The sequence below is a fragment of the Lipophrys pholis genome (genome assembly GCF_963383615.2).
Source record: "Lipophrys pholis genome assembly, chromosome: 4".
NCBI classification, from domain to species: domain Eukaryota; kingdom Metazoa; phylum Chordata; class Actinopteri; order Blenniiformes; family Blenniidae; genus Lipophrys; species Lipophrys pholis.
The window spans coordinates 9,715,801-9,787,889 of NC_137637.1; the positions used below are offsets into that span (position 1 = coordinate 9,715,801).

Genomic DNA, 72,089 nt, shown 5'->3' on the forward strand with positions numbered 1-72,089 from the left:
ATTTTGCAGAGGTGTATGGGTTATCGTCATTTCATGGTGGATGCCCTGAGCTTCCAAATATTCTTAAAACTATCTTGTCTTCTCCACCATTTTCTGTCCTGAGTCTTGTCACTTTCTTCCCACACTCATTTGAGAATGTTTCGAGGTGTCCAGCTGATACAACCAGCTGATACAACCCATCAGATCTCTGTGTTCCCATTCCATGAAGAGTTCCATCCTTTCCTCGTATGTAGCGGGGAGACGTTTTGAACTGCACTGTATTTCCTTTCCTGGCAGCAGCTCCCACTGAGGAAAGATTCATAGATAACTTGGGAACATACAGTACATCATACATTGGGACATTTTTAACACCACTAACTCTGAAGGACATTTGCAGTTCCCCAGACCAAGAGCCTCAACCACTCTACCATCACCAAGTTTCACAGATTGTGGTTCTGAGAACTGCTTGTAGTGTTGAAGTCCTTCTTTGTTCCATGTCATATGTTTCGATGCTCCGGAATCAATCAACCAGTCTCCTTGTTGTAAATCACTTTGACTTGACTCGCTTACAACAAAGACACCCTCACATGAGTCCTTTGTATCCTCATATGTCATGATTTTAGCCTTGTGGGTTATGTATTTATTTTTAGTGCTTGGACAGTCACGTTTGATATGTCACTCTTTACCACATTTGTAATATCTCCAGGAGCTGGGGCTGTCGGCGCCCACGGTTTTTGACTTGTCCTGCATATTTCCACACACTTGAGTTGACCTGGCTGATGCACCAAGATGTTGCAAATCTTGATGCATCGAGATTTTCTCCTTCCTTCATTTCACACCGGAAGTACTTTTTCTTCAGAAATAGCAACAGTGTCTCTTTCAAATTGTCCTTTTAACGTCTCCCATGCTTCTGTGGGGGTCCTGCTGCTTGTTATCAAGTATAGCTGGGGTGTACTTACATTTAGCACCAACACTGAAAAAGCCTTTCCTCTCTTTCTTTCAAACTTGGCTCGTGTGTTAGCATTAGCATCTGCGGCTAACTGTTCCGTCTCTTGTACCATACCCCACAGTCCGTTCGCTTTCAGAAGATGCTCCAACTGAAATTTCCATGTTGCCCAGTTCTCAGGTCTGCTCAGCTTGTCAATAAACAGTTCATCTTCCATCGTGAATCCCACAACACTGTTTATGACCCACAAAATCCATGTTTAGTAGCTTTTTTCCAGTGACCTCTGGTCATTTGTTCACATGGTTTTAGTGAATGTAACACAGCCGTGCCACCAGAGGGCAGCAATACACCTACAAAATACACTGTAAAATTCCTATTACAACATGTGTCATGAGATATTTTAAGTGACCAGGTAACTACAACAAGCGAGATGAGTTTTGATCTTTATTCCAAATCCACCATTTTCACCTTGCGCTTTTCCCACAGTATTGCTGTTTTACCACTTGACATGTATAACATAGAAATATTGTTTCATGTGTCTAAACTACGATTACATTTTTTTTTTACCTTGATGACATGTTTCAACCGCATCTACTGACTGAACATAGAACATAGAACATCTGTAAATTTTAGCCTAAAGAAAGAACGTTTCACCTTTTACAGTGTCTGGGTGACTGCATGTTTGATTTTGGTTGAAGGTCACCACATCCGAAAGTCAGTGAAAATCTTCACCAGTCAGTCTTATAAATGTTTATACTTTTATTAAGACAAAATACTATTTAAATCAGATCTAAGGATATTAAAACAACCAAACTTGCTGCAGCGAAGATGTAAAGTAACAGTCCATGAACTCTCTCAACGCTGAAAGCTTTAGCTGGATTGTACTGCAGGTGCATTACTGCAGGAGTAGAAAAGACCCATGTTCAGCCTTTGGTAGATCCAGAAAAGCTCTGTTGACTCTGATGAACTCTATCCATCATTCCATCCGTCATTCCATCCATCCTCTATACCGTTTCATCCTGTTCAGGGTCGAGGGGCTCGAGAGCCATTCCCAGCTAACTATGGACAAGAGCAGGCTCCTGTCCATCTGGACAGGAGAGGTCAGGATCCACCTGGAAGACACTTGCTGATAAAGCATCACCCTGAAGACTGGATGAGGGTACCAGTCACGGGGTGTGTGGGTGACCTGCTGACTGTCGGGGTCCCGTGACGCCTGCCAGGCTTTGTGCATGGACGCCTATCAAGTCCTTTCAAGCAGACTCAGTCTGGTCCTCCGCACCTCTGCAAGCCCGATGCTGACTGCTCATTGTCTGCAGTGTGTATGAGTGTGCAATTGTACGCACTAGTGTGCGTGTGTGTGTGTCCAGAGGGGTCTTTGGAGGCCTCCTGGGGGCCGGTGACTCCTCTTTGTCTCTGCTTGGCCTGCTGTCAGAGAGTCTTTGTTATGACAGTTGGGCTGCTTTTATTCAGACTAAATCACCACTCTCAGCTGTTCATTTACCAGCCTAACCCCTGACAGCCCTCGTGACACACACACACACACACACACACACACACACACACACACACACACACACACACACACACACACACACACACACACACACACATCATCCTCCTCGACTTCATTGCACATCTTTTACTAGAAAAACTCATCAGCCCTTCGAATCAGCAAAGAGGATGAAGGGAAGAGGAGGATGAGGAGGATGGGTAACAAAGCCAGGGGAGGGAAAGGAGAAGTAGGCCAAAGGGCATCTGACCTCTGACCTCTGTGTTATGGCTGAGGCACCGGGGAGGGGTCAGAGGACACAACAAGCTGGGCTAATCAGTAACTACTGGGCAGATACGACGCACGGACAGAAAGAGGCGAGCAAGAAAATCACCAGCCAGTGAATTGAAATTTGATTTATCTGCCTGACAGGAAATGAGCCAGTGTTTTTAAAGCAATAAAACACCAAATATGTATATCTAACAAAGCAATTAAACACAAACCTCACAGAGCCGCTGGAGGACCATCCAATGACGACAGTGAAGGGCGAGGATGTTGAGTTGAGTTTGAGGACACACCGTGACTTTTAATGTCAAACGCAATAAAATGTCATGAAAATCTATTGGAACATGTAAACCTTTACTAAATAACATTTTATTTCAAAACAGGCAGGAAAAACATACACCACGTCCCTACCTCTGAGTCTGGTTCTGCAGGTCGGTTCTGTTAAAAAGGAGTTTTTCTTTTCCACCATCTCCTCTACTTGCTCATGTGGATTGTTGGGTTTTCTCTATAATTGTATAATTGTATTTGGTGTTATAAAAATAAAACTGAATTGATTGAACTGAAAATGTAATTTCCCCATGAAGGATCAAAGAAATTGCAAACTATGTCATTCAAACTGATGGTGGAGTCTGATCATGTTTCCTTCCTGTTAGATTTGAAGGAACCTCGATGAGTAGAGATTAGGAGCATGATTGATTTATTTTGTCAACATTGAACTTTATTGATCTGATCTATCTTTTAACAGTGAAGACAGGAACAGTTTTTGTTTTTGTGGGATTTTTTTTTGCAAGTTATAAGGGACTTTGTAAATATGCAAAGATTTATTTAAAAAAAATATATAATTGCAAGTGTTGAATTTCCTGTAATTTCCACTGCATAGTTTAATCAAACGATATATTAAGACTTTAGGATTAGTGTGTCTCATTTTTGTATAATGATTTCTGTAGAACTGCATTCAAATGACCTTAAAAATTCTAAAGGTTTCTGTAAAACAGCTGTTACACACTATAGAGTTATATTATTTCCACAAAAAAAGGTCATTTTATGACTTATTAACAACATTTGTCATATATTTACCAAGTGGAAAAATGTCACTCTTACTACTTTTACATTTTTTTTAAAGGCAAATGCATCAGAAATATGCCCTATAAAGGGTTAATTTAGTTCAACGGCAAGTCTGCTCAGAATTACTGCCCTGACACTATAGCTATAGATTAAATGATTATATATATATATATATATATATATATATATATATATATATATATATATATATATAACAATTGATTAAAACAAATTAACAAATTAATTGCACAATTTTCTGTAATTAATTGCAATTAATCGCATTGTTTTCCTACTGAAGACCGAAGCTTGTAATGGATATTTATTCAGAGAAAACCACTGAATTAATGTCGACTCAACACACAGACTATATTTAAATTCAAAGACTTTTTTTATAACGTCTTTTTAGCTTTGCATGAAACTGTTTCTCGCCAAGATCAGCAAAATCATAACAATGTAAATAAATGTAATAATAAACATCTAACATAAGTTTGGGTTTTGTTAGAGTGCAGGATTTTGAGAATTTGAGTATTTCTAGAAACAAACTTGTAAACTTACTACAGAACAAAGTGACAATATTCTACTGTAATATCCACATACGAGAGACAGAGAGAGAGAGAGAGAGAGAGAGAGAGAGAGAGAGAGAGAGAGAGAGAGAGAGGACGCACACACACACACACACACACACACACACACACACACACACACACACACACACACACACACACACACACACACACACACACACACACACACACACACACACACACAATACAGAGGAGAGCCAAGGAAAGAGAAGAAATGTATATTTTACCTGCAAATATTTCCTCCAGCTTTAGAATTTGGTGGCTGCTGGTCAGCCAACATGGCAACCTGTTGTTTTGCTGCAGAAGTACTTCTGTGGTCGTTACATTCAGTTTTACAAAGTAAAGCTAATGACTTTCACTTTCTCAATCAAACTTTCTGCCTTAATATTAATCCACTGGGTATTATGCTGCTCTGTAGTCACAGTGCTATGCAGATGAGGCTGCTCCGGTAAGGGAGTAAAATATTTATATATATTTTCTTTTTATTAAAAAAACAAAGTAAACAAAACTGTGCTAATTACATATTTTTTTTTTTTAAAAACAAATTAAACGTTTCAAATCAATTAATTAAAGGAATGCGTTATTTTTGACAACACTAATATATATACATTCGATTTTTTTTATTGGGACAATTAGATTATGTAATCTGGTTTTGTTTTTAATTTTTTTACAAATTATGATCTTGTGAAATATATTATTCATTTGCATTTCTTTTAAATTATATTAATGATGAATGAAATAAAAGCTTCTTCAGTTCATGTGTAATAAATGTAAGTAAAATCTGTGGAAGTTTCATTGTTGAGGTGAATGATATGTACCTGGGTTGTTCGTTTGCCTTGACCTCTGAGGATCTCCAGCTTCAATGCAGAAGCTTCTTGAACTTGTCTGCTTCTGGTGTCGGACTCTTTTCTACTGTGGAGCGTTCAAGATTCCAATGTTTACAGGATTTCTCAATTATTTGTTCAAAGATCTAAAATCTTCTAGACTTATTTTTACACTAAACTAATCATGCTTTATTCCTCTTAGAGAAGTTCCTTTTGTTGACATTGACCCATCCTATTTTGGGTGTGAAGTTGTGCTTCAGAGAGCTAATGGGGATCAGGGGTCATGCTCAGGGACCCATAGTGGTGACCTTCCAGCTGTGGGATTCAAACCTGAAAACTTCCAAACCCAAGTCTGCTTCTCTAACCTCTTCTCCACCACTGCCCCAAAACAATCCAATGCATGTGGCTGCCACAGAAGGCGCTCAGTCCATCTAATGGGAGCAGTTTGGGGTTCAGAGTCTTCTCCAAGGACACTCCAACATGTGGAATACCATTGTAATCCTCAGATTTCATTGTCTCTTTGATACTTTGGATGTATCTAGTACTGAAGGCAGCAAAGCAACCTGTGATGGTATTTCCATCTTCATGTTTCACTAAAGTGATATTTTGACAATAACCTGCTCAAATGCCTCAATGTTTTGAGTGCCAGTGAGTTCATTAAAGTTCCGAGTAAGACATGATTCCTGTTTCCATGAAATGCTGTACATGGTCTGCAACAATGTTATTTTACATCTCAAAGTACCAAAGAGCCAAGGTTTCCAAGCAGAACATTGTCCAGTGAGTTCAATTTCCTCTGTAAGATTGCTTTAGTGCAACCTGGTGTTGTGTGTTTCTTTTCTGAAACAAGAGGAAAGAAGAAAACGTAATACATCAGATGAGACCAAATTCTTCCATTACTGGTCGGACCATGGCACTCATCTGGATATGATCTAACCCAGTCACCAAACTCAATCAAATCACCACATTCTATTACTAACATGTCAGAATGTTGACTTCCTGCTTCCTATGTCTTAATAACATGATGCCACGATTACAAGTGTCACTCACTTCACTGTCAGTGGTCTTAATGTTATGGCTGATCAGTGTGTGTCCCAGCAGTGGATGCAGGAATGCACCTCGACATCCTGAGCTTGTCTGTACAAAGAGACAGAGAGGAGAGGAAGAGACTCGTCACAATGTCATAACTCTTCCTGAGGTCACAAACGCTGTCTGCCTGTGTGTGTGTGTGTGTGTGTGTGTGTGTGTGTGTGTGTGTGTGTGTGTGTGTGTGTGTGTGTGTGTGTGTGTGTGTGTGTGTGTGTGTGTGTGTGTGTGTGTGTGTGTGTGTGTGTGTGTGTGTGTGTCTGAAAGTAAATGTTAGAGGATGGGGCGGCATTAGTGTTGCCCGGGTGATGATGCAGGAGTGTGAAGCCCAGTGCAATATAAAACCTGTGCTTTCCCATAATGCCTTTGTGCCGGGCATGTGTGCCAGCTCCCGTTGCCATGGTGATAAGGGGGAAGGTCGTTCTGGCAACACGTCCTGACTCAGACCTTTTTCTCCCATGACCTCCCGTTCACCAAGGTTTGTGTGTGTGTGTGTGTGTGTGTGTGTGTGTGTGTGTGTGTGTGTGTGTGTGTGTGTGTGTGTGTGTGTGTGTGTGTGTGTGTGTGTGTGTGTGTGTGTGTGTGTGTGTGTGTGTGTGTGTGTGTGTGTGTGTGTGTTAGATACAGCTGCGTCTTCCTTAGCAGTGGCACATGCCTGAAGTTATCACTTCCACAAACAAAGTTGTCTGCAGCACACACACACACACACACACACACACACACACACACACACACACACACACACACACACACACACACACACACACACACACACACACAGATTCAGACAGAAAGTGTTGGAGAGGAAGCGATATTCCAAACCTGCTGTGTTTTGACATTTGCGCGTGTGTGCTTTGCTGAAATTAGATTTGGTGGTGATGGGGAGCAGCGGAGGATACTTCAGGGCTCAGCAGGAGTTCAGCTTCCAGCTGCAAACCGCTAAAGACTCAACAAGCTCCTCCCGGCCTGCCACGGCAATGTAAAGCAACGTAAAAATCAAAGAGCTGAGTCACAGCTTTAAAGCCTTCAGAGGCCTCCCATCAAGTGTGAGTAAATTGAAAAGGTTGTTGAAGGATATTTTGATACCTTCAAATCCTTATAAATGCACCATTATGAAAATGATAATACCAACTCTTCCAAATTGCCACCAAATTGACCAAAATCAAACTTATCCTAGCATCTTTAGAGCTCTAAAGTGGCTTTAGCTCGTCTCAACGTACCTGTTTCCTATGACAAGATCCATTATGAGCATCTGTGAGGTTTCCAACAGGCCAGATTTTCACACACAACCATGTCCAGGGTTTCCTGTGAATGTTGAGAAACAGAAAATATCCAGTTGTTGATGCCAGAGGTCAGAGGAGGATAGGCAGACTGATTGGAGATGATAGAAAGACAGCAGGAACTCAAAGAGCCTCTGGTTCCAAACTGCAATGTTCAGAGAGTTGTTCTCAACTTGTACTGAACAACATTGTCAAGCTTGAAACTGATAAAGATACCGGGTGTCTCTGCTGTCAGCCAGGAACAGGACACTGAGGCAACACTTTACACAGGATGACTAGAGCTGGACCAGAGAAGGTCTGAGGAGCCTCCATTTCTGCAAAATTTGGTGAAAACACCATGGCAGCCTGGATCCATCCTGTCTTGTATCTATAGATATTTTCTTCTTCTTAGTATCAACTGAGCGGGTTTAAACTCCACAGTCTACCTGAGGATTGTTGCTGACAAATGTCCGTTTCTGAATGACCACAGTGTAACATCTTCTGATGGAGACGTCCACCAGGATTACACATCAGCTCACTGAGATTAAACCATCTAAAACTGTTTTGTTTCATTGACTCAGTCTGTGGAAGTAGAGCACGCCACCACCGGGTTCCCCCACAGAGCCGTTGTTTTATTAACATAAATCAAAACACCAACCACAGTGAATCACCAGACAGACAGACAGACAGACAGACAGACAGACAGACAGACAGACAGACAGACAGACAGACAGACAGGCAGCTCCAGTGTGTCTCCCACCTGTCACTCTAGTCACTAGTGTGTCTGGCAGCTCCTCCTTTATGGGCAGAGAGGTGAGGCAGCACACCTGATTCCTATCAGGGCTTAATCACCTCTCTGCCACAAATTCAGACCAAAATCAAAAGGCTGCTACGTCATTTACAGAATATTACTGTCAGGCATTAGAAAACTCTACTTTTTTCTTGGTAAACCCTTTAAATTCAACAAAGCCATGCAGAAGGTGCCAGGAAGTGATTCTGTCATTCAGTACATGCTGATAAAGTGAGTTTGTTACTCTTCTCCCTCACAAACAAGCATTTCTGAGCCCCTGCCAGATAAGATGAAGGCCTGATAATGATGAAGATTGTATTTCCTGCTCACTCTCCCCCCCTGTTGGCCAGTCAGCATCAGAGACGCTGCGGGTGATATCAGGGAGGAACGATCCGGATGCTCTTGGTAGGTATCGCCCTGCCCTGCCCGAACGAATCGTACTGTGTGTGGGTGGTGAAGGGCTGGGTGGAGGTTAGCACGATGGATGTGTGTGTGTGTGTGTGTGTGTGTGTGTGTGTGTGTGTGTGTGTGTGTGTGTGTGTGTGTGTGTGTGTGTGTGTGTGTGTGTGTGTGTGTGTGTGTGTGTGTGTGTGTGTGTGTGTGTGTGTGTGTGTGTGTGAGTGTAGTTGCCAGGAGCTTCTCAATGCAACACGGTGTATTCTTAGCTCCCTAAAACCCAGTAAGTGAAATGAGATTAGACACACACACACACACACACACACACACACACACACACACACACACACACACACACACACACACACACACACACACACACACACACACACACACACAGAGAGAGAGAGCTCTAATGTTCCATGTTAACGTACAGTACATCTTCATTGTCCCTGTTGTGTTTTTTTCTTCATATATGGACTCAAATTGAAAAAATCGTCAGTTTATCAATTTAGAACATTTTAAGAAGTGGCCCATTTTCCTCTGATGAAAATATGATATTACAAGGCTAATTTCTCGATTGAAATGTATAATATCAAATCAAAGGAAAATGTTTTTCCATTATAGTTATTTCTGTTGATTTGTATTCATTTTATAGAAAATTATGATTTGTTTCACGATATTTCACAATATTTCATACCTCAATTTCAGCTTTTTCCACCTTTTTATTTTCTCACCAGTTGCATTTTTCACAGTGACTCATACATTATTATATTTATCAGTATTAGTGAAGACAAGGTCACATAGTATTTGTATTATTTGTTATATTTATTAACCTTTGTCCTCCCTCCCCCCGCATAAGCTATCAGCTGCCCTTATCAATCAATAACAAAACTCTTCTTTTATAGTTCATGTGAGTGTTTGCCTTTCACTTCAATTTTAGAATCAAATGTTAGCAAACAGCAGGCACACACTTTGCTAATACAGTGGAATTTGTTTTACCTGAAGGACATCTGCGTATTGTAGGATTTAAAGCAAGCCAACTCGCCTTGTCTCTGTCATGTCTTATTAGTCTGATAAAAGAGGAAGTTGTTTTTACCAACACTTGGGAATATTACATAAATAACTCAAAAATAAACTGCTGGAGCTCACTACTGCCCCCTAACACCCCAAGATGGTATTCATTAATGTCACATACACATACAAGACAAAAATTCTGGGTAACGTTCATGAAAATACATTTTTGTGCTCTCTTTCTTTTTAAGTAATGGGGGAACTGCTTGTAAACTTATCTTTTTTTTCTGTATTGTTCAAAGTTAATGGCAATAGGCTAAAAAAAAATCATATAAAATTATATAATTTTTCCTCACTTTTCTCAACAGATATTTCCGGGGTGCAGTTCGATTTCACCTCCTCTGTTCTGTGCATCTCCATTTCAGCTGAATTCTTTCAACCCCATGAAGCAAAAATCCACATTGATATTCATGAAAAGAGACTGTTTAACATGTGAATTGTAAGTTTTACCATTAATATGTGAAAATGTATTTGATGGGTTTGAAACAGAGGTGTAGTTGTTTGTACTTCTGCCTCACATGTGGGTTTGAATCCAAACCAGGTCTGTGTGGAAATTGCATGTTCTACCTGTGCATGCATGGGGTTTGCTCAAGTATTTCTCAAAATGAAACACTTGGCTGTAGGTTTGGTTCCTCCATTGTTAACTGGAATCAGCTCCAGCCCTCTCGTTGGACAAAGCGCTGTAAGATGAATGGACTTATTGGAAATGTGTTTGTGGCAGAGAGGTGATTGAACACATCAGGTGTTTAATCACCTCTCTGCCCATGAAGGAGGAGCCGCCCAGACACACCAAGTGACAGGAGGGAGTTAACACGCAGACACACAGAAGAGCCTGTAGGAGGCAGTAGTGTCGGAGTGTGTGGTTTGAGTTTTGGTTAAGCTTTTATCTAATAAAAGAATGGTTTTTCAAAGCCCCATCTCTGTGCCTCTGTGGGTGAACCCGACGGTGGCGTGCATCACTGCCACAGTGTTTAATGCAGTGATGTTGCTAGTAAACTTTGAATTTTCTCCCCGGCAGGAAAAATAGATTAGTAAAAGAAAGGCTACTAGATCAGAGCTTTATCCCAGAAAATGGAAAGCTTTACTGCTGGGATATCAATTTGTTTTATTTAATTTAAACTGTTCTCTGTGTGTAATAAAAATGATTCATGTATTTATTGTGCGTAATAAAAATCTCTGGTATTCAATCCAATCAACATCATCGTAAAATACTATGATGGTTCCCACTGAGCAAAAAGTGGTCCAAAACACGTCCAAAATACGTAATCTCTATACATCCAGAAGATGTCCTCAGAGGAAGTTTTTTTCTACGTCTTTCTTGGACATTGTATTCACGTCTTGTCCAGACGTCATATGGAAGTTATTGAAAATATGTTGCATTAGAACGAGGAGAGGTCATCAGTCTATCACAGGAGTAATTTAACATTACTATTTACAACCACATGCATGTTTTGGGAACGTGTGAGGAAACCAGAGAACCCCACACTCATACAAGAAAAACCCACAAGCACCTCCAGCTGGATTTGAACCCACGACCTTTTAACTAAGAGACAACAGCACTACCAATTGCACCAATGAGACAACTGACAATGACAATGACAGCGCTGATAAACATTTACTCATGTACATAGTTGTATTCACAAGATGAAAGGTTCTCAAAGTGGAGAGTTTGGAGGCTTGAAAAGTTCAATACCTTGTGACCAAAACAATAAATGGTCATAACTCAGACATTGTTCATTAAACTTCACATGCTGTCTCCTCTTGCCTGTCACAATCTACTTCCCTCATTATTCCAATGATAAATCAATAATTATACGGGCAGTTGGACTTGTGACCTGTCTCTTTAAACTGATTCTGGCTGTCTGAGATGTCTATAATTTTTATAATGTCCATAATTTTTATGTCATTTGTCAACTAGTTCTGGCTGTCAGAAAGACGTCCAAATTACGGCCTGGACTGACGGACGGACGTGTTTTGGACGTCTATGGACGTTGTTTGCTCAGTGGGTTATTATCTTGTTTTAATATTATTTTTACTGTTATTGTTTTTAATAGTCATTACAATATTAACATACAGTGGCATGTGACTGAACCAAGTATTGTATTTATAATCTTTTGCCGCTTTCTCATTTTTGCATATTAGTCTTGATGTTGTTTTCTCCTCTGGCTCATCAGGGCCATTCTTACATCATTATTTTTTTAAGATTTTGATACCAGCAGGTGTGTGTGTGTGTGTGTGTGTGTGTGTGTGTGTGTGTGTGTGTGTGTGTGTGTGTGTGTGTGTGTGTGTGTGTGTGTGTGTGTGTGTGTGTGTGTGTGTGTGTGTGTTTTTTATTTTTATTTTTATTTTTATAGTATGTGAAGCACTTTGTGCTACAACCTTGTATGAAAAATGCTTCATAAATAAAGTTTGATGTGATTGATTTGATTTGATTTGGTGCAAATGACCCGTAGCAAGTTATAAAATTGTACTTTCGCTGGTGCTGATCTCTCAAAATAACCACAGAGAAAATGAAATCCCCAGCACATAAATTAACAAAAGCGGTTACTTTGAATGAATATTTGTCACCTTTTGAGCCTGACTGGACCTTCTGGATGTCTTGTCCCCAGGCCAGTTGTTTGATACCTTAGTTTCTTTGGGATTATCATACAATTTGTTTAAAACGTGACCACTCTGATCATTTCCTTCATTTTAATTCTCTCCACATCAATTCCATAAAAATCATCTACATTCACTTCAATACTCACACTGAAGTGCAAAATACAAAAGTTTGTTTAAATCCTAAAAATGGTGAAAAGGTTGATCTATGTGCTGAAAGGAGTTCTGTTGCCCCTTCATGGCATAAATCTCCTCTCTCTTCCATTTCATCTTTTCACTGCATGTGAATAAATATCCAAATATACCCCGATGCCATGTTGCAGGTATATTGGACGTGTTTGTCCACCTTTTTATACACCTTCGCCTCATAATTCAGCTTGACATGTTGGGCACATACAGAGGACCTCTGGGTAGCTCTGTGGCTTTGTGGAGGAAGGAAGAAAGATTTTGAACTTTTGATATAACGACTGAGATGGATATTCATTATTCTGCCAGTCGTGCGCTCGACGCCAGGTGAGGAGTCCTGCGCGCTCTTGCGCGCGCCTCACCTTATTATCCCCCGACACATCGCTCATCAATCAGCAGTGAGGAGCCGACATTCGTCATATTATTGGGATTTGCTGCTTTCAAACGCAGACATTTTGCAGCCAAGCTTTAAATAGCCCGTTGACCGCAGAATATTTGGTTGAGTGTGACAGCAAGAGCAAGAGGTGCTGCCAAAAAGCGTGTGTGTGTGTGTGTGTGTGTGTGTGTGTGTGTGTGTGTGTGTGTGTGTGTGTGTGTGTGTGTGTGTGTGTGTGTGTGTGTGTGTGTGTGTGTGTGTGTGTGTGTGTGTGTGTGTGTGTGTGTGTGTGTGTGTGTGTGTGTTGGACGGGATTGCAGGGTGGCTGGGGAGGGCATTAGTGAATGGCTGTGCTATTGCATCCTCCCAGGAGACCTCTAAAGCGCACACACAGTCCCGTCTATACACACACACACACACAAACACGGAGAGAGAGAGAGAGAGAGAGAGAGAGAGAGAGAGAGAGAGAGAGAGAGAGAGAGAGACTGAACCCGCCCTCCTTCAATCCCCCTAAAAAAACTCCCATTTCTGTGCCATACCTCTGTATCCTCGCGCCGCCCCTCAGCTAAAGCGGCGCACACGCGCCGCGCTCCGTCAGACGCGCGGAGCCCCGGCGGTGCGGTGCGGTGCGGTGCGGACGGTGCCTGCCTGCGCGTTTTTACGCTCCAAAGTTCGGAGAGCCTGCGGAGCGCTGACAGAAGCGGAGGAGCCCCCCGTGCGGGTCCCGGAAGACGGTGATAAAGTTTCCTTTGAGAAGTCGAGGAAGAGGAAGAAAGGCCATCTGATTGCTGATTTTGGCTCTTTTTTTTTTCTTTTAAACTCTTGCTTTTCCGAAAGAACTTACAATAAAGTTGTTTCGTCTCGAGAGACGAGAGGTCATCCTCGGAGACTTTCTCTCGCAGCATCCCTTCTCTCCCTTCTGGGCGCGCAGTAACAGCCGGGGGAGGACGGGAGAAGCGCGTCTCCCCCTCCGGTGGATGAGCCGCTGGATGCTGGACGATGGATTAACATCCTCCACCCGGACCTGACCTGCAGCTTTCTCCGTGACCCACCCCTTCCTCCCGCACCTTCTCTGTCCACCTCGGGATTATTTCACCTGTCGTCGACCTCCCCCCCTTCCCCCCGAGATGACCGAGGAATATGTCCTGCGGTGCGTCCTGATGCTCTGCTGCGCGCTCCTCTCCGCCAACGCCAGTAACTGGCTGTAAGTTCACTTCATTTTTTTGTTGCTATTCTTGCAATTCACCTGCTGTCCTCATCATACCCCCACCCCCCACCCCACTCACCCACCCACATCCACATCTACATCCTCTGGCCTCTTTTCCTCCAGCTCAGGTTAATTGTTAATCTCACACACTCCTGCTTTCTCTCAGACTTAATAACTCACCAGACACCCCCTTTCCAACACTTTTATTAAAGAGAAAAGGCAAGCCACAACTTCCACGTGTACAATACAATTACCATAAAAAACGTTTATTAAAAAGAAAAGTCTAAATTTCTTGTGAGAAAGTTCAAGTTTGAAGCTGGAGATTTCCTCTAAAGGTGCATAAAACCTGAAGGAAAATGTTGAAATTGGAGGCACATGTGCAAATCAGACCACATGTGTTGACAAGAAGACTTTGCAGCTGCAAAACTGAACCATTCCTCCTTTCATCCTCTCATTTCTGAACCTCACAACCTGTTACTGTTGGTATAATTTGAGCATGTTGAATATGTTGAATAATGAAGTGAAAGCCAGTGCAGGTGTATGGACACTGAGGACCTCAGAGAAATTATTTTAAAAGGCTGTGGAAAGCCATGTAGGGGTGCCATACAGGAGACGTAAGCCCCCACCGACATGGCTGGAGCTGGTGCACGGTGCCACCTCTTTTCCTGGAGCCGATTGGTCGGGTCCCGTGTGTGCCTGCTTTCTCCCAGCAGCTTGTGGAAGGTGGTTAGGTGGGTTTCTGCATTCCTCTGGGGGCTCCGCTCCATTTTCTGCTGCCAGTCATTCCCTTTCACCTTCTCCTTCAGCAGAGTTATGAGCAGCGCTCATCATTTCAAGGGGACACGCTTTGTCCTCGGTGAGTGTGACCTGTGCGACCTGTAGCTGACACTCAGAGGAGACTTTATGAGGGAAAAAAACCCACAATGAACTTCATGAGCTGATCTTCTTAATCGGCCTGCCATGTTTGCTTAGGGGGGGGAACAGTCTGCAGACAAACCAACTGACTGCGCTGACAGATTCATCAGAGTAAGTCGAATTAAAGCCCGGCCAAACAGCACTTGCCTACCGTGAACTCTGTCGCTGAGTGCAGGGTAATTGTGCTGTTTGGGGCTGAAGGCGTGGTGACAGCAGTGTGGAGCAGGCATGTACAGGCAGGCTGCTGAGCTGCCACTCCGCTCAGCCAGATTACACTGTCTGAGGCAAACTCCAGCTTCTCGCACTGTGTGGACTGTACGCAGGTCTTCAGGTCAGAGGTTGGACTGCTTATCAGGACCACAGACTTGGATATTTGCGTGAATCTGGTTTGAAATGAGCGCCTGCTGGTCTCGGGCTCTCGTGTGTCTAGAACTTCAACTCTCAGACGGACATCAGCTTCTCACAGAGGATGAGCTATTAACCTTATAACATTTCAATTAGCCTGCGTATTATTTCAATATCTGCTTTGGATATATTTAGATCAGCGGTATCTGTCACATTTTAGTTCACAGCACATTTTCATCGTGAGTGGGCCGGATGGGTAAAAGCGTGCCATTAATAACTTTTAAATTTAAACTTTAAAGTTTTTCTATAACTTAGTATATAGCGTATATAGCGATTAAAATGTTGATGTTTTCACGAAACCAAACAATTACTATGGAAAATGACCCCCATCTGATCATAAAACCAATATTAATAAAACCTTCTGGTGCAAAATACAGTGAAATATCCCAAAAAATGTTGCATTATGGGTGTTTTTACAAACTCACTCTGACAGCATGGCTTTGAGGCTTATGCCAGTTTGCTAACTTTCATGGCAGCATCACTGATATCTCAGCTCGGGACTCAGAATTGCGTTGTGTCGGTAATGCAAAAGAATGTTTTCAGTTTTCTTATACATTTATACCATTTCCTTGGTGGTTTGGCTGGATTGGAGCCTTTTGTGAACCGCTCACGTTCTTGCTATAGTATGGGAGTAAAGCCCTGATATTTTCAAGTGATAACCCAAATCTTTTGTCGAATTTTGGGCGTCCATTTACACACTGGTTGAAACTTTTTGAAAACTTTCGGGCTGTGATTTCGCCCTGTGTCGATTGCGGAATTGCTGCGACTGCACATGTGCACCATGGTCGTAAATAGTTTTTCTGCACATGCAAAAGTAGATGGACAATAACAACAATGGCGTCCTCCAGAGTGTCATGACTCCCTGGAGCCCCAGTATGGCCTTAGTCTGTGGTTGCTGGTCAATAGAGGGCGCCGCCCCCCCTGGTGGAAGCAAGAGGAATGTTTTTTCAAATTTTTTAATATAAAATATATGAATGAACTGTAATACTGTTGAAAATTGTTTATGCCAACAAACTAATAATGGGCCCTGAACTGTATTTTCTTCATTTTCTACAGATAATCTTCAATAAAAGAGAGGATTGCTTGATTTCTCTCTCGCTAGTAGTGTGTGTGTGCGTGAGCAGCCTGGGGCCATGAGGAAAGCCGCCCTGAGGAGGCGGGGCTTACTAGTGATCTCACCAGTTACTGATTAACACCCTGGCTCTGTTATTGGCTTAAAGTGAGTTCTTGTTTGTTCTCGCGTGTTTCTACGAGATGCTGAGATGAAGACAACAAGCAGTGAGTCTCTGATTATTAACTCTGTCACATCTCTTCTAATTTACTGTTTGAAAGAAGAAATTTGGCTGGAAAGTTGCAGGTCAGGTTCAACTTCCTCCAGTATAGTTATTTTTTTGGATGTTTCTTTCAAAATATTCAAAAAATTTTGAAAGATGAATTGATGTGTTGTTTGAAAATATACCTCATATACCATTAATTTTCCCTAAACTCAGACCAACTGTCATATCCAGTAAACCAGCCCCAAAAACACATTCATTTTCTAAAAGGGACTAATGAAGCTTCTGCTTGTATTTGTTTCTAAGTATGTTAATTTTCACTAGCTGTTTCAAAGAAATTTTTACAATGTTTTATTTTTGTGTAAGGTAAACCTTATATAAGCCGAGTCGGTGTCACTCTGAGTGTGTGTGGTAACCTCGTCACAGAGGGCAGGTAGGGACGCGTCCGCAGAGCCGTTGTGGTTTGGGAGAGCGTAGCGTGGTAGCAGACATAATTCCAGCTGTCAAACTCGTGGAAAAAGGCTGCTCGTCAAGTTCTTTAAATTCAGAAGTTTCAGTAGTCATTCAAGTAGTTGTTTTTCTCTCTCTGCACAACAGCAATCACTTTGTTTATTGGCTGAAATCAAACATGAATTGAAAGGAGCTGCTGCGATGATGGACGCCACTGTTTGGGATTAAATATATTACATGTAATACTGTGAACATGATAGTTTACAAAACTGCCTATGTAAATCACAGTCACCTTAAAACATCCAGAAGCACCAGGTTTTCCAAACCATCTGATTTCGGCAAAGGAAGTAATTCCCCTTTACCTGGCAGTGTTCACTATTTTCTTCAAGAAAAGTCAGCAGTGAGATAGAAAGTGAAGACAAGATACGCTACCGACATTAACTCATGCAGTTAACAGGCAGCTTGAAAACATTAAACTATGGAGATCAATCCATGTCTACTCATCATTACCCTTAAAGCAAATAATGTATTAGATTCTTCTCTTATTTAACCTTTATTTTACCAGGTAAGTTAGTTGAGAACGGCTTCTCATTTTCAGTGGCAACCTGGTCAAGAGGCAGTAGTGGCGGCTGGCCAATAGAGGGGCCAGGACACCGACCCCCGGTGGAAGCAAGAAGGAATTTCTTCTTTTTTTTTAATATGAAATATAGTAATAAACTGTAATAATGTAATACTCTAAATCTGCTTATGCCAACAAACTAACAATGGGGCCTGAACTGCTTCATTTTCTACAGATAATCTTCAATAAAAGAGAGGATTTCTTGATTTGTCCCAGAACAGCCTGGGGCGCTGTGAAAGCTGCCCCGAGGAGGCGGGGCTTAATAGTGATCTCACCAGTTACTGATTAACACCCTGGCTCAGTCCGTTCTGGTTTGTTCTCGCATGTTTCTACAAGATGTTGAGATGAAGACAACAAGCAGTGAGTCTCTGATTATTAACTCTGTTACATCTCTTCTAATTTAACGGTTTGAAAGAAGAAATTTGGCGGAAAAGCTGCAGGTCAGGTTCAACTTCCTCCATCATAGTCATTTTTAAATGCACACAAACAGAAATGTGTTCAGAATTTTGCGAATGTGTCAAGGTTTGTTCATGTTCATAAATGTTTAGATATGCTCATATTTATTAATGACTGAAAGAGCTTAAAAAAAACTGTTTATTTTGCACTTCTTTTTTTAAGGCTTATATTAAATTATTCTAAAATACTTTAAAAGATGAATTGATGTGTTGTTTGAAAATATACCTGATATAACTTTTGTTTTCCCTAAACTCAGACTCTTTTCCAGTTAACCAGCCCCAAAACACATTGATTTTCTAAAAGGGACTAATGAAGCTTCTGCTTGTATTTTGTTTACAAGTATGTTAATAAAAGAGTCTTAATAAGTGCTCTCTGTTCACTCGCTGTTTAAAAGAACTAATGTTCCATCACTGGGGGCCTCTCAATCTAAAAAAGGCAAGATTGTTGTAATCCGGTTTATAAACACACTGTATTTAAATGAAGTTATCATTGGCTGAAATTGAATAATAATGAAGAGCTTCACCTGAGAAATGTTTCACTGCCACTGGTGAGCAGTGAAAGTTAGTGTCACAATACGGTGTGAACTAAAGTTAAGAAATAGAGTACACCACCATCAAACACCGGTGAGCAGTTGGTGTATATTGATATAGCTATCCTTGATAGCTGGAGAAAGCCCGCAGTGGTGAGAGGTGCCAAAGAAGACAACTTGGGGTCAATTGAAGGTTTGTTTTTGCACATTTACAGGAGCGTTTCCTGGTACAATCTACTGGCTCCCGATGTAAGGAGTTCATATATCTCCTTTCTGAACAACTCATCTATAGTGGTGAAACTTAGAGAGATGAACATTTTTTCAGGTGTTGCACTGTAAAAAGTTTTGAGAACCACTAATGTGAAGGGTGATGTTATCATTGTACCTTGTTCTATTTCTTTGAATATCCACTATGTGTGAGAGTAAAAGGGTTAGACATGCCTCTCGGCTCTTCTTACGTCACGTTCAACCGCAGCCTGAACCGAAGTGTTTATTTACCTCCGCCTGTCACCTTCAGCCCGTCAGCCAGGATGTGATCAGTTTGCCAAATCTCTGTGGCTGCTGACTCATGATTAATGTTATGTCAGCAAGTGGAGATTCCAATACTACTTTTCAGTAGCTGATCCATCACCACCTTCCTCCTCCTCCTCCTCCTCCTTCCCTCCTCCTCCTCCTCCTCCTCCCCCTCTCAATCTCCACCGACTGGTCCTACACCTGCACCCTGCTCTGGGTTTTTCAGTGTCTGTGCCTGTGTTGCTTTTTTTTTTTTTTTTTTTAACTTTATTATTGGAGCTTGCGCTCTCCCTCAACAGTGGCATGCTCAGTAATTACTCTACCGGCTGCGTACGAGTAGTAACTATTTACTCCAGCACACTGGCACACGCACAGCAGAGCACAAATGCCCCATTTACACCTTAATAGCTTAACTTGAGGAGGTAAACACATGAACGCACTGCCATCGGCTCAACCTGAACAGGTGTAAATTCAATCCCAGTATCCAAGACTTTAGTCTTCCTCAAACAAGCGTGACTAAATCTACTTACAGCAACTTTATCCAGGTAATTCAAAATAAAACGGAGGCCAAACAGCAGCACTGCTTCCCTTGACCTAGAAGGTCCTTGTGGTGCCATACTGCCCAACTAATTTGCATATAGACGTCTGCTCGAACAAGGGACATGATAAAGACATGGACAGTTTTAACACACGTGGTGTGAACACATCCACACATCAAATGTCACTATTAAAGATTAGAGCGAGACAGAATCTTTGTTGAGGAATTATGACTTATTATTGTTCTTTTAGCGATCACAAATCTGAAAAGATTGTAATAATTCCCTTAGAAAAAAAAGGAAACTACTTAGAGCGTTCAGTCATGGCAATGAAAACAACAGTGAAGGAGTTCATCTCGTACTTCTGCTCCACAATAAGTCTCTAGCTCGCAGATAAGTGGATTGCATCCTTAAGGCACTAATATATTACTGCGTCTACAGCCTGCATCGGGCAGTGCGTAGCCTCATGCAGTCTCTTTACTCCTGGAAGTTCTGCGTTCAGGTTGTATGATCCGATGACATGCTCAGCTGATGGACAATACGAACAATGTTTGCCCCCAGAGTGTCCTGACTCCAAAGTCCATATTCTCCTGGACTTGGTAGTTTGGTCCATACTAATGTCTTTGTACTTTGTTCATGCTTATCATGTATTGTTCTCTGCATGCATGTGTGTGTGGTTTCATTACGAAAACAACCAACAGTGCCAACTCATGGCTCAACATGTTAACTACGTCGTTTTCAGCATTTCAGCGTTTGCCGAACAGACACCGTTTTACCAACATGACCACGTGAACAGGAAACTATGCTTTTTCACCAGAAACGTTGTCATGCAACCACGGTCTTAGTCTCATACAAAGCAGTAATCCAGATTTGAAAATGTTTCAAACTACACAATGCTATTGTTCAAGGTGTTTGTGTTGGGTTTGTCGATCAGAGTTAATTAGATGTTCCTGCCGGGAGATTTTCTCTGAGTCTGTGTTATGAGAACAAAGCGTATGACACATGCAGTGAACGTTGGGTTTATTGCACGGACGGCAGCACGGACGGCAGCACGTGTTCAGCACGTGTTCAGTACATAAATGGTGATGGAGAGGTATCTGGGGGGAAATCTGAAACTCATTGCTGAGGTTCAAAACAAATTCAATAATGATGAGCCGAAGCTAAACGTTTCAGACCAGGCTGGTACATTTCGTTTGTTGGGTTTCTATATTTAAAAGTACCTAGGAATGACTGTGTTGTATGTGGTGCTATATGAATAAAGCTGAATTGAATTGAATTCTTGACTTGGTAAACACACCAAGGTGTGAGGGTGTTGGAGGAACAGGTGAGACGCCATTAGCTGAGAACTTAACAGAGCAGCCGAAGATCTAGAGCAAGGAGGAAGATCAGTCGACCAAGACCTAGAGCATAGATCTCAGTTCAGTGAGGCTGGCAACACAGAAAGAGGCTAGGACAGGGGTGTCCAACCTCGGTCCTCGAGGGCCCCTGTCCGCCATGTTTTAGCTCTCTCCCTACTTCAGCATACCTGAATCTCATGATGATGTCATCACCAAAGTTGTGAAAAATCATTGCAATCAGGTGTGTTGTAACTGGGAGAGAGCTAAACCCTGCAGGACAGGGTCCCTCGAGGACCGAGGTTGGACACCCCTGGGCAAGGATATTGAGCAGACATATAGGAGGCTGACCTGTGTTAACTAGCAGAGAAGCTGATGTGGCATTTTGTCAACTTGCTGATCATCAGACTTTATTATAAATGGTAAATGGACCTGACTTATATATTCAATGGCGTGAGTGTCCCAAACTGCTTTACGTTGTTAATCCCATTCACACATTTCCACATTGTCTTGTTCAAGGCACAAGGACAGGTGGAGATGGGAATCGAACCTGCAACCTTCTGATTGGCAGAGGACTGCTCTGCCATCCAAGTCGCCCCATGGTGGCATGGCATATTTTCAGTATTTATTTCTTTTACTTTGCGGCTGGTGGTCTCCGACATTTCTTTGCTGGAAAGTGTCAATAAGTTTGATAACTTCCTTCACCAACTTCCACTTGCTTTGTGTTTGCAGATGATTGTCCTCGTGTAAACAGGGATGTAATCATGCATTTTTTTGTTGTTCTTAGTAAGTCACCCACAAACGGATGAACCAGAGATACTTGGGCCATGTAATTCAAGGAAGCAGCTTCAAAGTGAACCACAACTTGAATAAAGAACCAAGATGATCTAAGGTTCAGTACAAGTAAGAGAATACATCTGAAATCAAACATTTTCTTGTCCCACACTTAAAGCAACAGATCATATTGTGAAAAGAGTAAATTCAAGGAACTCAGAGGTTTGTTTGTTACTGTAACATTTTCTTGAGCTGAAAATAAATAAATCATATCAATACAAATTCAGAGCACAACACATCATTCATGAATCGAGATGTGGAATATAGATTATCTTCTAGGGATGAAGGGCCTGGTACAAGAACGCAGACAGGTTGTAAACAAGGAGGTAAAAACAGTCTTGATGATAAAACCAGACGAGACAAGACAGACTAGATGAGACAGACAAGAGAGACTGGACCAGATCAGTCAACCATGTTAGATTTGGCTTATAGAGTCATAAACCAAGACATGAAGTGTTCAGACTGGATATGAGCTGTGACCTGACATCTCTGGCAGGTTTGCCCGAGAGCTCATGCTAGTTTGTAGTACTCGAAACCTGTCTTGGTTTCTAAAGATCCTGGTCTTGACTCGGTCGCTGCGCTCTAAAGTCTTGGTCTTGGTCTTGGTCTTCAGCTGCTCTGGTTTTGGTCTTGTCTCGAGTCAGGTGGTCTTGATTCCAACACTCGCTCGCACTGTTTGTTTCACCCTTCATTGGGAAAGTGACCATATTTCACGTTTCTTCCACCTTAATTCTGAGATATTGACAGAACATGTGATTTAAAAAAAAAAGTTCTGCAAAACTTAGAAAAAGCTGCGTTTGTAGGATTTCTATAATTTTAGGAAATTAGGAAAATGTTCAGCATTATTAAACTTGTAATAAAATTACAATGCTGTCATATTTCTACTACTGTTTGAGAAGAAAACAGCTTTTAATGACATCATTTGGTTGAAAGTGTTTCGGAGAGCTTAAATTGCATTCAACTCTGAAAATATATATTTTAATGAAATATATGAGTATAATCCTTCATTTATTTCTCTTTAATCATCATTTACTGTCAAAAATAAAAAGTCACGATGACAAGTTACGAATCCATCCCCTTGGTCCCAAGGTCGACCCCCCACTGGGAGTTTCGCGCCACTGTGCCGAATCATTTGGTCCAGATTTTTCAGATTGCTCTCGAACAGCACTTTGGGTTGGAAGCAGAGTGTCTCCTCTCTGTCTGTGTGTGTGTGTGTGTGTGTGTGTGTGTGTGTGTGTGTGTGTGTGTGTGTGTGTGTGTGTGTGTGTGTGTGTGTGTGTGTGTGTGTGTGTGTGTGTGTGTGTGTCCAGGCCAGCCATGGTGAGGTGCTAAAGAGATGGCAGCTGATGGGTAATCAGAGAAAGCCGAGACCTTGGCGTTGTGGTACACGCTGGCGCCTCGCACTTCTTTTACACTCTGGCTTGTCTCACATGCACGCTCGCACACGAATGCGGTGAAGCCGCAGCATGATATTTCCAGCCCTCCTGTCACCACGCTGTGCACAATTATCGTGTGGTGGCGCTGGGAGCCACGGGGAAACCGCTCAGCGCAGCTCCTCGGGGGGTAAGACAAGGACCGACAGGGGCTTGATGATGACAGATCGACCTGGCAGAATTTCGGAGGGTTTGCAGGGAGGGTTTTAGGAGACATAACTGGAGGGCTTTTACACTGAAAACCTGACTGGATGCTCCAACTCACACCTCTGCTAGGTGCAAGGGCGACTGGTCATTAGGGGCACACCAGGTGGGGCTGAGCCCCACCTGGTGTTATCATAAAGGACTGCATGCAAAGTTTGTTGTTAATTATTTTAGATTATCTACGGTATTTTCTTGTCTGTGAATATAACTTCCTCTTATATAGCACATAATTACTGCGTGAGGACTGTACTCCCTGGTTATTGGTCTCCTCTTGCTGTTTCAGGTTGTTTCCTACTGATCCACACTGGTGGTGCATTAGTGGGGCTCCCCCCTCCCTCACCATGCAGTGTGTATTGCATTAGTGGGGCTCCCCCCTCCCTCACCATGCAGTGTGTATTGCATTAGTGGGGCTCTCCCCTCCGTCACCATACAGTGTGTATTGCTTTAGTGGGGCTCCCCCCTCCCTCACCATGCACTGTGTATTGCATGCAGTAAAGTGAAAGTCTTCATGCTCAGGCTGTGGCTCCTTTCATTCAGATCACGTGATTCTGATGCCAAGTGGGGCTTGAAGCCTGAAGCCCCACTAACAACGTCATTTAGAAGCTCAGAGCTGATTGGCTGGTGCTGATTGAGGCGGAGCTTCACAGAACTGGAGCAAGTCGTCACAAATACCAGCTTGAGAGCAGCTAAAGCTAACAAACAGTTAAGAATCTAACTTAATTAGGTCGAGTACGAGTTTGAAACGCTTAGTTTAGCAGAGAAAATGAAGTAGATGTAAACTGTGTGATGCAGTGAGGAACACTTTTTAAGAATCTCATATATTTGGAGCTTTACCGGTGGTCGAGTGGCTGAGCTACCTTCCTTGAAACATTATGACCTGGTTTGAAACCCATCATGGATATTTTTTCTGTTTTGGTTTTTTTGATCCACTCCAAGGCTCAACATTTTTACTGGATCAACTCCTATATGGTTGTTATAATGTTGTGGCTAAAAGGTTGTGCACCCACTTTACTTTGGAATTCAGTGGTGTCACTACACCTGAAATAAAATCTTGCCCCACCAAGTATTTACATCTAGAAACGCCACTGGACAGGCGTGTTGGCTAATTGCACAAATCCAGGAACAACGATTTTATATAAGAAAAACACCAAAACATGACATGTGATACATCATATTTTATAATTAATGTCGCAAACTATATGTAATAATATATCCAAATCTGAAATATTATTAATTGCAAGGTTTGTTCAGCATACGAGGAAGTTATTTAGGGATTTTGAAGAAGCTGGATAGATGTAAAGATAAATACAAACATATATAGATTCAAAATTCCAGTTCTCTGATTTGAGGTACAGTGTAGAACTTCAGCCACAGCAAGTGTAATTTTCAAGACAGAAAGCTCATCTTGGGCTTAAACTGAAGCTCATGAACTTGTGAAATTTCTTATATACATATGGGACAGTGGCATGTTCAATAAAGTGCTTGAAAATAATCACTTGTAATGAGATGTATAGGTTCACTAGTAGTGAAAAAAGGTAGCAAAAAACATCCTGAGGGGTGGACCGGGCTCCCAGCCTAATATACAGTATATTCACATAACATTTACACAAATTTACAACTATACGAGGGATTCACCAATACCAGTAATGAATACTCAATATTCGTATTCCTACTTATAGGAGTTCCCCGATTTTACCCGACAAGTATTACGTGACATCATCTGAGCAACAGGAACACAAGAGTGCACAAGTGATGTCTGTGGTGTGGAGATTCTTTAATATTCAGAGGAATGACAAAAGTAAAACAGACTGTTAATTATGTTCTGTCAAAATATCAACAGAAGGCGAAGTTACATATTTACAAACATGACGAGCATCAAGATAGCAAAGACATATAAACATATCATACAGGTGAGTACTGGCTGGGAAGTCTAGAATCACAGGATCACAGTAAAGCCAAACACTGCTGGACCCACAGTATCTACTCCCACCAACACAAAAGCCACTTTTCCAGGTAATTTAACGTCTAGACGGTGTTTTTTGTAATTTGCAAATCCGTTTTTGAGCAGGCTGAGTCTTTGTTGCAGCTTCAAATGTGAGCAAATCAAACACACCCTTCGCTTGTGAGACGCTGCCATCACGGCGGGGTAAATGTACTCATTATCAGGGGCGGGGTAGTTTGTTCACTGCCATTCACTGAGGTGAATGAATGCACTGAATAGCAATCTGTTGTTTTGTTTTGATCCAGCCAGTAAAACTCATTTTCATCTTTACTTGTCAGTTTCTCCTTGTTTCAATGCAGCATATTACACCAAATTCTTTAGAGGAAGACACATTCCTGAAAAATGATTCCTGTATTTTCCACACTACAGGGCGCTTCTGTCAACTGCTGCAACTGTCATCTGTCAAAAAAATACATCACGAAGACAAAAAACCAAGCGTCAAGATTTATGAGAAGCATTTATGGTCCATGTCCAGATGGAACTGTTGAGGATTTTGCTCCAGCAGCTGCTGTTCCAGAACTTTTTGTGAATTTATTCATCAGCAGCTTTGGCCGCCTGATATTAGCCCATGATTAGCTCTCTTTAATGTCTTTCATGGAAACAGTTGGTCTGCTCTTTAGTCTTGTCTGCTCTCTCTCTCTCTCTCTCTCTCTCACACACATACACACACACACACACACACACACACACACACACACACACACACACACACACACACACACACACACACACACACACACACACACACACACACACCAATAACCAAATTGTCACAGGCTGCCGATCCTATACCGTATGGAGTACTCGTACTCTGATACTGGTATCAGACATAACAATATACCAACATTTTTAGAATTTTTTTTTTTCAATCTGATTTGGATACAAACAAATACATAATCTGTTAGCAAGTCATGACAAACAATGTACTTTTCTCCAAAACTTCCACTACCAATCAAGATTTCCAGGTTTATTTGGATATGAAACTAAACAAATTGCAGTTCCTGCATGAAAATATCATTATTATTGATAGAGCAAACTTGAAAACTCGTTATTTAACCATGAAACGTTACATTTGATACTCGCTTCTGATGGAGTCTTACTCAGACTTAATTATTTACAGTTAAAAGTGTGTGATTTTGTTCTGTGGTGATGACCTTGAGGCTGATAGCCGTGAGCCATGCTTAAATTCATTTCCTGGCTCACAGGGAGTTCTTTATATGTACGGCACAGAGGTTTCACACACGTGTTAACTGTGTAAACAGTGAGGAGGAGCGGTACATGGTGCATGTTCGAACCTGCCTGCTGGCACATGAACGATGTCAATTTTACAAGGGGGCTTATCTGCTCATCGAGTCGAAGCCAATGTGAAAATAAAAACATCTGTACGTACGTTTCAAACAAGTCATTACCAGCTCAGATCCCAGATAATATTCTTTTCTTTTACTAGTGAACAAAGCCGCAATGTGAAAGAGAAATGGTCTCAAACGTCTCTCTACTCTCTAAGAGTTGGTTTTAAAATGAATTCACATTCAGTTGGACTGGAATAGGAACGTCCTTACATGATAACCGATAAGACAACGTTTGAATCTACCCTTCAAATGCATAAAGTACCAACACATCCTGAAAATTCTTCACATTAAACACAAATTGCAGCAGGTGGATATTTCTCTTTGAGTTCTTATTGCCCTGTATGCAACCTGCAGTGGACAAATGATCAACTTTTATGTGGAAAAACACACTTGTTGTCTCTGGGCCTGGTTTTGGCCCCTGAGCCGTATGTGTGACATCTTTCATTCACAATTACAATATTGTACTGAGGAATTGTTTTCCCACAAATAAACTTAAAATCTCATTGAGGTTACTATTAATGGAATAGTTGTTGTCCACAAGTCTAGCATATTCAGGAGAATTAGATTTTACAAAACTTTGTTGTGTCATATCTTGATCAGATTGGGGATATTCGTGTGGATATTATGATTTGGGGATTTTTAATTGGACCCTGATATTCTGGAGTTGGTGGAACAGCCGTCCTCGAGTGTCGCAGCCCACAGTAACAGCAGATCCTACTTCCTGTAGCGTGATGTGTATCCCTACGTGTGGATACACAACTCTCTTTGATGCTGCGGTGAAGCTCTACCTCTGAACCGGCACACTTCACCTCAGGTGCACAACACTGGAATCAGCCACAGCCAAGTCCTGCTTTTAGAAATAATCAGCTGTTCACAGCTATTGTTTCCCCAAGTGCTTGTGATCTGAACACACACGTGTGTGTACGTGCGAGTGCACACACACACACAAACACACACACACACACACACACACACACACACACACACACACACACACACACACACACACACACACAATTGGCTACTAGTAACGGCCCCAACATGAGGTAGCAGGTTACTTTCATGGTTTTTACTACCTTTTTCCCACAATCTGTGTGTGTGTGTGTGTGTGTGTGTGTGTGTGTGTGTGTGTGTGTGTGTGTGTGTGTGTGTGTGTGTGTGTGTGTGTGCGTGTGCGTGTGCGTGTGCGTGTGTGACGGGAGGAGTTTCTCACAACCTCCCATCCCTCTTATCTTCCATTCTTTCCACTGAAGGTATCGTCTCTATTCTGGATTTATTTTCGACTCACAAGGCCGCTGTTATGACAAAATATTAGAGTACAGTACAATAAGTCAGTCATTATTACCTCTACTGCTCAGGGTCATAACACTGCTACTGCTCATCAGGAAGATTCCCCTCTTCTATCATTGGCTATTTAGGATATTAATATGTATTTTTTGCATTGCGGAGAAAAACTCTGATACATAATACTCCAACAATGCATGCTGAACATTTGGAATTTATATATTTCTGGATAAAGTGGATTGTCACTGTTCTGGTTTATTGCTTTAATGCCACATGATAAACACAGCACACATTAAACAATAAAGAACTATAGATCTGTAGTTCGAAGGTCAATTTAATAACGTCTACCATTGCAAGTCAAGTGATGAGAACCAACAAGTCATTGGGTGAAAAAGGCCCCGTTTTCAACGTTTCAGGTAAAAACACGAAGTTTTGTGTTCAGTGGCAACGTTTTGAAACCTATGTCCATTAACACAGAAAAAGTGGGAACACGGTATAGTTAGCATGCCAGGCCACAAGTTGGCGCTGTTGAGTCTTTTTGTAATGAAAAGACATACACATGCATATAGAGAGCAATACTCAAAATACATTAACAATGGGAGTACACAGATATTCATCTGGATGGACAATGAAGCTGCATTGTTATTGTGGTGACTGCCAACTATAAAACAAGTCCCAGGACAACATGGACTGGAAGTCATGACACTCTGGAGGCAAACATTGTTGTTATTGTCCATCTACTGTGCATGTGCAGAACAGCTATTTACTATGTCATGTGCAGAAGCAGTGTTTTCAAGGTTTTTAGAAAAGTACTGCTTTGCTCCGTTTCCACAGAGAGGGAGTCGGGGCATTTTCAAAAAGTTCCACCTTTGTAGTTTCATTTTGAGTGGCTCCGAGGACCGTTGTCATGTTAACAAACATTCAGAAGGCAAAGAAAGCTTAGCATTTTCCCTTGAAAACACTATCATGTAAATGGGACCAAAGGAACATGCGTTCTCTGATTGACCATAAAATGATGAAAGCCTGCCTGATAATGTGTAGGAACCCCCCTGGACCTGTTCGCTGACCTGTACAGGGTCAAGTTGGGCCTTTATGAATTGGACTTGTTTCTCCAGCACATCTCACAGCTGTTCGATTTGGGGAATTTGCAGGCCAGTCAATAATCTAATCTAGTTGTTGAGTTCTGCAAACCCTTCTTTTACCATTTTTGATTTGTAGTTGCGTGAAAAGAAGCCACAAACACAGAAAATACTGATTCCATGTCCGAGAGCACAGGATCTGATCACTTTTTGTTAAGGGGTCTGTGCTAAAGTAACATCAACACAGATGGAACGGTCCAAGGTTTCCCAGCAGAACATCCCAAATATACCTGCTCCCTATTGGTCCCAGTTTAGATTGGGCAAAAGACATTTTAATCCCTGGACAGGTTAGTGGTTCATCACAGGGCAAACACAGAGACACCAAACATCAATGCATGCAACAAATTCACTTCATGTTGTTGGATTATGGGAGGAAACCATACTAACCAGAGAAAAACCCATTCATGAACAGGAAACAATGGTCAAATCAGGACTTGAACTAGGGATAGTCTCACTGTGAGGCAAGAATTCTATCCTCTACAACCATAAACACAAAAAAATTAAATTCATTCAGAAGTTGACCTTTATCATTTTGTTTTATATTATTCAGAAACATCTTGTCGGTGACTTGTTGGTTTCCCTGAATGCTCACCAGACTCTCTTTTTGAATCAGTCAATGCTGTTGCTGTTAGAGGGTGGAAAAAAACAAAAGAAATTTAATCAAGATCCTCAGTAAATACCATAGTCAGCAATGTACGCGATCCCAAACATCATGAGAATTTCTGGAAGTAATCTTCCCATTTATTTGTGATGAAGGCGGATGTTAACAGCTAAAAAAGGACACAAAATGTGTCTGTTCAGAGTAGCCTGATCATGTATGTGCACCACATGTGCCACAATAAGTTCCAGAAGTTGAGGAAGAGAAGGTCTCAGCTGTACTGTGGGAGATGGGAGAACAGTGCCCTCTACAGGTCAGGGAGGAGACACAGGGGGTGAGCTCAGGTCACTTCTCTCTTCTCGCTCCTTAAACCTGCATGTTTTCCACAAGCAGCAGTAAAATGTGAGTTCAGATCTTGATCCTCGGCCTCCACCCTGTCTTCTCAGACATGATCACGCTCCCCTCAAGCAGCAAAAGACACTTTTCTTGCAGCTCGCCTCTTTGCGTTTCCCATCCGTTCTATATTTACCTGTGGCTGTGTGCTCAGCGCTGGAAAGGTAAACACCGGGGTATTTTCATATAAATACACATTAGAGAGGATGGGGGGTGACAGTGTTTGTGTGAAGAGGTTTTCTGGGGCACGCCACTCTCACTTTCCTCCACACCTTCATTTCTTCCTGCTGTCAGTGCTCCTCCACTCAGTCGCACCATTTGGATGAATTTATAGAAGCTTTCAATGAGGCCCTGGAGTCAAGACTTGACTCCAGTTACAGTTACTCATTAGTTACTAAAAATAAAATAGCAACAAAAATGGCTTCTTCTTTACTTGCTTTTCTGTTGTTGAATTAGCACATCTTAATAATGTGTACAGAGCTGTACTTTTGTAGTCAGCTGACCTGCTCATTAAGTTCAGTTACTAGAGACGCATCGTTCTTTAAAGGAGGAGTACAAGTACTAACCTTTAGCTTCTTGCCAACACCGAGGACCTTTACGAGTATTTGGTAAATGCAATTAAGCCTAATCCATACTCTGTAAGCAGATGTGATGTAAAGACTATAACACCACCTCGGCACAGCCTCTACATCGAGGCTACGCACGTCTTCAACAGCCTTGAAGGCTCCAGTTTACGACTGCAGCTCCAGTACGCAAAGGGCAGTTTGTCTGTCTACATACTGCCCTGTACGTCCAGTAGACTTGAGGAACCAGCTCGCTGTTAATGAGTGTATCACACTTTACTTGGGGCGGCATAGCTGGGTTGGTAGAGCGATCGTCTCCCAATCGGAAGTTTGCAGGTTAAATTCCCATATCTGCTTGCCTACACGCCAAAGTGTCCTTGGGCAAGACACTGAACCCCGAACTGCCTGTGTGTATGCAGTGTGAGAGTGAGTGGTTGGTGGTGGTCAGAGGGGCCGATGGCGCAAAATGGCAGCCTTGCTTCCACCAGTCTGTGGCTACATATGTAGTTTACCACCACCGAGTGTAAAGTGAATGAATAATGCAATGTAAAGCATCTTTGAGTGTCAAGAAAAGTGCTATATAAAACCAATGATTTATTATTATTTACTCATGTTTAGCATCAGTGACGTGCGGTGAGGTTCATGGCTGGTGAGGGACTTACTCCTCTGGAGTCGGATTTACAATTGTAAGATGTGAAAAGAGCATCTTATTTCACTATTCATCCAACAGCATTAAGTGGTAATGCTTCATATCCCATCAGCATTCCTCTTTCAATTACACTTACACCAACACAAACATATACACAGGAACATATTTGTCCTCCAAAGAAACTTTATAGAAATGGATAGAGCTTCTTGTGTCTAAACAATTCATATTTACTGTAAACAAAATAAAGTATAGAGATGTGTGCAGCACAAATGTAATTTTGGCCTTCAGTAAAAATTTCTGGGTTTTTTTCAAACTTTAAACTCTAGTGCTTTAATCAATGTTAATAAAGGTTGTCTATCAAAATTATACTAGTCCCATCTTATTTTTAAAAGACAAAAACTTAAAACCATTTTGGCCTTACCTTTACTTATAGATGAAGTCCATCTTTCGCCACAAAAAACTCTATGACTTGGTTGTAAAAGTCTTCCTTATTTTCTCTTAGTTTTAAGAGTCTTTCCATCTCAATGAAGATTACGGCCAAAGTTCAGTTCACGTGCGCCCCCTTGAGGTGAGGCAGAGTACTGCCTGCCTCACCTGCTGACTTTTCTCTGCGCTTTATTGTAGGGATCAGCAGAAAAATCCTCTCACATATACATTAAAGACATTACACAGACTGTAAAGAGTCATGTTGGCGATATGCTGAGGAACAGAAATGGGCAGCGTCATGTGACCAAGTTTGTATTGGATCCTGCAGTCAGACATGAGGCCCAGCTCTCCACTGCCTCACCTGGGATTTCTGCCCTCTATTTGACTGGGAAATACTCAAATACTGAGATTTTTACTTCATAGAATGTAAAAAATGTGTAGAGTCATACTGAAAATGCATCTTTAACACAAATCAGTGGAAAATATTTATATTTATTTTATGTATTTTTTTTTCTGTTTCATCATAATAGCAGGTGAGGCACTGCCTTTCCTGCTATCAACTATAATGAGTGACTTCGGGCAAACTGCTGGTCCAAACATCTCTGGTGATAAAGTTGCACCATCTATCTTTCTCCTCCTCTTGATATTTTGCAGAATATAATTTACAGTCTGTCTTAGTATTGATTTCAAGATTGTGGTGTTCACATTGAAGGTAATCCACAACCTGGCCCCCCATACCTCTCTGATCTCCTCCACATCAACACACCCACACATCCAGGTCCTCTTCATCCATCCACCTCTCTGTACCACTATGGGGGGTCAATTCTTCAGTTGCTCTGCCCCCCACCTCTGCCCACCTGCTGCTCTCGTTGCTGATGTATAACTTATACCCAGCGTGTTTTATCAGGACTCTTCTAAGAGTGTGGGTACTCCATTCAGTATTGGTGCATCCGTATCCCAGACCAAACCAGACCTATCCTCTCTGTATCGGGTACTGGACCAAACTCAGCGCCTGCTCACAGTCGGACGTTTCCTGTCAACCTCCTCAGAGAATCCTTAATGTGGCTGCTTGTATCTGCGATCACATTCTTTCGGTAATTGCCCAAAACAGCTCCGCTATTCTTCACCACGTCTGTCTGTCTGTCCAAACCTGATCTCACAAGCCCCTAACACCCAATTTCAAAAACTGATGAATGAAGAAAACTGTGACTTCATCCTGAACGCAGGAGCACAACCATCCTTATAGAAGAAGACAAATGAATGAGATCTAGAACCAAACTTGTGAGCCTAAAATTTCAGTCTTTTAAATTCTCTTCTGTTTGATGTCAACGGAACTTAGAGGCAAGCTTACATTTAACCACTTTAACGTTGTTGTTATGATCAAATAATCAGTTTCTCCGCAGGAATAATGAGATACAGTAAATAAGGTCATCATTTCCGAGAATTGGTCCGGAAAAAGTGACGACGGGGTTGAATGTGGCCCGCAGGCCTGAAGCTGTTCCTGTTTGAAGTACCGTGTTAAAAGTAGTGCGACTTCATGGCATGTTTAAACCTCCTGCCAGTTGCATTACACAAAGATTTACAGTAATTATGAAGCTACAGGAGTTATCTCACAGATCGATCAGTTTCGACTTTTCATCCATAGTTTTTAATGAGATTCATGTTTCATTTGCATTTCCCAACCAGTGTTTCAGATAATGTGTAAAAGTGATCTAATGGTGAGCTTTTATCTTTTTTTAAGTGTGTTTTTCTGTTGGGGGGGCATTAGAGACGGGAGGTATGGGGGGGATTCCACCTGGACCGGGGTGTGTTTGCAGACGGCAGTGTGTTTGTGTTGCATTACACATCCCAGTCTTCACAACACGGCTGGCTCCACCGGGCTTAGGACCCGAGGATTGAGACACGCTACTGCCAGAGACCTCAGAGACATGGGAGAGAGAGAGGGAGGGGAGGGGAGGGGAGGGGAGGGGAGGATCCCTCCCCTTAAGCACATGTCATCATAAGGGGACAGAAATGGAGGTTCTTCTCAGGTGTTTCATGTTTCTGGTTCAGACTGAAATTAGTGTGAGGAAGTTAAAATAATGGAAGTCAGAGTCCCGACAAGTGAGCTTGAAGCTTGACTGAGGCCACTACTTTAGGATTGACCAACCTTCCAGAATTACAACATTTCCTTCAAGTTAGGACAGTTTGAGTTTGTCTGCATGTATTTCAAGAGAAAATGCAATGAATTTGTGTTTTTATTTCTAAAAGGTTTTGCTTTTACATGGCAACATTTTGAAAGCGATGACCGTTGACACGGAAACAACAGAAACATTGAAAAGGATGAAGTTTTCATGTTGGGCCACGAGTGGGTGTTGTTGGTTATTTTTGTAATAAAACCACTCACACATGCACACAGTGAACACTATACTATAAACAATAACAATGGCAGTGCAATGACATTCTAGTGGACAGACGACCAAGTTGGATTGTTATTACGGTGACTTTCAACTATACAACTACCCAGGAGTCCCAGGACAATGTGGACTGGGAGTCTTGGCACTCTGGAGGAAACATTGTTGGTATTGTCCAGCGACTGAGCAGGTACAGAAGAACTATTAACCAGCCGTGGTGCGCATGATCAGTAGCAGTAGATAATAACTTGAAGATATTTTATATTTTAAACCCGTTCTCAAGTCTTTGAGTCAGATCTTACATGTTAAGTTTTATGCTATGAATTTTTTGTACATCTATATCGGTCTGCTGTTTTGCTTCACTTTAAACTCCATGGTATTATTTCATTTTGTACTGTAATGATTTAACGTGCACAAAATCTAATTTGTATAGTTGTACAGTGATCCAAGAGTGGACTTCATGTGGCCATAAATGAACTCACTTCATAGCATATCTTCTAAAATCAGTATGAAAGTAATGATGACATGGGCACAGAATGACTTTATGCCAGTGTGTGTGTGTGTGTGTGTGTGTGTGTGTGTGTGTGTGTGTGTGTGTGTGTGTGTGTGTGTGTGTGTGTGTGTGTGTGTGTGTGTGTGTGTGTGTGTGTGTGTGTGTGTGTGTGTGTTTTGGTAACCTCATCTCTGGGAAGTGAAGGTAACACGCAGCAGATAAAGTGAGACAACACTCCCACACAGTCACTCAAGGCCTGTTCACCAACTGTTCCCACGCGTGTATACACACACACACACACACACACACACACACACACACACACACACACACATCTCCAGAACACCACCTGACGAACACCTTTTCCAAAGTTTATTAAATGTTTCCTGGGTGAATGGAAGGCCATTCATGTTTTTGTGTCTCTGTCTCTGTGTCTCTGTGTCTTTGTGTCTCTGTATGTTTTTGTCTTTGTGTCTCTGTATATTTGTGTCTTCGTGTCTCTGTATCTTTGTGTCTTTGTGTCCTCCCTGGGTTGCCCGGTGTTATCTCCGTGACTAGTGTTCCCCCGGCTGGACGCCACAGCCTGAACAACACCCGAGGCTCCGCTGGAGAACAAAGGGGGAGTCGGGGATCAAACGCAGCACATGGCTTTGATGAAAATGTCTCAAAATGCAGTGCAGAGAACTAGAGCAAGAACTGGACCTGGTCCAAGCTGGACCTGCAGAATCAGAGGAGAGACATAAACGGGTCCAGGCTTCCCCTGAAAAAGTTTACATATTCCGTAGAACACTTCACTAAACATTGCAGAATTTAATCAAGTTTCCCTCTTTGGAGCTTATTGGTCAACATTCTCATACAACCCCCCTCATGGTGGGATGACTCTGACAGACGTTGTTTGTTAAAGCAGTAACAGCTTCAACTTTTGGAAGATAAAATATAAGTGGATTATGAAGCAATAACAGTTTCCTGTACCAACCATAGTTGGCCGAATCAGTCTTTCTAACTGACATCAGGACCTTCTTGCTGTTTTATGTAGAAACTCACTGAAACTTCAAGCTAGGTAAACACATGGTTCCCACAATGAGCCAAATTAGTAACTGTTGGACCACAAAATGGCTTTAATCTGCTGGCATGAAATCAACAATAGACCAAATCAGAATGACAAGTTTCTGTGGACCCTTTTTCCAGCCTTATTAAAATGAAACACACAATGTTTCAACTGAAAGTAATGGAGACAACTTATAATTGTAAAGTTAACTCTCCTACAGGTTAGTGATACCAAACAGAAGCTACAAATATCTTTTATCTAGAAAATCCAGAAAGTCCAACAATCCTCAAAATAAATTTTTAGACTTGAACGAAAGTATTTGTTGTTCTGTCAAACTGCCTGTGAGCTGCTTCTGCCTCTCTCTGAACTGTCAACAAGGATCAGGTGAAACTAATTAACTGGCTGTTCAACACTCTGAAAGGCCAGGTATAAGGCCACGTTTATACCTGGGTTTTTAAAACAAAATGAGCATTTCCCCCTCTACCTTTGAAAATAAATCTTCATTGGCACGGACCGTATGTACACCTGGTTCAGAGCAGCTATGAGCATGTCAAACCTGTAGGGGGCAGTGTATCGAGAAGCATAAAGCCATGATAGCCAATCAGAAGCCTCGAAAAAAATACCACATTGTAAAATTGTGACGTAAATATCCGCCTACCCCTCTTTAGATGCAACCGGAGACACAGTACATGGAGACGTGGCTTTAGAGGCCTGCCTGTCAGGTGTGCAGGGACTCAATGGCAGCGCTCACCTCGCAGCAAAAATGTTGTTCCTCTCCTGATCTTGAAGGTACTGTGGCGTGCAAACTCTCCACAAACCCGGATGAAGCACCTTGCAACACTGCCGTGTTTGCTCCACAATGCAGTCATATTTAAATATCTCCTGACAATTGTTGATTCAGCTTTGATATAAACATTAAGTTTAATGCACTTCGTTTGTAAAGCCAAATGTCAACATCTTACTGATTTTCTTTAAATGTAGTTCATATGAAAATCCACTAAAAGTATATATTTTGTGTTTAAACAAACTGTTTAAAAGCATTTGATCAATTTCAGTGCTGTATTTTGGTTAAACTACCTTGGTTTAAAATATACAAATTAAATCAAATGTTTACTTTAATTTGCTTTGTTGGATACTTGTTTGTTCAAAGTTAAAACATAATTTATTTCCAGTAAATAAAGTAATCTGTCTTTCAAAATATAATGTTTTGTAATTGAGCATACGATTACTAATTATTTGTATTTATTTTCTTTCTTTGAAGTTTTTTACTTAAAGAATTTTCACCTGCTGTTTCATTAAATAAAAAGAATTTGAAGGTCTGATTCTTGGAGTAAAGTCCAGTTTAAAAACATCTTGTGAATAGAAAGCTCTTTTTAAGTCAGGAGCAGCACAAAAATTAAAGAGACTTGACATGTGTAGTATGTGACTTTAGAGTGAATCGGTTGAGACTTTACACCTCACTTTTGCTTTGTAAAGACATTTATTTGATGTGTTTTGGGGTTGTTGTTTTTTGTTTGTTTTGTTTGTTGTGGGGTTTTTTTTAAACCTCAGGATGAGGTAGCTTTAATCTCTATAAAGCCGTCAGCAAATCGCACCCTGGTTCCATTTCCAGAAGAAAACTTGTCATTTTTTGGTGTTTCGCAATTAAAATTGATCTTTGTGGAGAAAGAGTTTCTATTTCTGCTGTTCAACATTTCCTGGTGTCTAAGGTCCCGTTTCTAGAAAATGTTTTCAATTGAAAATGGAAAACCTTTGTTGTGTTTTGGGTGTCTGTTTACACGACAACAGTGCTCAGTCACTGAAAATCCTACTTTTTTAAAACGCTCCATAGTGGGAATGGGGAAGCACAACTTTTCTGAAATGCTTCTATTGCGCACCGCAAATACTAATAGTAATTAGTTCTTTGTACATGCGGTGGCCAAACATGAAAACTGCGCCATTTTCAGCATTTCTATCGTTTCCGTGCAAACGGATATCGTTTTCAAAACGTTAACCTGTAACCACCAAACTTTACTGAGATGAAAATGCAAAAAAACTATGCTTTCTTTTTCACTTGGAACATTGTCATGGAAATGGAACCTAAGATAATTTTGTTCTTTTTCCAAACAAATCTGAATATTATTGTTCATTTATTCTGAGATTATTATTTTTTATCAGTATTCAATTGGAGAGTTTCTCCTTTCTGTAAAACAAATGTGAAGACATAGCCTGTTTTGTGTGTTGGTGCAGGAAAATGATGTAGATGAAATTTGTTTAGAGTAATCACAAGAGCAGAAATTTTCTGTAGGGACTGTCTGATGTCCATCCATCCATCCTCTCCCGCTTTTCCATTTCCAGGTGGCGGAGGTGTCAGTCTGAACACTGTCACCCAGATCACATTGCACCGATTAAGAACCTTCCTGCAGGTGGTGCACGCGCCCGGCGTGGGACATGAACCCTCTACCTTGAGATTGAGAGTCTCATGCTCTACCAACTAAGCTAACCAGGGTTGCTACTGTCTGATGTACATCATCAAATCAGTGGTTTCCCAACCTGGCAACCAGAATCAGCAGAACCACAGGGGGCTTTTTTTCTGCCTCAGTTTACCAAAATTCATTTATACATGTCAAGGAAAGTCAGAATTACACTGTTTAGGTGTATCCTCCCAATGGTGGTGGCATTGATGTTGTGATCGGAGGGTTGCAGGTTTGAATCCCACTACCTACAGTGGACCATCGAGGGTCCTTGATCTGAACGTATACTTGTTGGTGGTTCATGAAAAAAGACACAATGACCCTCATCAGAACATCATGACCGATAGCAGTGTGTGAGGTAAAACGGGATTGTTGAGCGAATTGTGACCAAAATGACTTTTTCAAGTAAAAACTTTCAAGTATTGATTAAAGATTAGCCATTTCCAGGCAGCGATGGACGGGTTGTGAGTTTTCAGTGAGACGTTGACCCTGTTTACGCAACAACGTTCCAAATTAAAGCACATGATTTTTGTGTTTTCTTTTTGGATGTCTCTGTCTTGATATTGCCATTGTTTTTGTCCATCTGCAGAACAGCTATTTATTACGGCTGTCGTGCGCAGCAGCACAATTCTGCCACCGACATGGAGAAGGAGTCTGAGCATTTTCGAAGCCTTAGGAGCCGTTGTCCAAAAGTTGGATTTTCAGTTTCTCAAAGTGCAGTTGCCATGTAAGCGGACACCCAAAATGCCACAAGTTTTTTTTCACTTGAAAAAGCGAGGTCTTTGACAACTGAAATGTCACACCACAGACAAACACCTAGAACACAGAATGTCCACAACAAGGCTTTACAAGAAGACCATCTGAAGAGTGAAGGAAGTCCAGAAATGGAAAAGATATTTTCATCACATAATGAGGGCAACAGAAACAGTCCAAAACTCAAGTTCAAACCATTCTGATCATTGGCCTATAACGAGTTTAAAGACTTTTTTAATGCCTCATTTACGCAACATTTTCAAGTGAAAACACAAAATTGCATTTTGGGTGTCCGTTTACATGACGTAGCCACTGAAAACAAAACTTTTTGGAAATGGCTCCCAAGGTGAAACATTTTGAAATGGTCCGACTTCATTTCTGTGGAAAATGCAACTTTTATGAAACGCTGCTACTGCACATGTGCACCACGGCCGTAGGAAATAGTTCTGTAAATGCATGAGTAGATAAACAATAACAACAACGTTTGCCTCCAGACTGTTATGACTCCCAGTCCAGATTCTCCTGGGACTTGGTTGTTCTGTAGTTGACAGTCACCGTATTTATAATCCAACTTCATCGTCTGTCCTTCAACGTCAGTGTACTCCCATTGTTTATGTTTATAGTGTATTGTTCTCTACGTGCATGTGTCTGTGGTTTCATTACAAAAACAACCAACAGCACCCAGTTTCTGTGTAAAGGGACTCTGTGTCCAAAACATTACCATGTAAACACAACCTTTCTGCTTTAAATCCCACGTGAGCGTAGACGTTTGCGAGCGTGGCTGAGATGTGGTGTTGTGGTGGAGAACCCGATTATCACAGCGATGAGTTTTTTAATATTGACACCGTCTGGATGGGAAGAGGCAGGAAGGCTCATCAAAGAGGAAGAGCATGAGGAGGGGGAGAAGTTATCTGAGCTGTTGACAGGGTACGGTGAGAGGGCGAAATATAGGAGGAGCCGTTTGACCTTTTTAAGAATGATATCCACCACACATTTAACTGTACACACTCCATCTCCGAGCTCAAAACAGTTGGAGCGGTTATTGAGACAAAATGAGTTCAATAATCAGAGCTTCGTAAAGGCTTGATTCCAGCTGCTGTGAGACATCGGTATTGTTGTTGGTCTGTGCTGTCTGAAACCCCAGCCAGCAGGCTGACAGCGGCCTTTTCTACAGTCTGGTAGTGTGCCATGGCTTGATAGAGATGGGCAAACGGCTTTACAGAGGTATGTGTGGTCTTGGGAACTCATAACCCAAGACTCATAAAACAAGCTTGAGAAACCTTGAGGAAATACATGTCTGCTTGTCCAGAATAAAAATCTAAAAGTCAATTCTGTTGGAATTTTCAGTTATTAAGCGTTCATTTTTTGTTTAGTTTTTTAAAGAAAATTCAGACCTTTTCCCGTGCATCTAGACAGAATCAACCCCCACCTAGTAAAACAGAAGAACTGGTTTTGGTTGATTTAAGTTAGGTGAATAAAATACGTGTACCTCTGTGTGTCATAATACTGTAAAAGACAGTTCAGAAGGAGAAACAATGATCCTGTCTCCACCTGAAAGATGTTTTTCCAGCAATGATTTTATGACTGTTGAATTGAATAGAGAACTCCATTGCCCTACCTGAACCAGGGTTTGAATCCCGACCCGTAATCTGTCTGTCTGCTCTGTCCTTCTCTCTCCTTCTATTCCTGAAACCAAACTGGAAAGCAGAAAGTCAGACTTTGAACCAGACTCAGCCTTTCTGGTTATGGTTAGGGGATAGAAAGAAAAGAAATGTAGTGCTTAATAGATTGAAGAAGGTCTCCCAACAGTCTAAGACCCTATTTACACGGCAACCTTTTGAAAACCATGTCCATTTACACAAACACCGGAAATGCTGAAAACTATGTAGTTTTCATGTAGGGCCACTAGTGGGAGCTGTTTGTTTTTGCAATGAAACCACGCACACATGCAGCAAAGTACATGGACATTCGTATGAACAGTCGACCAAGTTGGAGTGTCCACACGACAACGTCATTTCATGTGTTTACATGAAACGGCATTGTATAATAACAATAATAATGTATTCTTTTATTCTGTATGAATTTTAGGAATCCAAGTGATAAATTTCAATTGTTATTACTAATGTTACTAATGTTTCTGTAGGCTATATTTGTGTTATAATGTTGTGTTCCTGGAGATAAAAACTAGTAAATGGCTAATGGCACGAAGCATCTTTTCTTTAAGATTGATGTTTTTTTGTAGATGGTCCCTAAAATATAAACTACCTAAAACTACCTTTGGCTGATCGTCCATGTGGCGTTTTAGGAGGCTGAAAACAGGAGTTGTTTTGAGAAAGGGTTCCAGAGTGGAGAAATTTTAAATTGCTCCCTCAGCTATGAGGCATGGACGCACGTCATTGCCCCACCTCTCGACCTGATAACCCTATGACCCTCTCCGGGACATCACTTAACAACAATGGCAGACTCGTCAGTTTAATGAGGCCAGATGTAGGATTTGTAGATTTCTCAGTTTGTGGTGTTTATCTGTTGCAGAGTTAAAATGCCATCTATATGCCCGGCATATGTACTCCAGTGTTTTAAGTAGTTTTCATGGTGTCGCGTGGATACAGATGTTTCCCGTGGAGACGGGACACTTTTTAGGAACGTTGGGAAGAGAGATCTCTCGACTCATGTGGACAGGGCTTCAGTCAAAGCAATTTTGAAAAGTTCCACCTTGGGAGCCGTTTTCACAAAGTTTTCCGTGGCTCCGATCACCATTGTTTTGTAAACGTGCATGCAGAACACAATGGATGTTTAGCATTTTTTACTTAAAAGTTGTAGTGTGAATGTGAGAAGAAATCTCAGCAGAGCCACTGATCAGGAGTGAGAAAAAGTGTTTAAAGTGTTTGCAAAGCTTTTTGTTTAAAAAAAAATAAGAATAAAATAAAACCAAGGATGTGTCATGTGCCATCAGTAGGACTTCACTGCATGTTAGGAATGATCACATCTTTTGTTTTCGCAAAACTCAAATCTTTAGACTCAACGTCTGTGCGTGTGACGTCTGAAGACACTTGGAGTGGCGCAGACAATACTATTTCTGCAAGGTGCAGCTGGCTCTGGGGAGATGACCATGGGGTGGAAGTGCTTTGGTCTGATGCCAGTTTCTCACACATCTTCGACTCGGTGTGTGTGTGTGTGTGTGTGTGTGTGTGTGTGTGTGTGTGTGTGTGTGTGTGTGTGTGTGTGTGTGTGTGTGTGTGTGTGTGTGTGTGTGTGTGTGCGTGCCAGTGCATGTAGTGTATCTCCCTGACCTGGAGGTGTTACGAGTGATAAGCCACTGTTCCTGCTCTCAGCACCGTCACGAGCAGATGTTCACCAAGAACATTCCCACAACGTCAGAGGAGAGAAGAGAGAACGTTGTTCCAATTCCTGTCTGGAGCTTTATGATATCTGAAAACTCATGAGTCCCTAAACGTTTGAGATAAATAGGAATACAGACTGCTTCAAGACACAATGTGGAATATTTTAGTTTTATCTGAAATAATATAACCGGAGCTGGAAAGAGTATTCAAATATTCAACTCAAGTAAAAGTACAATTACTCTAACAAACTTTTACTCAAGTACAAGTAAAATTACCAGTCCAAAAATGTACTCAAGTGAAAGTAAAAAGTAAGTCATCTATAATGTACGCAGAGTAAAAGTTACTTATTTGACAGCAGGAGAATGGTCTCTCCTGAGGAGCACTAGAAAGACAATGTTATTTAAATCTGGGAGGAGTTTTTAATGAAAGGAACAACTTTACAAATTAAATCACAATGGCAGTGAAACTGTAAATCTATAACTCAGAATGGTTGACAGTCACAAGTGCTGAGACTTTCCCTGAATAACCCAAAGAAGACCAACCTCTAGTTTCAGGTACCATCACAGCGTTTTTAAGACAAAAGTATGGTATTCTTTGAAACGGTGCTCAACCTGTCAAAAGTAGTGGAGCGATCGCTGAGCCCATTGCAAAGACTGAACTGTTGTGCTGCAATGCACCATGGGAGAGTGGGTTGTTGGGACTTTAAATGCCGTTATTAGTCTTAAAGTGATTGTGTTTTTGTGATTTGGTTAGTCTAGTGGGTTAGTTTACTAAAGTTTAATAATTAGAAGGCTGCAGCTGTGAGTGAAAAATTGGTGTTTAATCTCCTCCTGCCACCTGTTCCTGTTGGGATAAGTTTGATAAAAAAGCCTCTGTCATTAAGAATTGGCCTAAACAGAAGTACTACTTCTCAGGTATAGGTTTTCCACATTGCTTGACACATAGATGAATCCAGTGCTTTAAGTGGGCCGGTATGCACCGGTACGCAGCACCGGCACTTTTATATTTTACCCCTCAGTGTACCGGGACTTTTGTCTAGCATGCGACACTTTTCGTCTTAATGCACTGGATATATCTAGATATCTTAATCCATCTATTGATTAAATTTGTACTCCATATCTGATGCGACTGAAATTGTAGTATCACTACTTTTACTTTTTACTACAAGTGAAAGTACTGACTTTTAAATCGACTTTAAAAGAAAATACAAGTACAGACAAATCTACTCAATTACAGTAACACTAGTAAATGTAAATCTGTACTTTCCACCTCTGACTATATCATGAAATAAGATGAATCAGATGAAACAGTTGTAATAATATATTAGTAAATCATTTTTTCTTACATAAATGAATAAAACAATACAGCTAGTTAAAGGTCAGCAATCTAACTTTCCCACATCCTGTTTAGTATTGCAGTTCAAGTTTTTCTCACAAGGTGAGGTTTTGAGACACTTAAATAAGTAATCAGTGAATTTTTGTGAACACAATGATGGCTGAAACGTAGTGGTGCAGTCTTTAAAAAACAAAACAGAAAAAGCAAAGCTTGTCAATGTACTCATGGATATCAGTGGGTTTTTGATTCTGCACAATATTAGGTAAACTTGTGATATGCGATAATGTTGTTTAAGACTGCAATAAAGATATGATTTTTGTTAAACGTTTAAGTGTTCCTGCAGTTTGTGTAGCAGCATTCAAGAGGGTTTTTTTCTTTCGTTCTTCTGACTTTTGCTGCCAAAAAAATTGGTCTGAAATAATGAGGTATGTCAACTGATTAAAATACTTTCATTCTTTCTTACATTGTGCATGTTTACAGTAATTTAACAGCTCCCAAAGCACTACAGTGTTAATAACATTCACCCATTCACATACATTCACACACCAATGGAAGCAGCTGATGTTTGGATTATTTCCATAAAATACTGGATGATTGGTAGTAAATGATGGAATATTAAGGAAATATTGTAGTGGTCAAACTGCTGTTCAGTATTTGGTCAAGGACACTTCGACATATGGACCGAGGATTACACATCCAAAAGGAAACATGCATATATTGCATTTCTTGTTGTCTTGAGCCCGTTTACGAGTTCCCACACAACAACGGCGTTTCATGTAACCGTATCGTTTTTGGCCGATCATCCACACGGCGCAGTGTTTTAGAAGCCTTAAACTGGGGTTGTTCTGAGAACGGCTTCCAGAGTGGAGAATTTTAGAAATCCCTCGGCTTTAAGACATGGACAGGCAAATTCGCTGAAAACAATTTTTTTTTCAAAGTTTCTTGTGTGTTTCTGTGCAGCATTACAGCGCCACCTATAGGCCTGGCACTTGTTCTACATCTTTTTGAGTAGTTTCCATGTTGTCGCGTGGACACAGATGTTTGCCATGTGCACGGGAAACTTTTTAAGAGCGACGGGGAGAAGAAATGATTGTTTTGGCTCGTGTGGACTGGGATTCTATGTTTGAGAACTTTCATACATTAATCGCTGCTGCTTCAGAACTAGCACCACCAACTTCGCTGCTTCTCATAAAGGTTAGCGTTACAAGTGAGAGCATCATTTACTGCGCAACACTGAATGTATTCACTTTGTTGAATTGGTCCAGGTTGAAGCCCCAATCGAGTGGCGTGGACATACTGCCCCCATGAAGAAAACATTTCCCCCACTTTGTTGGGGCATTCAGAGGAAAGGTGACATTGTTGCCCTGTGCTCTCTTCCTGCAGATACCTGGCCAAGTTGTCGTCAGTAGGGAGCATCCGGGATGAGGAGACGTGTGAGAGGTTACGAGGACTCATCCAGCGACAGGTACGCGACTCCTCCAACTGCAGAGTACTGAAGTACAGAGTACAGGAGAAAGTCACTCACAAACTTTTTGTCAATCATCAACTACAAAAGAGAGAGCCAGCTAAAAGTTGACCAACAGTGTGGGAATAACACCTTTTAAAGGTGAAGCTTTATTGAGCTTTACGTGAAAACAGTTGATCTGCACAGTCTCTCTCTCTCTCTCTCTCTCTCTCTCTCTCTCTCTCTCTCTCCTTAACTCAGTCTGCATGATAGCAACATATAAGTTATCTGACTGCAAGTAATGCCCACAATGTATGTGCTTGCTGTTTTCTTTCCTTGTTGGTTTATTAATCTTTCTTTCTTACAAGCAGCGTGGACATCCTGATGTAGCTTTAGCTGAACGGACCCACACAGAGCTTTCAGCTCAGCTAATGCTAATGCTAACACTATAATAATACTCGTTCACAAAAAGCTAAACATTAAGGTTGATGTGAATATTACAATTGTAATGAAGGCTTGATGTCAAATTTGCATTTGCCTCCATTTACCAGGACAAACAGCCTTTTTCAAAAAGTTGTGTTTGACCCCGTTTGCACAGAGAAAGTTCCACCTTGGGAGCTTTTTTCAGAAAGCTGTCAGTGGCTCCGAGCACCGTTGTCGTGTAAACAGACGCCCAAAACATTACGAACGTTTGCACTTGAAACTTACGTCACGTAAACGGGGCCTAAGACAATGATGCTGGTGTGAAATTCCAAACAGTCATCACATGTCAGTGGGCTAGCCACGGCTGCAGGCGAGATTTCATAACCCTCACCTGTAATGGACCAGCGTAAAAGAAACGGGTTCTTTTTCTTGAACAGTACCTTCAGTATTACTGCACTTTTTGGTCTGTGCTCATGTCTGTTCCTAAATTGTCTAGGTTCAGATCTGTAAGCGCAGCGTGGAGGTGATGGATGCGGTGCGTCGTGGAGCTCAGCTGGCGATAGACGAGTGTCAGTTCCAGTTTCGCAACCGCCGATGGAATTGCTCCACTCTTGAGTCCATGCCTGTGTTCGGCAAAGTGGTCACGCAGGGTAAGACTTTAAGAGACACACTGACGTGACAAAGTGTTTTTTTCAGCCTCTCTATCAAAGCTGGATGTCGCTTTCACTGTGGATTGTCTGAGCTTGTCTCCATGTGTCCAGGCTTTCCCTACAGACTCATTGTGGAGTTACAATTGCTTTTCATTTGCACGGTGAAACAATATGACACCGTGTGCCTGTGACTGTGTGTGTTAGGCACTCGTGAGGCGGCCTTTGTGTATGCCATCTCAGCAGCCAGTGTGGCGTTTGCGGTCACGAGGGCCTGCAGCAGCGGAGAGCTGGAAAAATGTGGCTGTGACCACAATGTACATGGAGTCAGTCCAGAAGGTAGGTCTCTCTCTCTCTCTCTCTTACTTTTCCTCACACACACACACACACACACACACACACACACACACACACACACACACACACACACACACACACACACACACACACACACACACACACACACACACACACAGGAAGCGAATGGGCCTGCTGACCTAGTACAGGCAAGAAAAAGAGGAATATTTCAAATCACTATTAAATTTGAAAGATTATTAGACACTCCAGTGTTTTCTTCATGCGGTTTCACAGCCTCCATTGTGGGTTAAACTCTCAAGGGTGCTTTTCTTTCGTTCATCAATTTTTCAGTGGCGAAACGAACAAGAGTTGTTGCAAAATATTTGAAAAGAATTGCACTACGTTTAAGTTGTTATGAAAGTTTACATGAATGATTCTCGATGTCTTGATTCAGGGTTCCAGTGGTCCGGCTGCAGCGACAACATCGCCTACGGAGTGGCCTTCTCCCAGTCCTTTGTGGATGTGCGGGAGAGAAGTAAAGGCCAATCTTCAAGCCGGGCTCTCATGAACCTGCACAACAACGAGGCTGGGAGAAAGGTGAGGCCCTGCTCTCAGTTGGGCCAAGATAATAGAGATAAAAAATGATTTGACCATCTTGTAAATTTGTGAATTTATAATGGTTATAAAGCCACATTTACATAATGTTTTCAAGTGAAAATGAAAATCTCTCATCACGTTTTGGGTGTCTGTTCACACGACAATGGTGATCGGTCAAACTGAAAATGCAACTTTCTGAAAATGTCTCCCAAGGTGGAACTTTTTGAAAAGACTTTGTCTCCATACAAAATAAGAAAACACAATTTTTCGGAAACACTGCTACTGCACATGCGTGCCACGGCCATAGTAAATTGTTATTCTGCACATGCTCAGTAGATGGACAATATGAACAATGTTTCCACTACAATGTCATGACTCCCCGTCCATCTTCTCCTGGGACTTGGTGGTTTTATAGTCGTCAGTCACTGAAATAACAAACCATCTGTCCATATGAATGCCCACGTGCTTCCATTATGAGTGTTTATAGCATATTGTTCTCTGCTGCATGTGTGTGACGTTTCATTACAAAAACAAACCACCCACTACTTGTCCTACATGCTAACTACATCATTTTCAGCTTTTCTATGTAAACAGACATAGTTTCATGCCACGTAAAAAACGAAACCTTGCAAATGCAAAAATGAAGTATTTTCACTTTGAAAGTTGTCGTGTAAACAGGCTCTCAGAAACTCAAGTCAGAAGTCATTTGAAATGTGTCCAAAAAAGGCTTCTCGTCATTTCAAGGTCAGGTCTTCTTAAGAACATTAGAAACAAGCAAATAACTCCATTCCAGTCAAGGTGGCACTGCATGCATTGCTTCTATCCTTAACTTTTGAACTTATAGGCATTGACTGCAGTTGGTTTGTCAGAGAGAAGATCAGACTATTGAATACTCAATAGTTGAGCTTCAAGGAACAAGGATAGAAAAGTAACTACAAGTCTGGAGTGATAGACAAATGCAATTCAAGTCCAGTTTAAAACCATTGTAAGTCAATGTCGGTGTTGGGATTTATGGTTGGTTATTAGCATTAAATTACTGTAAGTAATAGATTACTGAAAGTAATAAATCACTGGAAGTAATTTATGAAAATTTTTAATTATTAATGGAAGTAAATGGTCATTTACTCATTAACAACTCCTAAAGTAATTGAGTAATTACAAAAAAAAAGAATAAATTATCAAAAATAATGTATTAATGAAAATTTATTAATTTGCATAAATTTGTTATTTATGTATTAATAATAAATTGGGGCACCACCAGATAAACTGGAAATAGCTAATACCAAAATATCAGTCTCATTTGTAAAAGGTTTATTTAAGTAAGTTAATATTTCTGTGTAAGAATCTAACAATCTTAAATATAAAGGAAGGTGTGAGATCCGAGCACAGACTGTTACAAACCAGTGAGCTATCAACAATAAAAACACAATAATTACCAAGAAGCATTCAATTCAGCTAACAGGCATTTATTAACAAAATGTATTAATTCATAAATAATTCTGAAATCATTTCATAAATCAACATTCAAGTAGCAAACGACATCTAACACGGAGATCTAATCTATTAAATAGCAAACACGATGTACAAAGAGTGTGTGTGTGTGTGTGTGTGTGTGTGTGTGTGTGTGTGTGTGTGTCTGTGTGTCTGTGTGTGTGTGTGTGTGTGTGTGTGTGTGTGTGTGTGTGTGTGTGTGTGTGTGTGTGTGTGTGTGTGTGTGTGTGTGTGTGTGTGTGTGTCTGTGTGTCTGTGTGTCTGTGGTCTGGAGTAATGAGTGATATGTGTAATGACCACGAACATCCACCAGGTGGAGGCAGATGTCGGCGGGTCAATGTGAGTGGGTGTAATGACCTCGAACGTCTGGTCATCCAAGATAGCTGCCCTGATGCGGTTTGAAAGAGCCAAAATGGCGGCCCGGTTGTGCTCCGCGGAGCAGCGTTACCGTGGCGATTGGGGGGACGCTTTTCAAGGTCACGTGACGACCAGATGACGCTGTCGGTCCAGTTCTGAACCGGAGTTCTAACTGGATGTCGGAACATGCAGTCAGAACTCTGGTGATCTGTCCTTAGCGGCACAAGTTAGCGGTTCGGATGCTAAGGTGGCTATGTGAGCTTATCTGGAGAAGATAAGCCAAGCGGCAGCGGACACGCGGGCGCGCGCGCGAACGGGTGTTCTGCTAACACTAGAGTCCAGCAGTTATCAACAGGAGCTGGGTCAGCATCCCAGAGTCTCACAAGCACAAAATAAACACACAGCAATCTCAATAGCACATCATTCTAGCTATTCTGCCCAGACACAGCTCTCTTACTTGGTCAGAAGGTGGGTGGAACGAGCCTCCGTTGCCGGAGAAAATCCTTTGATTTGCAACACCGGGCAGGTCTTTTGAGTCGAGTGGGTGCAGAAGCGAGCTTCAGGTTAGCAGGCACGAGGAAGCTGCGCGGCTGGAGGGGTGCGAAGTTGGCTTGCAGCTGTGTGGGTCCCATTGAAGAAAAAGAAAAGACGGACAAAAAGTACATTTCCACGGCTTCTCCAGCTCGTCCTGCGAGTTGGAGGTGTTCGGGCCCAGTCTGTGTTAGTCAACATTCGGCCCTTTGTGTCCCCATACGAAGTTCTGCGTCTGGATCAACGCGAGTCCGTCTTGGAGATGGTTGAATTTTGGCGTGTTGGACTTTTATAGTTGTGCGTCATGGTCCCACCCCTGGTGCGCTCCGGCTGGATCTCAGCCAATCTCCTTGGGCTGGTCTCAGGTTTCCAGACCATGGGTGTGGCGGAGTTGGTGGATTCCCCTGGTGGTGAGTTGCAGGGATGCAGCTCCCGAGGTGGGGGCCGGGGCCACCTGGTGGGGGGTCACGTGACCAATGGCAAATTTTTCCAGTGGTGACCACATATTTCTTTGTTCTCAAAGAAACGTGGTCAACCTGCCCCCCCCCCCCCCCCTTGTCCTGAGTGGGGCTGAGCATGGTGGTCAAGGCCCAACATCGGGTTTTCAGTTCGATCATTAGTATTTAGTGTTAAACCTTCATAAAAGACTCAAACCTTTAATTATATATGACAAAGAAGCAAAACTAAACAACAAAACAAGATCTCAGTCGAGTTAAGAGATGCAGGAACAATTAGAGTCATTTCTGTTCTGTTCCGGGGGACGGAGGACCCAAAAGCTGACTCGAAGACAGAGTAAACGAGAGTAAGGTCTTTATTTGGAAGTCAAAGCACCACTGGAGCGCATGTGGGGTGAGAAGGGGCCAGGCAGCTGGAGCCAAGTGCAGCACGCATGGATTTGGAGCACACAGAAAAACATGGATTAGAGGAGCATAGAGAATCCTTTCAGAGGTTTGAGCTGGACAAGCATAATACCACCGAGGGTAAACAGACGATCTGCCGACGAGCATAGAATGATCCTGAGACTATATTGATCGATTGATTAATTGGTTGGTTGGTTGGTTGGTTGGTTGGTTGGTTGGTTGGTTGGTTGATTGATTGATTGATTGATTGATTGATTGATTGATTGATTGATTGATTGATTGATTGATTGATTCTTTATTTCAGTAAAAAGTAAAAATGTAATTCAATCAAATGAAATAAGATAAAATAAAATTAAAATAAACAGTCTGAGCAACAAAACGTCCAATTCAACAACTTTTGAATGAAAAGGAGCAGAAGAGAAGATCTGTCTTATAATATCTGCCCCTTAGTTGCCTTTCAATATCTTTACATCAGTCTGTTACACAATGTTCAACATTCTAAATATTTACAGATTTACAGATGTTTTTATGCATTCTATGTGCAGTATTTACAATATACACAAAAAATATATAAAAAAGAAGGAAAAACACGGACGATAAGCATCATTTTCATGTTTGCTCATATCAAATATCTAACATCACATATTATTTATATTCAAATCTAATTTTCATATTTTTTATCATTGCAGAGTTTATGTGTTTCTTGAATGCCAGGAGAATTCCTGACTCTTTTACTTCTTTCTGAAGTGCTTTCCATAAACTGATTCCTGTCACTGTGGCAGTTTATTCAATTGCTTTGGAATTAAAGCTGTTTTTTTAAAGATGTCTGTTCCTTTCAAATTATAATGACTTTCTCTTTTTCTAAACCGTTCTTGGACGTTCGTTGGCAATGTATTTTTATTGGCTTTATACAAAACCTGAAGAATATTATAATCAACTATATCATCAAATTTTAGTGACTTACATTTGATGAATATTGGGTTTGATGGATCTCTATATGGAGGCGGTGATGATGATGGCTCTCAGTTGTGACGCTCAGCTCCAGTGCAAATCTCTTTGGCTCCGCCCACCACACAGACACACAAGGGGAGGGGAAAACACAGCATGCACTCCAGTACACCATGACAATTTTCAAGCCATTCAGAAACAAGTCAGACCAAGACACTTGTCTGAGTCACATCTCATCTCAGTCAAGCCAAGAAACTGTTAACCCACAGGTCCAATTAATGTTTGAGTACAATTTATTTTAGGATTAGCCTAAATCAAGTTTAATGAGAGGAAGTAAAGGTCAAATCTTAAATCATTGCATAAGAGACAAAAAAACAAGTCAAATCAAAGTTAACAGGAACAAAAGAACAAGTCACATTAACTGCACCCTCCACTCAAACATCAAATTATCTCAAGTCCAATTAAGATTTCGATCACTTGGGGGAGGTCCATGTCATATAGGACAAGTCCAAATGAAGCTTTGCGGTATTCCAAAGAAACTAGTTGAAACAGTGATTGCTTGTGAACTGCTGTCTGCTAATCAGAGTTCCTCCCCGCAGGCCATCCTGTCCCACATGCGTGTGGAGTGCAAATGTCACGGTGTGTCGGGCTCCTGCGAGGTGAAGACCTGCTGGAAGGCCATGCCGCCCTTCCGCAAAGTGGGCAACGTCATCAAGGAGAAGTTTGACGGCGCCACAGAGGTGGAGCAGCGCAAGGTGGGCACCACTAAAGTCCTGGTGCCCCGCAACTCCCAGTTTAAACCTCACACGGATGAAGACCTGGTCTACCTGGACCCCAGTCCGGACTTCTGTGACTACGACCCGCGCACGCCGGGCATGCTGGGCACAGTGGGCCGCCAGTGTAACAGGACCTCAAAGGCCATTGACGGCTGTGAGCTGATGTGCTGCGGCCGCGGCTTCCAGACACAGGAGGTGGAGGTGGTGGACAGGTGCAGCTGCAAGTTCCACTGGTGCTGCTACGTCAAGTGCAAACAGTGCCGCAAAATGGTGGAAGTCCACACGTGCCGGTGATGGAGGTGGCGGCACAGAGGGCACCGCTGACGAAAAGAACAAGCGCCCCACAGTCCCACTTGATTAGAGGCAAAAGAGAGCAAGAAGGACTTGCGTGGCTCCCTCTTCTCCTCCTCAATACCACCCCACCCTCCGACTGCTGGTTAACGGAAACAGGCGAAGCGGCTGAGACATCAAAGGTCATCCTGTCCGTATTATGCCAACATATCGATAGATTAGGCATGGGATTTTCTACCAAGCTGCAGTTTGTTTCCTCTCTAGTAGAGAGTCTTTCCTGTCTCCCTCCCTAATGCTCATACTTGGTTTGTCATTGATGCTTCTTATTTTTGTAATGTTTAACTTATTTGTTGAGACTGAGGGGTTGACACAGAAGGAGGGGACACTGGAGTAGAGATAATAAGGGACAGACTGGATGGTCAGAGGGTTTGGAGATGGATTCAGCTGGATGGTCATTTGCCCTCTCATTCTTGCTGCTGCCGCCGCCGCTGCTGCTGTTGCTTCGTGGACTCAAAGAGAGGTAGACAGTTAGTCCGTCAAAATACAAATGACAGACTGCAATGCGTCGCGGACAAACTTTTCTGCGATTTGCTTGGACACGACTGCATTAAACTGAGGCTGGAGATGGTTACACCCCTCCCCCCTGCGATGCCTTGATGCTTCTTCACTGACTCGTGCTTACTGTCTTTCAGTCACATGGAGGATGACCATGGTAATGATGGACAAAGTTGAAAGCCACTGTCAGCTCCTTCCTGTCTATTCTTTGGGCCCATGGCACTGGCAGGCGACGGGCACCACAGAAACAAAGATCACACAAACACTGATCCACAGCTACTGCATGCAACAGGAAACCACAAACCTGCGGTCAAAGCCAGAGAGGGATGTCACTGAAAGCCTCATAACGCCATGAAACACGCACAATATTGTGATGTATTGCAATATATAAGCTTTTTATTAAATTGTAAATTGTGCACCCTAAGATAAAGTTTCCCATTTATCGTGTTTCCGGAAGATTGCTATATGGGTGCACAAGAAAGTAGACCAAACAATATACACTGAACAAAAATATAAAAGCAACACTTTTGTTTTTGCTCCCATTTTTCATGAGCTGAACTCAAAGATCGAAGACTTTTTCTGTGTATGCAAAAGGCCTATTTCTCTGAAATATTGTTGACAGATTTGTCTAAATCTTTAGATTTAGACAAGTTAGTGAGCACTTCACCTTTGCCGAGATAATCCATGCCACCTTACAGGTATGGCATATCAAGGTGCTGATTAGACAGCATGAATATTGCACAGGTGAGCTTTAGGGCGGCCACAATAAAAGGTCACTCTGAAATGTGCAGTTTTGCTTTATTGGGGGGGTCTGGGTGTGACCACCATTTGTCTCACGCAGTGCAACACATCTCCTTTGCATAGAGTTGACCAGGGCCTGTGGGTTGTTGGTCCACTCCTCTTCAATGGCTGTGCCAAGTTGCTGGATATTGGCCGGAAGTCGAACACGCTGTCATGTACGCCGATCCAGAGCATCTATTGCACCCATGTTGCAAGAGATTCTTGCAACATGGGGCCGTGCATTATCATGTTGCAACATGAGGTGATGGTCGTGGATGAATGGCACAACAATGGGCCTCAGGATCTCGTCACCGTAGCTCTGTGCATTCAAAATGCCATCAATAAAATGCAGCTGTGTTCATTGTTCATAACATATACCTGCCCATACCATAACCCCACCTCCACCATGGGCCTCAAGTTTTGAGTGCAATTGGCATGCTGGACAATGAACACAGGTGTAAATAGGCCTTTTGCATACACAGGAAAAGTCTTAGATCTTTGAGTTCAGCTCATGAAAAATCGGAGCTAAAACAAAAGTGTTGCATTTATATTTTTGTTCAGTGTATTTACAGGTAATCCCCAGTTTTGTGCTGCGTTCAGGAAGAAGTCTTCAAAGTTCGGTCCCAATGTGACTTTGCTCCAGAGTTCAGAACATAAGAGTCCTTGCTAGTTGTACAGTATATCGTATCGGGTCCAATACCACACAGAGTACTCGTAAAAGATCACCTGATACAACCCAGTGAGTATTATCATCCATCAGCAAGTGGTATCGGTGCATCACTACAGCGGTAATGGTATGGCTGATTGGTAGTAAAAAAAAAAAAAAAAAGAACCTGGTGAATTTATTGTAAGGAAAGTCCCTTGAGATGCAATATCTCGTTTACAAGAGGGACCTAAAACCTATGGTGCTGAAGATTGCGTTAACATTAGGCTTCAGTGAAGAGCTCATGTGAGGTGGTACTTTCAACAAAACATCTCAACAGACTTACATTCTTTTTCAAGGGTGTCTATAAGTGTTCTCTTTAAGTTTGTAAATGTTTTCTCACTTGCTCAGGTGAATGTCCAGAAAAGGATCTTAATCGAGTTCAATTAAGCTAATTATGCTTTTGTCTTTTCAGTCTTCTTCAGAGGTTTGTTATGAAGACTGAAAAGACGAAAGAGAAATACTTAGGATCGTCATCTGTGAAGAGGATTTATCTCTAAACTCGAGGTCACTGGCTAATGCGAATAAAGTTTTTCATTTCCTCCATTTTGTCCGCCATTTACTTGTTTAAAAATTCTAAATGAGCCAAATAAATTAGTGATGTGCAACAAAACATCTCTTTTAATCCACTGATCTTATATCACCAATATTAAAACGAATTTGGCACAATATCAATACGATATCGGTACCTGGTACAAAAGCCTGACGTGTGAAGGTCATCAGGATTATTTGGTTAGAGAAATTGTATTTTCTTTCAAATCAGGCGTTAAAAAGGCATCAAACCAAACAATATTCTTTTTTACCCTTCAGTAAAGAAAAGTCTAGCTCGAAGCACGACTCTGTTCAAGGTTATCCAAGATCTGAACACAGCTGAGCTTCTGATACGACGGTTTTGAGTGTTTTTGGTGCATTTTTGTACCGGTGTTAAGATCACTAATGAAATGTGGAAGAAGAGGTTGATATGCAAACTAGCAGGAAATAAGACCTGAATTTGAAATATTGATCTTTATAATTCATGTAAATATCTAGAATTCATGTCAAATGTGCAAAATATAACAATATTGTGCTGTATTGATGATTTCCCCCATCCTGCAAAATGTTCCTAGTTCATGTGATCATTTCACCACAGTATGAACATTATTGATGTCTATGTCTGTGCAACTGCCTGTTGCCATCTGCCAAATGCTAGCTGGCTTAATGCAAACATGAGTGTACGCACGGCATGCATGCACACACACACACACACACACACACACAAAGGGGTCTGCCAGAGGGTTGCTGAGCATGTTCATCATGCATGAAGCACTTTCTCTCCAAGCGCACATACAACCCTCGCCCCACCGACCTACACAGCTTCCCACCCTGCGCTTACTCCAACACACAAACACACACACACACACACACACACACACACACACACACACACACACACACACACACACACACACACACACACACACAAACAGACACACAGAGTTTACCATGCCACTGTCTGGACTGTATTGTCATCTTGTACCACCACCCAGAAAGCCAAGCTTCCCTATAATAATGCGCTATCATTATAGAGCCATACTGTAGATCTGTAAAGACTTATACACTGAAGAAGACTATACTGCCTATGAATGTATGTTAATACTGAATATATGCTGTGTAAAAAAAGCCTGTCGTTGCTTTTTTCGTGTCTGTGTGCATGTGTGTGTGCGTGCGTGCGTGCGTGCGTGTGTGTGTGTGTGTGTGTGTGTGTGTGTGTGTGTGTGTGTGTGTGTGTGTGTGTGTGTGTGTGTGTGTGTGTGTGTGTGTGTGTGTGTGTGGGACAGAGAGAGAGAGAGAGAGAGAGAGAGAGAGAGAGAGAGAGAGAGAGAGAGAGAGAGAGAGAGAGAGAGAGAGAGAGAGAGAGAGATTGCCACAAATAAATACCCATAAACATGAACACGAGAATATAGTGAGATGGAAAGTGAAAGAGTGCAAATCTGATTCCACCACCAAATCCTGACACACACACACGCAAGCACACACACTCTGCTGACAGGCATACACATATTTCAATAAAAGCATCCATTTCCCGTGTCTTTCTGCTGCGTTATTATGTGGCCACGGTTTGCATCATGTCGCTATTTCGTGTGTATGTGCGTGTGTGTGCGGTCCATAACACCCCAAAGAGAGGGCTCGCCCCTCCATCGGAGCCCTGACACCCATAAACACAGTTTATAGGTGCATGCATGCAGTCCTTGGGCCAGAGGTAGATCGCGGTGTGTCCCGCGGTGCTGGCAGCCCGGTGGCGTTGGTCTGATTTTGGGAAGAACCCAAATGGCAGCTCAGGTTTCAAAGACTGCCTGATTGGACTTGAAGAAGTAGCGGAGGCAGGAACACCGGGCTCGAACAGGGGATTACAGCAAAATGCAGACCACATGGCACAACATTTTTCCCTCCTTCTGTCTCTATCAATATCATACTGCCCCCCTCTAACCCTCCTGGCTTTCCCCTGCAAAATCTTTGAATTACACTGGTTCCACTCAGATCTTACACACACACACACACACACACACACACACACACACACACACACACACACACACACACACACACACGCACACACACACACTCGTCCGTTGCGTTGCTCAGTGTAACCCAAGCCACCCTGGCTCTGTAACGTCCTTCATTAAGCCACTGTGACGGCCCAGATGAGGTGGATGGTGGCAGTCACACTGGTGTGTGTGTGTGTGTGTGTGTGTGTGTGTGTGTGTGTGGCTCCAGTCTGTCAGTCAGCCAGATGTACAGTCAGTCAGGGGAACTCTCATGCTTCTTGTGGTCGGCTGCAGTTGTGGCGGAGACAAGAGGCTGACAACATGGTTTCACCACTAAGTGTGTATGAATGTGTGTGGGAGTGTGTCAGAATTAAGAAGCAACAGCTCAGGCTTTACTGGGGCCGAGACAAATACGTGGGATCTAATCTGAGCGGAGTTGACAGTTTAGGCTAATATGTAGACACAATACTGACAGTTTAGGCCAAGAAAGAATCTAAAATTTCCATTTATTTGGATGAATTATTCCAATGGATGGACGGACGGACGGACGGACGGACGGACGGACGGACGGACGGATTGGATGGACAGACAAACCAATGGATGAAAAGTTCCACCTTGAGGGCTGTTTTCAAAAAGTTCCATTTGTCAGTGGCTCTGAGCACTGTTGCCGTGTAAACAGATCTCCAAAACGCTATGAGAGTTTGGCCTTTTTTCACTTGAAAACAATGTGGTGTAAATGGTGCATCAATGTTATTGTTCTCTTAACAAACCTCCCCTGACTTTTGGCATGTCCAAGAAAGTTTCATCCAAACTCACCTTGCATTACCTTTTGTTGCCATGGTGATGCTTGTTTCAAACTTCAGCAGCTCATCTTCTCGTCTGTAAGTGCATTTTATTTCTTCTATGTGATTGACTGATCCAATCCTCAACATTTCACCAGATGTAACCTGTGTTGTGGCCAGTGAATATTGAGTATTCCCAGTCAACCTAATTAACTGTTTCCCTTCCAATTTAGTAATGGCGTGAACAAATATTCCCCCACAGGAGGGAGCACAGAACAGATGCCAAAACAACTGTTACAACACTCAACAGCTGAGAGTGATGGAACAAAACATACACAGACATGTGTCTCAGGCCAGAATTTACCACTCATTGGTGAGGAACCCGTTATGTAGCTCCTGAGTAGTGAATTAGTGGACAATGGGATAGTTTCATTCACAGTTTAAGTGTGTTTGAGAGATTTACTGTCCACACTTGATCTACAGTTGATGATTCAAAAATAGCTGTGGTCAAAGGGTTTACTGGAAAAAGCTGTTTTTTGATACACAGCAAAGTGGAACCCGCAACATATCACTGAGTAACTGGCTGTTCCAAGACTGACTCTCGGTTGCAAATCAATGAGATCAAATCAATGGGATTTAGAATGAGGTTTTTCTTACTTCTGGATCCGAGCCTGGAACTTCTGGATTTGGAGCCACAGCATTAGCATGATTGTTACACAGCGTACCGAGGGTCTGGGGTCATTGCCAAACAACGTGAGCTTGCCTCTACATAGACGTTTTGGATTGGTCTTATCTGGACATCAAATTTTGGGAAAATCTGTAGGTTACACTATTCAGGTCAAACCGTCATGTAAGCACTGATATTGTGGGTGATTCTTGCATAAAACACATGAACCTCATCAGTTTTTTCATGGGAACACAAGCTGAGGTGATGAGTACAGAGTGTGTGATTCTCCGTTTGTATAATATGCTTCCTAAAGATTTGAACAACAATGAGACAAGAATGCTGCCGTTTCTCCCCCCTTATATAAATCTTCCAGACGATCCCTCTCCCAGACAGACTGCAAGTGGTTCAGATTACACCTCAGGTACCTGTGCATACCTTCGCTTAAAGGTTTTGTGATGTTGCCTCTCCTTCTCCGTTGTGGGTGTGAAGGGTTAACGGTGCAGGTTGGCTGTATATTAATGCCACTTGCTCAGAGAACCCCGGAGAAGGCCGGCTTTAGCCCAGGGCCCGGCCCTCCCAGGCCTCTCTCAAACTCCCAGATCTCTTCAGCATACTTCTCATATTAAAAGAAAACAAGTTACACAAATGAGACAGATGGTTCTTGTTTGTGATGACAGTTGCAATTCTTTCTCCTCCATGCCCTCCTCCCCTTCGTCTTCCCCCTCCACTTTCCTCCGGTGTCTCCACTGGTTCTTGTCCCTGAAAAGGCCAAGTTGTGTAACATGAGCAGATCTGGGGTTTGGTTCAGGCTGGTGGACATCAAGACGCACAAACCAAGACTACACATGACACGTTGAAGAAGATGTCCAAACAGGAGGCATCTTCAAGCAATTGAATCAGATGAACTGGACTTGATCTCTGGGAGGACGTTTCATCCCTTATCACAGCCACTTCTACTAACCACTTCACCACCGTGCCAGAAATGTCCCATGACCCATCAATCAAAACTAAGAAAAGAGTTTCCCAAGTGCTTTCCAAAGTCCCAAGTGAAATTGTTCATTTTTATTTCCAAGAACTAACAAAATAGTTCAATTATGCCCCGAACAGGATATAAGCGGGATGGATGGATGGATGGATGGATGGATGGATGGATGGATGGATGGATGGATGGATGGATGGATGGATGGATGGATGGATGGATGGACGGAACTTGTAATGAGTTAATATGGCAAGTGACATGTACAACACTGATTCTGTATCAGTGTCACCATCATTTGGAGGTTGTTACTGTACCATGATCTTACTTAACCTCCTAACAACGCTCAACCTGTGTGGATAGACTTTTCTTTCCTGTGTGAATTCTTGTGATTTGGTCATCACTTTAGGACTATATTCCACTTTGACAACAGATTCTGGATTTTGGAGATTGGCCTAAGTATTGACACCTTGAGTCTGGGCACTGGTTTTGACACTGCTCCCGGGGTACAGTTGAAAATGTTGCCTTTTAGTTTGCTAACTAGCGAGCTGGTGGCTATGCTAACAGCTTACAGATGCCAGGCTGAATCTGGCGATGGTATTCCTCCTCATGTCTTAGTAAACAGGATCATTCATCCTCTCATCAGGGGCTAACTGTGAATAAGCAACAGTGCAGGAGTGTGTGTGCAAGGATGGGAACAAGTTAAAGAAAACAGGCCTGAGAGCGTCTTCTAGTGGCGACAGTGATTATGACAGGAACAGTACTGAAAAGTAAAAAATAGGGGCCTGTTTGTTGGCATTTGAACAGAATAAAGGGAAAATTTTTATGCAGGAAATTGGGGTTTAAATCCCATGGAGAGCATGTGTGCAGTAAACAAACAGTACATATATTGATAGTAATACATAAAAATAATGATATCCCAACACGAAGATAGAAAGTCCAATATCACAGCACAGACAGATCAGAGAGGCGTGAGGAATTTACAGGAGTGAAAGTGACTACACATCTCACACACACACACACACACACACACACACACACACACACACACACACACATAGATGCGGTCATAAGTCATCTTGTAAACACGATGACTGAGACACCACCTGGCCTCTCCTGGTCCTCATCACATCTGACAAATGAGTGGAAATGTTTTGTCCTCTATGGTCATCCGTTTGGAGGCAGATCTTTGGACGTGATGACCCTTCAACACATCCACATCATGCACATGCACGGAGCAGCCTGCGTCCTCTTTTAAGATTTTACCATAGCTATTGTCAACCAAAACGACGGCAAGGATTTTTTAGCTGTTTATCAGTGCTAGGTGCGAGGACATATTTGAGACATGTGGAAGTACATATTCAAAGCTTCAGGACACGACCAACCGGTGCCCAACCTTTTGACTGCTTTTAGCCCACAGTAACACAGACTGGCTTTAATAAAGATGTTGGCTGTAGAAGAGCGAGACAGAATCGACCTCTTCATCCAGTCTACCTTCCTTCCATTAAGTAAGAGAAAAAGGTCATGTTGTAAACTAATCATACTTTATTAATCCCGTTGGGGAAATTCCTTTCTCCGCATTGACCCATCCTTTTCCTAAGATGTGGTGGGCAACCACATTATGGCGCTCTGGGGAGCTGATGAGGGTCAAGAGCAGGTCTGTCCAAACTTGGTTATGGAGGGCCTGCATGTTTTAGTTCTCTCCCTGCTTCAGCATACCTGAATCTAAGGATGATGTCATCACCAAGGTTGTGAAAAAGCCCAATAACGAGCCCTTCATTGCAATCAGGTGTGTTGCAACTGGGAGAGAGCTCAACCCTGCAGGACACCGGCCCTCCAGGACCGAATTTGGAAACCCCTGGTCAAGAGTGTTGATTGCCCTCAGATATGTGAGTTTGTATCTTTCTGAGGTGACCTGTCCAGGTGCAACCTGGCTCTCACCATCTTTTAATCTGGATGGACATCAGCTTGGATGAAGTTAGGGTAGAAGATACATGGATGGTTCGCATCAGCAGATGTTTCTTATGAAACCCTCAAGGTTTGAGTGCTTTTAAGTTTTAATGGTAGGTCTACACCTGGCTCTGATCTGTTCAGGTTTGTGAACTCCTGACTCCAGTTAGCTCTTTTAGGGTCAGTAGACCAAAGGTATGTGTCCTGTCGCACTGGAATGTTTCCTGGATGTGTTCTATAAAGACTTCAAATATCAACACTTTTTGTTTGTTGATGTATAATGTTCACGACACACAATTTTAACAATCTAATAAGTTCTTAGATAGCTGCGTGCGTGCGTGCGTGCGTGCGTGCGTGCGTGCGTGCGTGCGTGCGTGCGTGCGTGCGTGCGTGCGTGCGTGCGTGCGTGCGTGCGTGCGTGCGTGCGTGCGTGCGTGCGTGCGTGTGTGTGTGTGAGAGAGAGAGACCTACCTTCTGGACTGACTCCATGTACATTGTGGTCACAGCCACATTTTTCCAGCTCTCCGCTGCTGCAGGCCCTCGTGACCGCAAACGCCACACTGGCTGCTGAGATGGCATACACAAAGGCCGCCTCACGAGTGCCTAACACACACAGTCACAGGCACACGGTGTCATATTGTTTCACCGTGCAAATGAAAAGCAATTGTAACTCCACAATGAGTCTGTAGGGAAAGCCTGGACACATGGAGACAAGCTCAGACAATCCACAGTGAAAGCGACATCCAGCTTTGATAGAGAGGCTGAAAAAAACACTTTGTCACGTCAGTGTGTCTCTTAAAGTCTTACCCTGCGTGACCACTTTGCCGAACACAGGCATGGACTCAAGAGTGGAGCAATTCCATCGGCGGTTGCGAAACTGGAACTGACACTCGTCTATCGCCACGACGCACCGCATCCATCACCTCCACGCTGCGCTTACAGATCTGAACCTAGACAATTTAGGAACAGACATGAGCACAGACCAAAAAGTGCAGTAATACTGAAGGTACTGTTAAAGAAAAAGAACCCGTTTCTTTTACGCTGGTCCATTACAGGTGAGGGTTATGAAATCTCGCCTGCAGCCGTGGCTAGCCCACTGACATGTGATGACTGTTTGGAATTTCACACCAGCATCATTGTCTTAGGCCCCGTTTACGTGACGTAAGTTTCAAGTGCAAACGTTCGTAATGTTTTGGGCGTCTGTTTACACGACAACGGTGCTCGGAGCCACTGACAGCTTTCTGAAAAAAAGCTCCCAAGGTGGAACTTTCTCTGTGCAAACGGGGTCAAACACAACTTTTTGAAAAAGGCTCTGACTGTTTGTCCTGGTAAATGGAGGCAAATGCAAATTTGACATCAAGCCTTCATTACAATTGTAATATTCACATCAACCTTAATGTTTAGCTTTTTGTGAACGAGTATTATTATAGTGTTAGCATTAGCATTAGCTGAGCTGAAAGCTCTGTGTGGGTCCGTTCAGCTAAAGCTACATCAGGACGTCCACGCTGCTTGTAAGAAAGAAAGATTAATAAACCAACAAGGAAAGAAAACAGCAAGCACATACATTGTGGGCATTACTTGCAGTCAGATAACTTATATGTTGCTATCATGCAGACTGAGTTAAGGAGAGAGAGAGAGAGAGAGAGAGAGAGAGAGAGAGAGAGAGAGAGTGCAGATCAACTGTTTTCACGTAAAGCTCAATAAAGCTTCACCTTTAAAAGGTGTTATTCCCACACTGTTGGTCAACTTTTAGCTGGCTCTCTCTTTTGTAGTTGATGATTGACAGAAAGTTTGTGAGTGACTTTCTCCTGTTGCGTGATCAGTACTCTGCAGTTGGAGGAGTCGCGTACCTGTCGCTGGATGAGTCCTGTGTGAGGATCAAACCAGACTGAGCCGGCTGTGAGCAGGCTGAACGTCTGACAGCCCAGCGGACATCAAGTGATGCTCCCGCTGGTCACGGTGAGGATTATTTTGTCACGGCACGCTGCTGTTAGCTAATAGATACATGTAGCACACACACTGTCTCACCTCTTTCACCCGCATAGACAGTGTGTGTCCTCAGTGTCCAGGTGTGAAGGGAAAGTTCAGCTGATGACAGACACATGGCTGTAATCACATGGAGGGTGTGTGTGTGTGTGTGTGTGTGTGTGTGTGTGTGTGTGTGTGTGTGTGTGTGTGTGTGTGTGTGTGTGTGTGTGTGTGTGTGTGTGTGTGTGTGTGTGTGTGTGTACACCAATATTTCATGGGTGGAATGCCATTCGTTCAGCCCGTGTGATAATTAATGGCTGTCAGCGTCTCTTTAGCAGAAGAAGGTGTTGACAGACGGCACTCCAGAAACGCAGAGAATGCGTGAACGCCTTACAGCGGTGGATAAGGGTGGACGGGGGATCTGGGGTTGTCGGGGCCGCGGCGCTATATCTCTCCCACCCGTCTGGGGCAGATTATCCAGATCACCGAACCTGGGACATCACCCTCATGGTTTGAGGAATGCCTGGACATCTGTGGAGGCTGTGCGATACAGATCTCTGCAAACCTACGTTACAGCAGAGTGTCCTTAAGAGACGGAGGCAGGTGCTACGACGGTGTGCGCAGCCCAAGTTCGATTTCTGGTTACCTGACCATGTATCTCAGACAATTAGCATAATTAGGGTCCGAGCACTGCATCCGACAGCGCATAGGACCCTATTGAAATCGTTGGGATGATGATGATGATTATTAGTATTGTTGTTATCATTATCATTATCATTATCATTATTATCATTATTATTATTATTATTATTATTATTATTATTATTATTATTATTATTATTATTATTATTATTATTATTATTTGTCAGCCCGAACGGACACATTTTTGAGGGCCTTAGAATACATAACTTTTTGTGAAACTTTGCACACCTGTCACTTTGATCATTTGTTGGAGTTACACATGTGACTTGCGACCAAAAACTCTCTTACAGCCGTACTTAAAACGCAACAGGAAGTCGGATATTTGGAAGAAAATGGCAGATTTTGGTGAATTTCTCCTCAAATGTACTAATTTTCCAAAGCAAGATCATTCCAGGGGGAAACTCCAATCTACTTCAACTTTAGCTCTTTTGAATGAAAAGGGCTTGAGAAGCAAAAGTTTTGAAAATTTCTCGCAAAAGTTTGAGGGCGTGGCCGTGACCACGCCAATAAGTTTGATGTTTCGCCATGGAACAGGAAGTGCAGTGTTAATTGGCTGAAGATGGACAGATCGGCCTGAAATTTGACACATTACATCTGAGTCCGGCCCTGACCACAACAATGAAGATAACATGAAGATAACAACAGCGCCACCTGCTGAAAACAGGAAGTGGATGTAAATACCTTGGAATCTTTGAGAGCAACCGAGTCCGAGATGGTAATTCCAATTTATCTGAAAAATTGGTGTGGTGATAGAAAAGGGGGCGTGGCCACAACCACATCACAAAGTCTGATGTTCATCATGAAACAGAAAGTGCAGTATAAAATGCTTGAATGCGGTCAGATCAGCCTCCAATTTGAAACAGTGAGTCAGAGTCCGGTCCTCAACGCAACTATATGACTCTCAGTTTTAACGTCATTTGGGGGCGTGGCAGGGGTCAAGAACGCCACGAAAGAGGAAGTGCATTGTAAATAAACTGAACGTGACCAGATTAAGCTCAAACTTGATACGTTGCATCAGAGTCGGGCCATCATCACAGTCATACAACAATTAACACCCTCAGCCATGGCGCCAACTGCTGGAAACAGGAAGTGAGGTGTAAATAACCTGAACATGCTCCGATCTGCCTCAAATTTCACATGTTGCATCATAAGCCAGCCCTCATCACATGAATCTCAGTCATAGCTCCACTTGAGGACGTGGACATGCACACACCACAAACTTTAATGATCGCCATCAAACAGGAAGTATACTGTATTATAGCCTCAACATTGTCCTCTCTGGTTCAAAGTTTACACAATCGGTCCCAATCTGATCAGGGCCACATGACGAAACAACTCTCGGGCATAACGCCACCTGCTGGAAACAGGAAGTGAGGTGTGCTTGCCCATTCTGGCTGAAACTTTACGCGTTGCATGAGAGTCTACATCTGATCACAGCCATATAACAACTTCCACCATTGGTCATAGTACCACCTGCTGGAAACAGGAAGTGAAGTGTACTCAGTGGCGTTTCTAGATGTAAATACTTGGTGGGGTAAGATTTTATTTCAGGTGTAGTGACACCACTGAATTCCAAAGTAAAGTGGGTGCACAACCTTTTAGCCACAACATTATAACAACCATATAGGAGTTGATCCAGTAAAAATGTTGAGCCTTGGAGATAGTGGATCAAAAAAAATTTATTTTAATAAAAATTAAAATAAAAGTCATAATAGGAATCAGGTCACGCAGTTTCATACAGGAAAGTTCTACGGTCGATCACCGGTAAAGCTACCGAGCAAAAGATTCTTAGAAAGTTTTCATCACTGTGTCACTCAATGTACCACTCCTTATCTTCAGTTTCTCAGTTGAAGTAAGAGTTTCAAACTCGTAGTCGTAAATAATTGATCTAATTAATTTTGATCCTTAACTGTTTGTTAGCTTTAGCTGCTCTCAAGCTGGTATTTGTGACGACTCGCTCCAGTTCTGTGATAGTCCGCCTCCATCAGCGCCAGCCAATCAGCTCTGAGCATCTAAATGACGTTGTTAGTGGGGCTTCAGGCTTCAAGCCCCATGAGGCATCAGAATCACGTGATCTGAATGAAAGGAGCCACAGCCTGAGCATGAACACTTTCACTTTACTGCATGCAATACACACTGCATGGTGAGGGAGGGGGGAGCCCCACTAATGCAATACACACTGCATGGTGAGGGAGGGGGGAGCCCCACTAATGCACCACCAGTGTGGATCAGGAGGAAACAATAACCAGGGAGTACAGTCCTCACACACTAATTATGTGCTCTGTAAGAGGAAGTTTTATTCACAGACAAGAAAATATTGTAGATAATCTTAAAGAATTAATAACATACTTTGCATGCAGTCCTTTCTGATGACACCAGGTGGCGCTCACCTGTCCCTAATGACCAGTCGCCCCTGAGAGTACTTGCTCCATTGTGGCTGAAACTTTACCAGTTGCATGTGAGTCCACATCTGATCAAACCGTATTAACAGTCACAACAATCGAGCATAGCACCACCTGCTGGAAACAGGAAGTGAGGCATACAGTCGCCATTCTGGCGGAAAATTTACACATTGAATGAGAGTCCACATCTGATCACAGACATAAGATGTTTACATTGATCGGTCATAGCACCACCTGCTGGTTACAGGAAGTGGGGAGACAAGCACAAAACCTCGACATGCGACACATTCCGACGTGCGTGGGTGTGTGAGGACCAGTTCAACGCTGCTTGCAGCTTTAATAGTGTATATTTTTTTATGGTTTTAAATAAATGACACACTTTTACGTAAACAAGTAAACTAAGTAGTTTTCTTACATAAATTAATTAAATCAGACTCATCAAGACATTAAAAAAGTGATATCCTTTAAAAGTAAGAGCTAAGAGGGCTTCACAACCTCCCATGAATCCTCAGTCCTCCCCCGAAGGGTTCAGGAGCTCCGGTTTAGAATCACTGAGCCAGTAGACCCAGGACATTTTTCTACAACTGGAATCTCAATTCATTTGAAAAATACATTGGTTGATTAGTTTTGATGAAATGATGCTGGGACTGTAATTGGCCTCGCCTGTACAGACCAGCGGTCATCAGGTATCACCATTTCAGTAGATCCATACATCACTACTGAGACACGATATCGTACATCTGGTAAGTGCCTCCTTGCGTCATGCTTGCTCAAGAATTGGAAGCAGAATTATTGAAAAATACAATTATCTTTTTGTTTCTTTAATTGAACCTTTGAAAAGGTGATCATGTTTTTTGTACCAACTATATTTCACCTCTTCTTGATATTTTGGCAGAACATAATTTATAGTCTGTCTTACTTTTATCATTCTCCATAATATTAAAGAATCCCCAAACCACGAACATCGCTCTCTTGTCATGTGCTGCGGACGTTGCTGACGCAAGACCTCACGTACTACTTGCTGGGTTGTATCGAAGAGCATTAACAAGTGAAGCATGCCACAAACAGAGTGGATTGGATCTAGAGAAATCCTGATCATGTAAAACAAACCCTGAAATTTCAGGACTTTCCTGGGACGGTCCCAGGCTACAATGTATTGATCTTGCCTGTTCCGGACTAATCAGGATGGATTTTTACCTCAAAGATCAATACGAGCGACACACAAAGTCATGATTACGCATAAAGCTGATACCAGTGGCTGATCTCGCTGATTCAGGTGGCTATGCAAATGGCTGACTGATGAAGTTGGCTTCATACTCGATCATCACGGTGGAAAAGAGACGTCCCGGACAGAACTGGACTGGTGCTCACCCTAATTCTAGCTGACATGGGAGAAATCACGTGATATACCTGCTGAAAAAAATCCACAAACAACTACCTGTCCTGGGAGAGTGCTGGACTACCCAGGATGTTTTAGTCCTGTTCAGTCCTACAGAATCCGCTCGGTTGTGCCTCCCTATCTTGTACAGCATGAGGTTTGTCCATTTGAGTTTCTAGCACAAATGTTTCGTGACTGTGTTCAATAAAGATGTGAGATATTGAATGTTGTGAGTTTACACTCACTGTGTTTGGGTGCTAGTAATTTTGATGCATTCCACATTCAGGAGCAGTTTGTCTTGAAATCTTTTAAAGACGCAACATGATTTAGTAAAATCTTACCCCCCAAAAAATATTATACTGATTAATTGAAAATATACTAAAAATGAAAAAGTTTGATTGGTTTGATGTTCTAGACTAACTGGAAGATTCACAAGAAATTTGGAATAGTAAAAAGCCCATTTCTGTATTGGCATGTTAAAAAAAAGGGTTTAATCTAATACCACAATGTTCTCTGTGGAGCAGGATGCATGTGAAGAGGAGTGTGTGATCAGTAACATTCTGGGTCAAAAGAAGACAAAACACTTTCAGTAAAACCTCCATGTGTCAGAACATCTACAATCCGACCTCCATGTAGTTGTTTGTCCACACTGCCTGAGACTGTTCATTAAAACACACCTCATTTCAGATGTATCTCCTTTCAGTGTGCCTGCTGCAGTGAATCCAGAGCATCTGTGATGTTAAGGTGGACAGCGTCCCCTGCTGGTTGGGCAGGAGCAAAGCAGTTCACAAAGACGAGGCAGCTGCATGTCTGGAGCAGATATTAGTTAAATATACCAATGCCTTCAACAATCAGTGATGTGTCTTACGTAACAAAACAAGATGATTGATATTTGACTCTCTTCTTGTATTGGAGCTTTATAGAGTTGGCAGGAGGTCGCTCTGCAGTGGAAGCTCTTTTTAAAGCTTTTCAGTTGGATTGAGGTCAGAACTCAATTACAGCCATGTTTGCCTGTGTGCTGCTTGATGTTCCAACTTCAATCTATTTTTCCCTTCTACAAATTTCTTGATGCCAATCAGATTTCATCCTTTTTTGTATGTTCAGCACATTCAATGCCTGAGGAAGTACAGCAGGCCCACTGCATGATGTTCATCTGCAACTTGAGACACACATGAAAGTCGGTGCTACTATTGAGGGCATAAAATAACAAGTTTTGCTCAATAAGAATTATGGCTTGATGAAAAAAATTTTTTATATAAGCTACTATTGCTCTGTATCACATTTGTCTCAGATTCATAGACACGTGAAGAAGAAGAAGAAGAAGAAGAAGAAGAAGAAGAAGAAGAAGAAGAAGAAGAAGAAGAAGAAGAAGAAGAAGAAGAAGAAGAAGAAGAAGAAGAAGAAGAAGAAGAAGAAGAAAATTTGGTTTGGATATGGACACAGCTTAAATTTGACATTTCTTCTAAAACATTGAGCCTTAACAATTGACATTTTTGTACATGTCTGTTTTGTTAATGCATCCAATACATTTTCATAATTAATTCAAAACCATCTTTTTTTTTCCCTTTTGGAAGTAACACAGGTTTGCTATGATGTTTAAATAAGTTTGTTGATTCTGGAATCATATTGAAATACCAGTGTAATAAACTTGTGAAACAAATTTGTTTTGAAACTTGTGTTAGTCATTCCAGAGCTTTACATACATCAATATATTTAGAAAAATTATGAGTGTTTTGTTGTTTTGCAGTCGAAACAAACTCTTGTTTCTGTATTAAGTGATATTTTAGTGCTTTTAGAATAATGAAAAATGCCTGGTACATTTTTGTTTGTTTGTTTTGTTTTCTGATGCCTACCTACACAGGCAACTCGTGGATGAAAGTAAAAAGTGACAATGTTTCCACATTTGTTTGGTTGAAAATATGTCGGTTCCTTAACTTTAACAATGACATTCATATCAATATTTGGTTTTTAAACTACATGAAGTCTGTCCCTTTAAAATAACATTTGTTCCTCTTTGTAATCGATTTACATTTGTAGTACCGCCGATTCACCACAAGATGGCAGAAAATTTATCAAAATTAACCATGTTCCCTATGAAAACACTGAATTCTGTTTTTCATCCCTCTTCTCATCTTCTATCCCACTTTATCCTGGAGAGCCAATCCCAGCGAACTATGACCACACTGCTTTCACACCTAGAGGCAATTTAGAGTGACCAATTAACCTTGCATGCATGTTTATAGACTGGGAGAAAACCGGACCACCTGGAGGAAAGCCACGGAAACACTCAGGGAGAACATGCAAACTCCTTATAGAAAGGCCCCAGCTGGAATTTGAACCCGGACCGTCTCTCTGTGAGGTGAGAGCAATAACCACTGCTCCTTCGTGTGGCCTGAATTCAGATTTTCAAGCCTTAATTTAACCATCTTTTTTCAGTCGTCCAAATGATATACTTCAAAGTTATACACAAACATGTTTATTCACAACTAAAGCGGCTGAAATGAGTTTCCTCCGTAGAGTGGCTGGACGCACCCTTAGAGATAGGGTGAGGAGCTCAGTCACCAGGGAGGAGCTCGGAGTAGAGCCGCTGCTCCTCCGCATCGAGAGGAGCCAGCTGAGGTGGCTCGGGCATCTGTTTCGGATGCCCCCCGGACGCCTCCCTCGGGAGGTGTTCCGGGCATGTCCCTCCGGTAGGAGGCCTCGGGGCAAACCTAGGACACGCTGGAGAGACTATGTCTTTCGGCTGGCCTGGGAACGCCTTGGGGTCCCACCGGAAGAGCTGGAGGAAGTGTCTGGGGCGAGGGAAGTCTGGGCTTCCTTGCTTAGACTGCTGCCCCCGTGACCCGGCCCTAAATTAGCGGAAGAAAATGGATGGATGGATGGATAAAGAGCAGTACCTTGTTTGTATAGCAGATGGGAGAAGATATGGAAGCGAATATGGATCAAAAATCAATTTGAAATCTTTTGAAAATAAAGTTAAAAGTCATAAAATAAGCAGTCTTGAAGAAGAAAATGTAAATGCAGTTTAGATGATCTATTATTAATTTTATTTGAGTCAAATTATGCAGCTATGACCTTGAAAAAAAAAGTGTTTCTGCTAATGCGTTTTAATTTTCTAATTTGACATTTCAAATGGAATTTTGGTCACTATTTGCTGGGACATCTTTTGAACATTAAATCTTAAATGTCATCTACTTTTTCATTTTAATCAAGTCACAGAATAAGCAGTCTTGAAGAAGAAAATTAAAACATCGTTTGGATGATTGATTATTAATTTAAATTATCAGTCAAAAACTGCAGTTTTAATGTGAAGATAAGAAATTTCTGGTAATACATTTCAGATAGATTTTTGATCCATATTGTTTTCCGTAATAAATAGCCCCAAATAGCTTCCTTTGGCTAACTGATAACAGTTCTGTGTATTGAGTCACAACCTGAAGCAGGAATGTTCTCACGACACACCGGTGCTCTTCGTCAACAGCAAACTAAAAGCTAACGTTTCTGTTTACTTTATCATCACTCCTCATTAGTCCTTTATTTGTCACACACAAAAATTATACATAGTATAATGTGCAGTGAAATGCTTTAAGTACCTGTTCCGCACAGAAATAACCATTTTTATGGGATGGAAGAATAAAAATAAAAATCAACAACACACATAATGAAATTAGCACATTATATGACATTAATAATAATAAAGAAATTCAAGGCACATGGAAGATAAAAGATAAATAGCTAAATATGGGTAGATCAGTATTGATTTTGTATCATTATACATCACTTTCTGAAGTCAGAGTCCAGTTCAGACTGAACTGCCACATTTAACCAGCACAGGGACAACTACTAATGTTTGTGGGGGTGTGTTAGTCTGCAGAGCTTCCTTTGGTAACTTTCCTCACTCATTAGTGTGAGAGGCCAGAGTGATGCTCCCAGCAGAGGCCAGGTGCTGCACACTGACTGCAGCTCTGCAGGAATGCAGGCATGCAGAGTGGAAACTCACGGCTTGTCTTTAAGAGGATTCCGTAGCTAAGAGGCTTTGATGGCAGATTCACCACATATGAGGCACTTTTTCACTGACCTGATGTGAGTCATAGGTGAGGATTGAGATGCAGTCAGCTCCTCTCTCACAGGGCCTGTGGCCCTCTATACATGACAATGTTTTAGAGTGAAAACGCAA

The 72,089-nt window shown here is 42.1% G+C and overlaps 1 protein-coding gene across 2 annotated transcripts; it reads left to right on the top strand.

Annotated features, from left to right (window-relative positions):
- Positions 1 to 13,497: 13,497 nt before the first annotated feature.
- wnt4 (wingless-type MMTV integration site family, member 4) lies at positions 13,498 to 54,671 on the top strand. 2 transcript variants are annotated; one of them, XM_080462457.1, is made up of 6 exons: positions 13,498 to 14,138; positions 45,246 to 45,327; positions 46,226 to 46,379; positions 46,584 to 46,715; positions 47,128 to 47,270; positions 52,057 to 54,671. In XM_080462457.1, exons 1-6 carry the CDS (start codon positions 14,062 to 14,064, stop codon positions 52,525 to 52,527), a joined length of 1,059 nt encoding a protein of 352 aa, XP_080318583.1. In that variant the 5' UTR covers positions 13,498 to 14,061; the 3' UTR covers positions 52,528 to 54,671. The 2 variants fall into 2 exon arrangements, with proteins under 2 accessions (XP_080318583.1, XP_080318584.1); XM_080462458.1 differs by lacking the exon at positions 13,498 to 14,138 and adding an exon at positions 16,713 to 16,739.
- The last annotated feature ends 17,418 nt before the right edge of the window (positions 54,672 to 72,089 follow it).

Bases quoted from the DNA above. Each gene is read 5' to 3' on its own strand.
- wnt4 (XM_080462457.1), top strand. From the start codon at position 14,062: ATGACCGAGGAATATGTCCTGCGGTGCGTCCTGATGCTCTGCTGCGCG. The intron at 14,139-45,245 runs GTAAGTTCACTT...CTCTTCCTGCAG, and splicing joins GCCAACGCCAGTAACTGGCT to ATACCTGGCCAAGTTGTCGT. The intron at 46,380-46,583 runs GTAAGACTTTAA...TGTGTGTGTTAG, and splicing joins CGGCAAAGTGGTCACGCAGG to GCACTCGTGAGGCGGCCTTT.